We start from the raw sequence: 72,089 nt of genomic DNA on the forward strand, positions 1-72,089 counted from the left end.
GAAATACACTCAACACTGCATCAAAAAAGTACATATCTATTTGTATTCCTGATTTCTAACCCAAAATTTCAAACAATATGATTTGATAACAAATTACCTGATCTGTTGTACTTTGATAACAGAACAAAGTAGATTTGTGTGAGTGCGTGTGGGGGGAGATTATCTCACAAGAATTTTATTTTGTTCATACGTATGATTTTTTTGGAGAGGAAATTCCTTTTTTATTGAGGTAACAATGATTTATAACATTGTGTAAGTCTCAGATGTACATCATTATATTTCGCCTTCTGTATTGCCTACACCGTGTTACTTGTCTGGTTTCCATCCGTCACTGTACACATGTGCCCCTTTACCCCTTTCACCCTCCCACTGCCCCCTCAAAGTAGATATTTTTATCTTTCTTTTTTTAGTTCATAAAGAAGCTAGGATTGAGAACTGTTAAATAACACGTTCAAAGTCACAAAGCCAGTAAATGGAGGTGATTACAAATCCAAATTTCTCTGGGTCCCAAAAACATGATCTTTCAACTTTCCCTCAATGCTGTCAGTGATAACATTTGTATAATTTGATACAATAGTGTTTAGGAATCTGAGATAATAGGAAACGATAAAGTTACTTTTTACTACAAAATATTATGATAGGGAAACGATCCAAATCTAAGAGAAACTTAGTTTGTGTTATTATAAAACTTCTACATTCATTGCTTATTTCCACTGTTAATAAATTCATTGCAGAATTATCTGCCACTACCGAACCGTCTTTTTGGTTGTGTCCATTATCTGTTGTCGATGGTCCAGTGGTAGCTGGAGGGAAGAGGATCCTATGTGAGTACCTCAGAAGCCTTAGCATTTTATATATTCCTGCTCCTCAGAAAGGATGTGAGTTGCTGAGCTCACAAGATTTGGAAGAAAGGCTAAATCTGCTTAGGATTCTTCTTTTTATTACTAAGAGGAGTAGTTTTTCTCATCTGCAGCATAGAGAGGTGAACAGGGAGGTTTTGAGTGGAGCAAGGCAGTAAAATCTGACTGCTTCTGTGCGTGTGTTTTCGAGTTATTGTCACTACATGACAAACGAAGTGCCACAGAACATAGTGGTGTAAAACTACCGTTTTATTATACTCCTTACTTCTGTGGCTGAGGAATTTGGAGACAGTAGGATGGCTTGCTCTGCTTCACTGTGTCTGGGTTCTCAGCTGGGAGTGACTTTACATCTAGGGACTGGAATCACAGGTAGGTGTCTTCACTCACTTGTCTGGTGGCTGATGCCATCTGTTGGCTGGGGCCCCTGCCTGGGCTCTTACACTTACCCATAGCCTCTTTATGTGGCCGCTCTGCAGGGGTTTGTTTGGGCTTCCTCACAAGACGGCATCTGGTTCCAAGAGAGATGGCATCCATACCCAGAGAGAAAGGCAGAAGTATGTGGTGTGCTGTGATTTAGTCTCAGAAGTCACATGGAATCATTTCCTCCATACTCATGTCTTCCACCATGTCTCATACCGATTGATACAGTAACACTGACTTATCCAGCTTCAAAGGAAGGACATAGACCCAGAACTAGACAATAAAAATGCCAAGATCACATCGCATGAAGGTTACTTGGAATGAAAGATACCGTCATGCCATTTTGGAAAACACAGTCTGCCACGGTGAGTCAGATCTTTAAAATATACCTTTAATACTTTATAAGCTATGTGGTTTTTCAATGGCAGAAGTATGAAAAGCATCATTGATCTGGGCCTATTTGCCAATTAAACTATTCATACCGTTATGGGCCTCTCCCTAGAGACCAATGAAACTTGACTGCATATCCATTCTTTATGACTAGATCTTTGTTTTCCTCTGATATAGAAAGTATGATGTAAGGTAGCTAGCTGATACTTCACCCATTGATTGCCAACCATTAGAATTTGTTTCATGATAATGGTGAGAAAGACACTAGCAAAGCCTGCTCAAGTAGATGTGGCAGGAAAAACTCAGTTCAACATGCGCTGAATCAGAAGACATGAAAGCCTAGCCATGCCAAAAAACCTTGGCCAAAACAGTTCAATAATAAAGACAATGTTGGCTCACAATTTCTGGGGTTTTTTGAGGAAGATCAGCCCTGAGCTACCATCTGCTGCCAATCCTCCTCTTTTTGCTGAGGAAGACTGGCCCTGAGCTAATATCCGTGCCCATCTTCTTCTACTTTATATGTGGGATGCCTACCACAGCATGGCTTGCCAAGCAGTGCCATGTCTGCAACCCAGGATCCAAACTGGCGAACCCCAGGCCACTGAAGCAGAATGCACACACTTAACCACTGTGCCACCGGGCCAGCCCCTCACAATTTCTTTTTATTCCCTGACAAAACGTTTGTGTGTTTTTGGAAAGGAGGTGATATTGTTTAATTATACTTGAACTAATATTTGAATGGCTTCATCAAGAAATTTTCTGTAAGTCAATTAAATTTTGTCTGAGTGTTGATCTAAATGGAAATACCCTCCATTTTTTAAAAAATAGTCCTTAGAAACAAATGTATACAGAGGAAGGATTTCAAAATATGACTTGGAGGAACACTGAGTCCTGTTTTTAAATGTGAAAATAATGAAGGGGGAAAATATCACAGAATAAAGCATAACTGTGAAAGGACCTTGAGAGGGTCATCTTATCATTGTGTGTTCATCTCAGCAAAACTCCAAAATGAAAACAGTCTATGAAAAATGTCTTCTAATTCACCAAAAAAAAAAAATCTATTCAGTGTTTATTGGTGCACTATTCCTCAAATTATCTCAGAATACAAACATTCTTAATTATCACTCAAATGGAAGCACACTCCAGCTGGCATATGTCACAGTTTTGTGTGGGGTTACAAGAAAGAATGGCAGAACTCTCTTCTCTGTATACAGATTGAAGACACATTGTTTTGTGTCTTTTCTTCTCACTGTCCCTGCATCATAATCTTTTCTCCAAGCCAATAAAATACCTGGACCCATCCTCCTTAAAGTGGTGTCTCATTTAGACCTGATATTTCAACTTCGGTATAAAAAGCCACAATATGATAAAGTCTGATTTTTATGGAAGATATAAAAATGTATAAGATATGGAAGGTATAAGAAAATCGTTAATGTAGTCAGCAGATAATCAGTTGCACATTGTGTCTTATATTAGCAGTGCCATTTTTAGTTTTATTTCTAACATCTGCAAATATTCATTTTTTTCTAACAGATGTCACCTTGTATTATTTACAAAATACTGTCAGTGTTAGAACTCTTCAGAAACACTACTTACTCTGTGGTTTATGTGTTAAATTTTACTCACTAATTTTAAGACTACTCTATTCTATTAATAAAAAATTATAAATTTTGATACTAATTCCTGTTTAGAATTAATACTCAGGAATATAAATATTTTTAGCATGGGTTTTCTTCTTGGCAATCTATAAATCTAGAGGCCAGTTCCAAGAACAGAAGGAGAGAAGTGACACAGGTTGTGAGAACGCCATGTCACTCAATCCTGTGTAGCCTATGCTAAGAATACTGCCGCTCTCATTCTCTGCTCATCTCATACCTCAGCTCACCCTTCCCCTTCTCCTGCAAATACCTTTTACATGTACATTCCTTTCACAGCTGCTGTCCCCACTTTCCTATTCCCACCAGATTTTTCCCCTTTCTTCCTGTAGAGCCATTGAGGAAGTGGCAGAAGTTTGAGTAGCTGGATGCTGTGGTAGATGACTGTTGTATTTCTCTTTCCAGAGTCTCTTTTCCCTTCTCTGGTGATAGAGTCCCTTTTTCCATGGAAATCCATTTAATGAGGTTCCAGGAAAACTAACCCTTCCCCACTCCCCCCTGTTAATACACACATGGGGCAAGAAGGAGTCCATAACCTAGGCCTGGCCCTCAGGAGTACTGCATCCCCAGTATTAATGAGTGATTCAGGATCAGGGCAATTAGAATCTCTTCCTTGGATACAAGGGTGCTGGAATGAGACGGCCTCACTGTTCCTTTGTATGGACCACATGAGCCTGGAGCTCCCAACACCACACTTAGAGAGAGATTGCTTGAAAATGAAGACAACACAGAAGGCACTAGAACAAAGGAATAAAGAGAGAAACAGAGCCCTGACATCATCATTTGAGCACTGAATCCATATCTATCATCTGAGATGCTCAGTGTCCCTCAGCTGCACTACAGATGAAGCCCCCACTCCTTATGAGCCAGCATCTGGGTGCTCCCCTTCGGATGAGAAAGCAATAAGGTCAGTCCTTTCCTTACCCAGTACAAACCCTCACTTACAGGAGGGACCAGTCAGTGATGATAAGGCAGTCTCTTTGTCAGGAATGAATAATTTTTAGGTTTGGAGAAGAAAACAAACCCCAGCTTCTCACTATGCCAGAAGACCAAAGACCTGTGTTTCATCAAGCTAGGATACTCAGACTCTCTTCCCAGGGCATAGTAGCGTCCACACTTTATTTTGCAACTACTGTCGGGAAAGAGGTGACAGTAGAAATGAGTTGTATCCTCACTACCCCCTAGATCTCATGTGTCTGTGATGTGTCAGATGGCAATGTGAAGCAGCCCACAAGGAATCTCAGAGTTGTGAGCTTTTAGAATTGAGAGAAATCTTGGAGTAACAGAATCCAATGTTTTTGCAGTGAGGCGAATTAAGAATAATAATTCTTATGTTAACTAACTCTATTGAGTATTGACAATAGTTGTATGAGCCCAACAACCTTATGTGGTAGATATTCTTTTCATCACTATTTTACAGAGAGACTGTAGTGCAGAAAAGATAACGTCCTGCACAAGACCACACAAATCCTAGCTGGAGCTGGGATTTAAAGCCAGGCAGTCTACCTCCCAGTCCACACTAGTTTTTATCCTCCTAATCTCACCCATTGCAACTCACCATCCTCCCATGAACACTGACCCTGAGAAGTCCCATCATTTTGAATGTAATAATCACACTTTTTCCACCTCTGCCACTTACTATGTGGCACTGAAAAATTTAATCGACATCTCCATTTCATTCAACTAACTCATAGGCTTCTGGAGAGCACTAACTCAGGACATATAGAACTTGAGACACATTGACATAGAAATATCAAGTCTTTTGGTAATTTCAAGGACACAGAAAAGTTACAGCTTAGATAAAGTAGAGAGATATCAGAGACTTCAAGGGTGGTTCCCTGGTCCTTCTTTCCCACAATAGCTGTGGACTCTCTTCCCCTAAATTACAGCTGAGGCTTCTGATGAAGCTGTCGGTCACCTCAAACAACAAAGAGAGCATTTCAGTTATGAAACATATCCATTTTATACCCTCCAAACCATAAACCTATAGATTACAGGTTCGTTACATGTAATAATCTAGCCAGGAATATCAAACTAAGGGCATCCTGTGGATAAGGTCTCTTCCATGTAGCAAAAATCATTGTCTATCAGAGGTCCAATGAGGAAAGATATTAGATTGTAACCTGTTTTCTTTCCTCTTCCCACCTGATTGAGGGGGATCCTCCACAAGGGGAGTTAATTGGTTGCAGAACAGCTATTTTAACTCTCCTCCCCAGACGCATTAAAAAAATATTAAGTGACTACACTGCACCCTTTAGTTTGGTCTATGTTTTACACACAACTTTATAGCATAGCTCATAATTATCAATGTCTCACCTTCTGGTATAATTTCAAGACTATGTTGTTCTTAAATTGTTTGGCTTTCAACATATTGGCTTCATTAATTCAAACTCAAATAATTCACTTAGTCATAGTTGCCATTTTAGCTATCTACAAATATTGGAATACTGATATTTTAACTTTTCTAGTAGCTTCAAGTATAACATAAAGACATAGATAAAGCAACTTTAAAAATACATCTAGATAAATGGATATAGACCTTTTAGGATAAGTTGCATTCCACTAACTTGTTCCCTATTGCAATACATTGCAAGTATTTCCTTCCTTAATTTTGCTCATTTTTCTTAAACTGTAAGCATCAAAAGTTTGTGTGTTTTGTTTACCTATATATCTATATATCCAGAATCTAGCATAGTTACCAGCATAAATATGAGTGAACATGCTCTCAAGTACCATTTATTGAAAAAATCAATTATAATGTTTTTTTATTTGTTACTGTTATCACTTGTTTCCATAAACCTGGAGACCATCCACAGGAACGTGTAAGTGCTGCAACTTAACCAGAGAGAGGAGAAGATATCGCAATGCCTAACACCTGCTGTATATTGTGTTCTCTTTAGTCAAATATATTAACAATTTCCTTAGAAAATAAATTTCTAATCACATTCAACATATTCAGATATTTTTATAACCAAATATATAGCATCCAGCTCAAGGGAAGGGTCTTGTTTCAAATGAATAACTATTTGCTTCCTTGGACATTTTCCAATTTATTTTTGTCCCTATTTTACTAAACAAGCCAAAGAATCCACCAAACATGGATGCTTATAACACACTTGAGCTCCAATTACTAAGGAAATTGAATTATCGAAGATAAACAGTAATAGAAATCTGCTGTTTTAAATGAGAATAGGACCCGCTAGTGGGTTGTTCCCAGTTGCAAGAGGACTCCACTTTTTTCTTTCATCCTCTAAGTTTTTACTTCTACTGAAAAAAAAAACTTCCTTTTGTCAAGATCCTGGTTTTTTACTTGCTTTTTGTGTGTACAGATACCATGAAGTTTAGAAACAGTCATTCACGGAGTGATGTGGTTATAGTGTATTGGGAGCAGAGCAGAAGGCTGCTTGTGTTTCTGGGAGAGTTTGGTTTCTTTATGTTCTTATTGGTGGGACAGTTTGATTTTGAATTTTGCATAGTTTTCGTAGTTAAAAAGTGTTTTTTCATGGAGAGGGCAGTGTGTAATATTAATTCTGGGATTTTGACAGCACTACCGTGGCAACAGGTGAATTTTCCTAAGTGATTGATGGGTTTGGGAATTTAAGATCATAGTTTAGAACCTACATGTTTTGCTCCTTTGTATTAATTATCCACAACAATGTCTTGGATGGAAACTCAAAGCAACTGTTTATAGTTTGAGAAACAGTTAACACCATTCTTGTTGAAGTGCAGCATCATTGAAGCCATTAAAGAAAGGTGATTCACCACAGTAATTGACTGGTGTGAGTTTTAGCAGGTACAATTTTTATTTTGTTGCAAGGCTCACAATCATAAATACAATCATAATTATCACTTTCTCAAAGAACAAGATATAAATAATATATGTCATAGTAAAGAATATACGAATATACTTTTGTTTCAGGGAAGAAAACTGATATAGACCAAGCAGGTGTATGCCCTTTGAGGATGGGATTTTCATATTTATGCTGAATCCAGCTCTTGCTTAGAAAATAAATCTCATTGAATGGACATACAACCTTGTCACAGTTTTCTTTTTACAAAACTCTAATTTAAAGCCAGTAAATGTATTCCTTTTATTCCAGTTATCTTATGTCCCAATACTAGACGAAACATTTATAAATGGTCTGACAACGGTTATAATTTAAGAACTTTTATTTCTCAGCTATACATTATGGAATGGAATAATTTTCTTAAGATTTATGTGAATACTCCTTGATTTTTTTCAAAACTATCTTTTTAAACTATGCTTCCTTTTTAGTTTTCAGCCTGGCGTTTTGAGTTAAACTCTTTGCATAAGGGATGCTCCTAGGCTCATAAGAGTAGTCTGAGACACTAACAGTACTTCCACTCTCCTCTTAGCTAGAATTATGGTTTTTCATCTTCATTGCTTCCTCCTGCATGGCTGTTTTATTTCTGCATTTTTTTCTGACCTCTCACTAGATCCTATCTTCCAGAAGTTGTTACCAGAGCAGGAAAATGGAGTTAATGTAGAGAGTTGATCTCAAGGTTAGATGCATGCAGTTCTGGTCCCAAAGAGACAGAATGGACAATGCTCTCCTTACTGTGACGGGAGAACAGGAATATCAAGAGATGGGACATATCTGGTGGCCTAGTGGTTAAGTTTGGTGCACTCTGCTTTGGTGGCCCAGGTTAAATTCCAGGGTGCAGACATACACCACTCATCAGTGGCCATGCTGTGGCAGTGGCTCACATACAAAAAGGAGAAAAAAAGAGGAAGATTGGCAATAGATTTTAGCTCAGGGCAACTATTCGTCAGCAAAAAAAAAAAAAAAGAGAGAGAGATGGGACATATCTGAGAGGCAGTGGCGCTTGCACAAATGCATTGTCTGGAACAATGAAGGAATGGCAATATAACCACTGCTTCACAGCAGTACACTCACACCTTCACACACACACGTGCATGAAGGCACACACACTGACTCACACAACTATCACACACACATGCACGCTTCCAAACACAGATACATGTGCACATATACACTGCTGATAAAGAAACACATTTGTGTGTTATTTTTCCTACCATACATGATTCACTTTGCTACTCTTTAAAATGTGCCCTGAAATTACATATCTATCCTCTTTTCTCTTTGAATTTGGGGAAACTGGTGTTAATAATAATGGAGAAATTTGGAACATCCCTCACGGTCACTTAGAGCTAGTTCTCTCTCTCCTTGGGCTGCCAAATTACATATGAAGAGATGCAAGGTAATCAGGCTAAAGATCAGACTCCAATAATGGCAGTGGATCCTATGAGAATATGTGGGGTGCTAATTTAAGGAGAATACATTACTATAATTTCATCCCATGATTGTATCTCTGTTATATTTTTGCACTGCGTAAGAATCCTCCAAGAAAATCTCTGAGGTTTTACGGTTCCATAAAGAGGTTTTTATAGTTCCCATTTCAGTAGGGTTTGTTCCTAGAACTGTTCCCTATATAGATATCCCTCTTATGACAGTCCAGATTTTTAACCATGGGGTGAATGTCAACAAATATTTAAGCCATTCCTATACACATTTATCTATAAGAATACAGGGACACCTAAAAAAAATCAATGAAATTTAAGAAATGCTCAAAGGAGAACTTCATTTTCATTAGGAAAACCCTTGCCTTGCTGACTTAAGTCATCTGTGTTAGATGTCAAGAAAATATGGAATTTAGCTAAACGTCATCACAGTAAAATTCTGAAGCCACATATAAAATCTTTAATGCAAGGTCTGTTTCCAAAAGGAGAGAATATATACACAAGAGAGAGCACACAGTGAACAGAACTTACAGACGTAGTCATGTCTATAGTTATTTAGATCTTTACAACTGATTTTCCTACTAAATTCCAGAAAGTGCTACCCTAATAACATATAGGCTTAAAGAAGAGATGGGTGTTATTTCTAAATTATCCCTTTCTTCTGCCCAGGCAAATGAAAGAAAAAGCCATTACCTCTGAAAACTAAGTTTCAGGAGAAAGAAGAGGGAATTTATATATCATCTAGAAGTTTTAAGAAAATTACCCTAAATGTGCTGCTCATGGCATTATCCTCAGCAGGTATGCTTTTCATAAACACAGTGCAAGATATGTCCAAGCAACACAAATGACATAATGTCCTCCTTCAGCCCACAATTAGGAACAATTGTACTTCCTGCTGAATGCTACTAAATAATATCTCAAGATCTACATGAGCAAAATGCCCTCCCTCCATGAATAGAAAGAATCTAGTAATAGCTATATATTCATAAAGAGATGCGGTATAGAAACTAGATTCTGCCAAGGCTACAACCTGGAAGCAAGTTAAATATTTCGTGATTCATTAACACATGAGTTATGAGCACTGTTAAAGAACTAAACGGTGCTCAGGGAGTCTGAAAGATATGGTGCCATGACTGATTCCCAGAGAAGTTTACGTTGCAGCGAAATGTTTCAGCATCAACTCTAAATAACTCAAATATTTAGTACATCCTTAGTGTGCCCTTGGGAAACTGCCTGGCTGGAAGGCAAGCTGATTCCCAATGTGTACATATACCATTATTTACAGATGAAACTATATATACTTTAGGTGGTATCTAAACTACCTTATGTTTCTTAACATCAAGACACACTTTATCATGAGATTATTTATCTGAATAGCATGGTAAAAAAACAAAATATAGTTTTCAAGAAACTAAACTATGTTGGAAACCACCTTTTGCAAGTTTAAGTAACTTCATAAATATCAAGATAATTTCTACTATAAACATCACACATCCCAGGCATGGGTCCATGTCATACTTAAGTTGGAATCCTCACCACATAGCCACATGAAAAGTGTGTCCAAATACTATAAAGTGAGCTGGGCATGGGCCCTGGAAATGGTACTTGTTCTTACTGAGGTTGTTGCTGTCGATGTCAAGCATCTGAATTGGATGCCCACTAAGCTCTGAAACCTATGTTTTGTTTTTTCTTTTCCTGTTTTCTAAACAGAGTTTTTCAAACCACATTGCATAGGAAGGCCACAGCAGATGGTTCCTGAACTAAACCTGGGTAACCAGAAGAAAAAGGCTTGTTTCTTTGACCATCAAAGGAACTGGGAGTCAACTTTGCTTCCCTGCCCTAGAGAGGGGTTGTATTTGCTTGCTCAGGTCTTTTGTATTCCATCCCTACAACCTTGATGCTTCCACTGACCTGGGTCACTAATGCAACCTGTATCTTATGACTTCAAACCATGAGATTTCTAAAAGTTTGTTAAAAATTTTCCCTTTCCATCTCAGACTGCAGTAGTAATCTGAGTTAAACCTAGATCATTGAACTCTTCTCTTCCTAGAGAACTAGGAGACATCTCCATGACTAGTCATACTGGTTTATTTATCCCATCAACATCCTTCATGTAAGCAGGATCCTGAAGTGTATTTCTGACTCTACTTGTGCTCTGTCGCTCCATCCTCATCTTAATGGGAAAGCAGAAGTCCCTGAAACACCGCTTGAAGTTTTCATCAAGAAAGGCATAAAGAATGGGGTTCAGGCTGCTGTTGGTGTAACCTAAGGCGATGCAGAAGTAATAGCTGGAGAGGGCAGCCGTGCTGTGGGAGGTACTCCCCAGAGCCTCCACAAGAATAAAAATGTGAATGGGAGTCCAACAGATGATGAAGACTGCCACCACCACAAGGACAAGCCTGGTGATCCGACGGAGGTTGCGATCTTTCTCTCGGGAGCCAGAAAGGAGTCGGACGCTCTTTAAGCGCAGGATCATCAGGGTGTAGCAGATAATGATGATGAGGACAGGAATCACGAAGGCAAAGACAAAGACGCAGATCTTCATGAAGAGGTCCCACCAGGAGTAATCATCATCCGGGAACTGCAAGGAGCACTCGATGACATCCACGTCTGGAAAAGGTGAACAAAACAAAACCAGAAGAAGAAAATCTACTCATATTACTGTGGCTGCAAAGAGTTTTAAATGTAAATTTTAACACCTTTGGTTGCGAAGGTCCAATTACAGTATAAGATGATATTACCTAAAGCAGATCACCAAATCAGGAATGAATGCCATATTTATTAACCATCTTATTTTTGTGCATAAAACAATGAAGGGAGAGAGTCACCATTTATTGGTAACATACACGAGGCTATAGAATGAGTAAGATTAGCTAACAACATGAATTATCTAGTTGTGGAAACTCATTTGAAATTGATGAAGATGAAGTTGATGGAGCTTTCAGAAGAGCTAAATTGTTAATTTACAGCATGGGCACTTATTTGCATTTCCATTTATTAACAGTTCTCTCAGACCTAATAAAAGATTGTATCTATTTGTAATAAATGACTAAGTATTTTAGATCTAGTCATTCAATTTGACAAAAGCCAACTTGTCTGAAAAACATTAACTGGCTTACAAGAAATCATTATGTAGGTCAATAAAAATTTATATCAAATTTGTCTAAATATGACCTAGGTATTGTGATCGAATGGAACAAATGGTGAACATTATGATTAAGGGCATTGCTGAAACATGAGTAAAACTTTTGGAGAAGAGGGAGAAGGAAGAGGAGGAGAAGAAAGAAAATAGAAGGAGGAGGAGGAAGAAGAGAATCATCATCATCATCAAGGAAATTTTAAAAAATCAGGCACATTTTAAATTTTTTGCCAACATTGATTACGTAATTCAGATAAAACAAATATTTTTATATGATTACATAGAAAACTGCTTATTTGCTCTGCTTCTCTTTGCTGGATAGTAACTCTTTGTAGTGACCATAATATTAGAAAGAGCAGAGGCAAGAAAGAGGAAAGACCCAGGATAAATACCTTTTATAATACATTCACTGGGGGCCTGCTTACCCCTCCATGGATCCCCTTTTCCCCAAGCATCAACTTTTTCTCCTTGCCTCTGATCAGTCATTGAGCACAGAGTAGGCAAAACTCTCTTTGTCCTGATCCTTCCTTACACAAAAAGTAATCATGAACAATACTATGAATGTAATTTTTATAATAAAAATATTTTCTTCTGATATTGGAAAAATCTGCTTCAAAAATAGCATAGGAATATTTTTTAAAATAATGAAACTGCTCTCATATGGGGCAACAAAAGACCTCGAATTGCTAAAGCAATCCTGAGAAAAAAGAACAAAGCTGGAGGCATCACAATCCCTGACTTCAAAGCATACTACAAAGCTACAGTAATCAAAACAGCATGGAACTGGTACAAAAACAGATGCACAGATCAATGGAACAGAATTGAAAGCCCAGAAATAAAACGACACATCTATGGACAGCTTACCTTCGACAAAGGAGCTGAGTGCATACAATGGAGAAAAGAAAGTCTTTTCAACAATTGGTGCTGGGAAAACTGGACAGCCATATGTAAAAGAATGAAAATTGACCATTCTTTTTCACAATTCGCAAAAATAAAGTCAAAATGGATCAAAGACCTAAAGGTAAGACCTGAAACCATGAGGCTTCTAGAAGAAAATGTAGGCAGTACACTCTTTGACATCAGTATTAGAAGGATCTTTTCAGACACCATGTCTTCTCGGACAAGGGAAACAATAGAAAGAATAAACAAATGGAACTTCATCAGACTAAAGAGCTTCTTCAAGGAAAGGGCAAATAGGATTGAAACAAAAGAACAACTCACCAACTGGGAAAAAATATTTGCAAATCATATATCTGACAAAGGGTTAACCTCCATACTATATAAAGAACTCACACAGCTCAACAACAAAAAATCAAACAACCTGATCAAAAAATGGGCAGGAAACATGAACAGACATTTCTCCAAAGAAGATATAAGGATGGCCAATAGACACATGAAAAGATGCTCATCATCACTGATCATCAGGGAAATGCAAATCAAAACTACACTAAGATATCACCTTACACCTGTTAGAATGGCAAAAATAACCAAAACAAAAAGTAACAAATGTTGGAAAGGTTGTAGAGAAAAAGGAACCCTCATAAACTGCTGGTGGGAATGCAAACTGGTGCAGCCACTATGGAAAACAGTATGGAAATTTCTCAAAAAACTAGAAATAGAAATACCATATGACCCAGCCGTCCCACTACTGGGTATCTATGCAAAGAACTTGAAATCAGCAATTCCAAAAGTCCCACGCACCCGTATGTTCATTGCAGCATTGTTTACAATAGCCAAGACGTGGAAGCAACCTAAGTGCCCATCAACTGATGATTGGATAAAGAAGATATGGTATATTCACAATGGAATACTACTCAGCCTTAAAAAGGGATAAAATCATCCCATTCACAACAACGTGGATGGACCTTGAGGGTATTATGTTAAGTGAAATAAGCCAGATAGAGAAAGACAATCTCTGTATGACTCCACTCATATGTAGAGGTTAAACATGTAGACAAAGACAACTGATTAGTGGTTACCAGGGGAAAGGGGGTTGGAGGTTGGCACAAAGTGGGAGGTGGTGCACCTACAACACAACTGACAAACAATAATGTATAACTGAAATTTCACAAGTTGGTAAACTATCATAATCTCAATAAAAAGTTAAAAAATGAAACTTCTCTATTAATAATGTTTTCTAAAACATTTTAAATGTGGTCTTAATCAAACACCCTTTAGTAAAACAAAATGTTATCTTCTTAGAATTTCAATTAGACATACTTTAAAATATAAAACTATAATCATTTTGCTCAATTAATAAATGTGACTATCTTAGAGACATACCTTTTATCAATTAAATACCAGATCAAACCTCTGAGTAGTGAATGAAAGTTCCCAAAGTAACTTGTTTTTTGATTCTCTAAAAAAATCATTGTCCAAAGTACTATTACTATGAAGACTATTAGAAATGAACGAGCATCTCTTTTAATTTTTGCTTTAGTGTTTATGGAAATGATAACAGTTAAAATCAGTTTTTAAAATCATCACTATTATCATCAAAAAACTTTTTTTTGATATTGATAAAACAACTTTTGATGGCTGGCAGATTGCAAAAGTTTGATTTTAAAAAATATCCTATTCTAGGTTTGATTTGTCTGTTGACTCTAGCTTCCTTGAACGTAGGGAAAGGTTTTTTTTTTCTGTTTAACAATTGTGTATTCTGATATTGTCTCTTTCTTGTGGTTGACCTCAGGTTAAATGCCACTTCAGAAACATTTATATAGAGACTGTTATATATGAATAGTCTTCTCCCCTGCAACTTATATTCTCTTTATATATCATATTCACCCTATTTATTTCCTAGACAGAAACTCTTCTGTAACAATGTGTTACCTTTCCTAACATTTTTCTCTCCATCTAGAGTATAAACTACACTAGGCTAGGTACCCAGCCTGCCTTATTCAATATTTAATCCTTGCCACGTAGAGTGGCAGGAACATACGGTGCTTAAGAAGAATTAAGAAGAATAAGATGTTAAATAAATGAACACAAGACTACCACATGGAAGTCCTTGACAATATAGACTGATTACAGTAGTTATTATGGAAGATTAACCTGCTAAGATAAGCAAGGCAACACAAGGGCTGATGTTTAATTTGGATACATCTTTTAACTCTGAGAATAAGCTTCCTCTTGAACAAATTGTCTTGCATGTAGTAGGAGCTCAACAAATATTTGATGAGTGGGTAAAATAATCACCTACAGATACTTTTACAAGACTTTGGAAAGCATCCAACTATAGCATTGGAAATGTCCTCCAGTAATGTCAATGAAGTTGAATTTATACCATCAAAGAGAAAGGGAGAGTACTGAAGCAATTATCGAAGAAATTCAAGTCTGAGCAGACCATTTTTATTAAGTGTTCTCTTTCAGGAAAATGAGTCCATCTTTAGCTTTAAGGACACAGAGAGGTTGAAAGCAAAAGAATAGAAAAAGAGGGTCCATACAAATGGTAAACAAAAGAAAATGAGGGTAGCTAAATTTCTAACAGACAAAATAGACTTTAAGTTAAAAATTGTCACAAGAGGCAAAGAATGTCATTATATAATTATAGAAGGGTCAATTCATCAAGAGGAGATAGTTGTAAACATATATACACCCAACATTGGAGCACCTAAACATATACAGCAAATATTAACAGAATTGAAGTAAGACATAGACAGCAATACAATAATAGTAAGGAATTCAATAGCCCACTTTCAACAATAGATATATTATCCAGTTAGTAAATCCATAAAGCAATAGCAGACTTGAACAATACTATAAGTAAAATGGACCTAACAAGCATATACAAAACATTCCATCCAAGAGCAGGAGTATGCACATTCTTCTCAAGCACACACAGGTCATTCTCCAAGATAGATCAAATGAAGGCCACAAAACAAGCCTTAACAAATTTAAGAAGACTGAAATCACATCAAGTATCTTTTCTAACCACATGAAAATAGAAATCAATAACAGTAGGAAAATTAGAAAATTTACAAATATGTAGAAATTAAACAACACACTCCTGAACAACCAATGGGTCAAAGAAGTAATCAAAAGGGAAATCAAAAAATCTCTTCAGGTAAACGAAAATAGAAACACATATACCAAAGCTGATGGAATGCATGAAAAGCAGTTCTAAGAGGTATGTTTATAGCAATAAATACCTACATTAAGAAAAAAGAAAGACTTAAAATAAACAACCTAACTTTAAACCTCAAGGAACTAGAAAAAGAAGAACAAACTAAGCTCAAAGTTAGCAGATGGAAGAAAATAATAAAGATTAGGACAAAAATAAATGAAATATAAACTAGAAAAAAAAACAATTAACAAAGACTTGGTTTTTTGAAAACATAAAAAATAGACTAACTCTTAGTTAGACTACCTAAGGAAAAAAATACTCAAATAAATAAAATTATAAATGAAAGAAGAGACATTACAACTGATAACAGAAATACAAAGGATCATAAGAGACTCCTATGAAAAATTATATGTCAACAAATTAGATAACCTAGAAGAAATGGCTAAATTCCTAGACACATACAACCTACCAAGACTGAATCATAACAAAGTAGAAAATATGAACAGACCAATAATGAATAAGGAGACTGAGACTGAATCAATAACCTTCTAACAAAGAAAAGCCAAGTACCAGATGGATTCACTGCTGAGTTCTACCAAACATTAAAGAAGAATTAATATGAATCCACCTCAAACTTTCCCAAAAAATTGAAGAGGAGGGAACACTTCTGAACTCATTTTACAATGTAGGCCAACGTTACCCTGATACCAAAGCCAGATAAGGACACCACAAGAAAAGAAAATTAGAGGTCAATATTCCTGATGAACATAGATGAAAAAATCCTACAAAACACTAAAAAACTGAATTCAATAGCACATCGAAAGGACCATATACCATGATCAAGTGAGATTTATCCCGGGATGCAAGGATGACTCAACACACACAAATCAATAAATGTGATACACCATATAAATAGAATAAAATATAAAAATCATATGATCATCTCCATAGATGTACAAAAAGCACTTGAAAAACTCAGCATCCTTTCATGAAAATAATTCTCAACATCTTAGGTATAAAAGGAATGTACCTCAACATAATAAAGGCCATATATGACAAGTCCAAAGCTCATATCATAATCAGTGGGGAAAGCAGAAATCTTTTCCTCTAAGATCTAGTACAAAGCAAGGATGCCCATTCTTGCTAATTTTATTCAAAACAGTACTGGAAATACTGGCAAGAGCAATCAGACAAGAAAAAGAAATAAAAGGCATCCAAATAAGAAAGGAAGAAGTAAAATTATCTCTGTTCACAGATGGCACGGTCCTATAAATAGAAAACTCTAGACTCCACCAAAATTCTGGGAGAACTAATAAATGAATACAGTAAAGTTGCGGGATACAAAATCAATACACAAAAATCTATTGCATTTCTATACACTAACAATGAGCTATCTGAAAAAAAAAAATAAGAAAATAATCCTATTTACAATAGCATCAAAAAAAAAAATAAAATACTTAGGAAGAAATTTAACCAGAGAGGTGAAAGATCTGTACACTGGTAACTATAAAACATTAGTGAAAGAAATTGAAGACACAAATAAATGGAAATCCATCCTGTGTTCATGGATCAGAAGAATTAATATTGTTAAAATGTCCATATTACACAAAACAATCTACAGATTCAATGCAGTCCCTATAAAAAACCAATGGCGTTTTTCTCAGCAATAGAAAAAAACAATCCTAAAACTTATATGGAACCACAAAAGACCTTAAACAGCCAAAGCAATTTTGAGCCAGAACAAAGCTAGAAGTATCACACTTTCTGATTTCAAATTATATTACAAAGCTATTGTAATAAAAACAGTGTAGTACTGGCATAAAAACAGACACATAGATTAATGAAATGGAATAGACAGCCCAGGAATAAACTCACAAATATATGGTCAAAAAATCTTCAATAAAAATTCCAAGACGACAGAATGGTAAAAGGAAAGTCTCTTCAATAAATGGTGCTGGGAAAACTAAACACTCACATGCCAAAGAATGAAATTGGACACTTATCTTACACGATACACAAAAATCAACTCAAAATGGATCAAAGACTTAAAAGTAAGATCTGAAACCTTAAAATTCCTGGAAGAAAACATAAGAAAAAAATCTCTTTGATGTTGACCTTGGCATGATTTTTTTGGATATGACACATAAAGCACAGGCAACAATAAAAACAAAAATAAACAAGTGAGATTACATCAAACTAATCCAAACTAAAAAAGTTTCTGCACAGCAAAGGACACAATCAACAAAACGAAAAGGCAACCTACAGAATGGGAGAAAATATTTGCCAATCATGTATCTCATACGAGGTTAATATCTAAAATATATAAGGAACTCAATATATGTACAACTCAACAGCAGAAAAGCAAACAACTTGATTAGAAAATAGGCGAAGGACCTGAATAGACATTTCTCCAAAGTTGTTGTTAGTGCCAGTGAGTCAATTCTGACTCCTACTGATCCTGTGTACAGGAGAGCGGAATACTGCTCAGTCTTTTCGTGCCATCTTCTCAACTTCCAGTGCTGTATCAGACAATGTTCTGCTGCTATTTATAGGATTTTCATGGCCAATTTTTTGGAAGTGGGTGGCCAGTTCCTTCTTTGTGGTCTGTCTTAGTTTGGAAGCTCTGCTGAAACCTGTCCGCCATGAGTGACCCTGCTGGTATTTGAAATACTAGTGTTATAGCTTTCAGCATCACAGCAACAAGCAGCTGTCACAGTATGACAACCAACAGATGGGTGGTGTGGTTCCCTGACCGGGAAATGAACCCAGGCTGCCACAACGAGAGTGCTGAATTTTAACCACTAGACCACCAGGGCTGGTCATTTCTCCAAAAAAGACACACAAATGGCCAACAGGTATCTGAAAATGTGCTCAACATCACTAGTCATCAGGGAAATGCAAATCAAAACCACAATGAGATATCACCTCACACCTACTAGGGTGGCTATTATCAAAAAACCCTAAAGATAAATATTGGCAAGGATGTGGAGAAAAGGGAGCCCTGATACACTGCTGGTGGAAATGGAAATTGGTACAGCCACTATGGAAAACAGTATGAAGGCTCTCCAAAAAAGTAAAAATAAAACTACTATATGATCTAGCAATGCCACTTCCAGGTATTTATCCAAAAGAATTGAAATCAGGATCACAAAAGATACCTGCATTCTCACATTCACTGCAGCATATATTTTGCATATTGCATCACAATAGCCAAGATATGGAAGCCAGCTAAATGTCCATCAATGGATGAATGGATAAAGAAAATGTGGTATACATAATGGAATATCACTCAGCTTTTAAAAAGAAGGAAATCTTGCCATTTGCGATAACCTGGATGGACCTGGTGAACATTGTGCTGAGTGAAATAAGCCAGACAGAGAAAGACAAATACAGGACAATCTCACTTACATGTATAACTTAAAATAGTCAAAATCATAGGAGAGTAGAATGCTGGTTTCCAGGGGCTGGTGGGAAGGCGGAAATGGAAGGTGATGGTCAAAGGGCACAAAGTTTCAGTTATGAGTAAATAATTTCTGGAGATCTACTATGCAGCATAGGTCCTATAGCTAACAATATTGTACTGTACACTCAAAATTCACTAAGAGGGTAGATTTTATGTTAAATGTTCTTACCACACACACAAAAATAATAATAAAAGGGGCAGGAACAAACTTCGAGAAGTGATAGATATGTCTATGGTCTTGATCGGGTGATAGTTTCAAACGTGTATACTTAGCCCCAAACTCAAGTTGTATACATTAAAAATGTACAGCTTTTACATGCCAATCATTACTCAACAAAGTAAAGTAATTTTTTTAAAGTAGTCTTTCTTTTCCTTTTACATTAATATTAGAGGGTCATAGCTTTCTTGGGCACATGTTCCAATGTCTCATGCTGTTGTAATTATAGAGTTAGTTCTAATATCTAAACTAAAGCTTTCCTTGAGTATATTCTTTTTGTTAAGAATACTTCTGTTTCTGTTTGTATTATTATAGTAATTCTTAGCTATCATAATAATATTAACAGACAGGCTATGAATTACCCCCCAAAATATTGTATACATGTATAATATGTAAAATGTTATATTTAACATCTTGTGCCTATAAAGTGAAAATTTTGCTATATACAAGAGGCCTTGATATTAAGTAAATACCTGATAGATGTGGATAAACATAAGCAATAAGGCAGGATCTGTTAAAATCACTGTCAGATGATGATGCCAGCTAAGATTTATCAAGTGCTTACAACACAACGGGCACTGCTTCACCAGCTTTCCATGCACTGATTCAGTAGATGTAGAAGACACCTTCTAGAGCAGGCACCATTATTTTACAGATGAAGACACTGAAGCAGAGAGATCTAAGTAATGTCTCCAAAATGACACTCCCCATAAGTGGTAAAATCAGGATTCAACCCCAGGCAGTTTGCTTCCAGATCCATGCTCTTAACCAAAAAGAAATATTGCAAACTCAGAAGCATTAGCTGAGATTTCTTGTCCAGGTAGACGTGTTCTAACGCAATTGACATCTGATTCCTTTCAGTGAGCATCCTCCACAAACAGGAGACTATGATCTACCAATGTCATTCAGCTCTGATTCATTGTATAGTGATTATCTATGATACTGGTCTTGGTCGTCCAAGGGTCTTGACATGCAGCATGATGTGACTTCAAAATGAGCACACTAGATGGTCTGGAGACAATCTTTCATCACATTAAAAAAAAAACCTGCTTTAGAATATAAAAGACCCAAAGAAAGAATGGAGCCCTCCAACAAGACTATTTTAAATTTTATTCCATTTTTCCCCTCTATTTGCTGCACAAATTAATCTTCTGCCAACACTAGTGGATCTTTTATTCCATTGCCTCTGCACACATTCATCCATAGCAACTCCCTCCTGGAAATTCACATGTATCTTGACTCCCTCTTTGAAAAACCTAATTGAAATCCATTTCTTTTAGGATGTCATTGTCTGACAATGATTAGAGGAATGTAGTGGTTAAGTTTATAAGTGTAACATGAAATATAAAAATCAATCCTTTATTTGTCCTGGGAAGAATCATCCATCTTCCTCTATTATTTAGCCCATTCTTCTTAGTCTCATAATGTATATGCAGCATCTCCTCTTGAATCCGAGTTATTATGCATAAACACCTAAGGCTCAGAAGAGCTCTTGCAATTTTATTCCCATTTATTGTGTGCTTGAAGAAACAGAATCCTATCTGTAAGTAATCCTTTTAAAAAAATGGTTCTCTGATAAAGTTTGACATTTTGTAAAATTTACCAAGTATTATAGCTTAACACCTGCAGTGCCTATGCTGGAAACTCATTTTACAGTTTCAGAGGAAAAAGATTATGCTTCATTAAAAAAAGAGTACCATGCAAGATAAGCTACGATTTTAGCAACTGCCCTGGCACTATAACCTGGAAAGTCCCTGCTACCCGTATTCAATGATCTGCACTGACAGTATCATGAACTTCCCTAATAAACTGGAGCATTCAGAAAACTGCTAAAGCAATAAGTAGCATTTATAAAGTCCAAAGTGACCACTCTCCTCCTCCCCCCTCATAAATTTCTATTAAGACCAAGGATATTTTCACAGCTTTATCTTTTACCAGTAAGCAAAACTCCAAGAACCTTGGCTGCAGGTCAGAGTTACCCAGGAAGATCTTAAAAATCTTGACACACACATTTTGCCTCAGGTCAATTAAACCAGACACTCCAGGGGTGGCACCCAGGCAGCAGTATTTTCTAAAGCACCTGGGTGATTTCCATATGCGGGCCAGTATGAGAATCGATGTCTTAGAAATACAGGGAAAACATCAAGTTTCTGTTTGCATGGGGTAAGAACGAATATGTCCAAACTCTGACAGCTTTGCTCATCTGTACTACAATGCATCTGTGAACCAAATTTTGAAGGGCCTCCAGCCAAATGAAGTTGTTATGATTGAGACATGGAGATTAACCCCTAAGGGAAAAAGAGTAACGAGCCAGCATATGTCTCTAATAATTCAAGGAGAAAGAAGAGGAACGAGGAGGTATATCTTGGAATTGCCAGGAAGTGTATTTTAAAAATTCACATGCCTGTGGTTCTTTACTTCATCCATATCCCTCTAGATTCTGACAAGGATTTCCAGAATAGGAGAAAGGTCAGGTGTCTGTTTTGGGTAACGTCATTATCCCATTCTTTGTTTAGATGTGGAAAGGAACACAAAAGTGTTTTATTTCTCATCTTCCATAGATTTAGGCATTTTATTTTTATTGACTTTTGGCTTTTCCCTTAGAGGTGTGTCCTACTCACTCCCAAATTAAGAGTTTGTATAATCAGAAGTTTTAAAAAATGGAAGGAAAATGACTATCCTTACCTTCCCTGACTTTGGTTCCTCCAAGAACTATTGCAGATATGCCAACAGATGAAGACAGAAGCCAAATACAGATATTGATGATCTTTGCCTTCAAGGGTGTGCGGAAGTCCAAAGCCTTGACAGGGTGGCACACAGCAATGTATCGGTCCACACTCATCATGGTCAAGGTGAATATGCTGGTAAACATGTTATAGTAGTCAATGGAAATGACTATCTTGCACAGCACATCCCCAAATGGCCAGGAATTCATCAGATAGACCGTGCTCTGGAAGGGCATGGTTGTAGTAACTAAAGCATCTGCCAAAGCCAGGTTAAATATATAAATGTTAGTTGCTGTCTTCATCTTCGTGTATCTAAAAGACAAGAAATAAGATCAGTTCTCTCCATCTTCAAGTCAAATCCATGAGGTGAATGTGTTTGTGACAGCTTTGGACTGTTTTTCATTCACATATTCTTCACACATTTATTGAGTGTCTAATATATGAAAGGACTGTTCTAGACACAATGGGTAGAAGAAAAATGGGCAAAAATCTCTGACTTTATTCAGGTTTTTTTCTCGTGCTTTGCTCAAAAAATATTTAAATAAAAATGAAAACAGCATAGATAGATAAATAGATAAATACACATATACATCTTTTCAACAGATTTGCATATAATACAGGTCTTTATTTTGTGGTTGAAAATTCATTTTAATCCTACCCCGAGTTGCTTGGCTTTAAGCATTTTTTCTAAATACTTTATTCTTTTTCTTTCACTATGTAAAACAAAGACAAAACACATTCAGTTCTCTTCACGGTGACTTTGAGAAATCAATCATTGTAATTACAACGTCTTTTGAAGATGCAAAATAGTTTTCATTTTTTAAATACATCCAATTTCAATGACTAAAACACAGTAAAGTTTGTTGATTGTTGTTTGCAATGTGCCACTAGTTTTTCATTTTAAATGCCTTACATAGATAAAGCAGGCTGTGTTCTTGCCTTATACATGTCATAGCACTAAATGTAATCTGGTATAATAGGTGAGAAATAATTGTTTTCTTCTTTACTCTTATCTTGAGAGACTTTTAAAGCACATAATTTGTTTCATCTTTCAATGAGGAGATAGTAATTTTCAAAGTCAGAAAGATTGCCTTTAAGCCAAAATTATTCTTTGCATTATAACATGAAGATGTTTAGAACAATTGCATTTTCAACTAAAACTGAAGAGGATTGTTTTATTTAGAGAACGCTTCCACAAGGATCTACGGGGCATGAAACGTTTCAAACTATATCCCCAGCTTTTCAGAGTCAACTGCTAAGATATGTTAGAAAAATTCATATGTTAATACATTCTACACACCTCAGATTTATAGACCACATCACAATTAATTCAGCCATGCGCCATATTCCTTCAAGGAGCTTCAATGCTACGGCCTTGACTTTTATTAAAGGTCATCTATAAGGAGCTGTCTTATGGAAAACTACTTCTGCTTTGGCTATAAAATCAATATCAATAGTATTTATTGATTATTACATTGGTATCTTTCAATACACAAATTTCCACATGAGAAACTTCTGACATGACGTGATAGTACAGCCTTGGCTCCCCTTGGAGGCAGCGTGGTATAATGTGAAGTCAAACAGTACTGAGTCTGAACTCAGTACATGACTTTTGCGAGTTTCAGTTCCTGTTAAAGATAATACAACTGAACCAGCAGTACATGAGACAAAGACAGTAGATGACCTGACTCAAAATACCTGACACAGAATCGCACTTCACTCTCAGCATCCCACTGCCTCCCACACCAATTTTCCCCTGCTCTCTTCTCTTCTTGTTAAGAAAAAGATTTGTCTGTGTTTTGATGAAGGCATTGTAAAGACTGGTACTGGAGTCGGGATCTGTTGGTTTCCATTCTGATGTCTGTTAACTAAACAGTACTTTAATCTGGAGCATGAGGACTTTATTTAAAAATATGTTTTGTCTTTACAGTTTTTACTCAAATATTATTAAAGGACCTGTAAGTTTTAGAAAGTGATCGAATGTGCATGGCCAATGCTGAAAGCATAGGCTTTATAAAGACACATAACTAAGCAAGTACACTTACCAAGACAAAGCCAAATGCTTTTTTGTTTTTAAGGTATACTTTTTTTTGGTGAGGAAGATTGGCCCTAAACTAACATCTGTTGCCAATCTTCCTCTTCCCCTCCACCTACCAAAGCCCCAGTACATAGCTATATATCAGAGTTATGAGTCCTTCTAGTTCTTCTATGTGGGATGCCACCACAGCATGGCTTGATGAGCAATGTGTAGGTCTGCGCCCAGGATCCGAACTGGTGAACCCCGGCCTGCTGAAGTGGAGCACACAAACTTAACCACTCAGCCATGGGGCCGGCCCCCAAATCCTTCTAATGAGCAAGACTGAAATGCTGTTTAACTAGTGTCTTTTTAAAAATATGGACTTATGTTTCAAAATGCCTCTTATAAGTCAATCTCCTATTCTTTCAACATTTTCTCTTCGAATCCCTGATATTAGCAAGGATTTCAGCAGGCACTATCTTTGACTTCTACTCTCATATTTTGTGACTTTGATATTCTCCTTTTTCTTTATGAAGTTAGACTGATGTTCTCTGCCTTATAGTTAGGTAGACCCGGATTATAGCCCTTATATTTCCCTACAACTGACAGACTTTGGAGAGGTCACTAAAAATCCTAAGCTTCAGTTTCCCAACTATAAAATGGGAAATGCAATGCTTATTTTCTTAGAGTTCCTGAGATAATTAATGAAATGCACCTGATCAGGAGAATATGTCTAACTTATTTCATCTTCTCCAACTGCTCTTCTCCCTCTTATATGGGTGGAAGCCACCAGTTGCCATGGGAAGCAGAGAAGAAGGTAGTTTCTAGTTAACACCCATGGTAGTATTTACCCAATTCAGCTTCAATATAAAAGACAAGAGTAAAAATGAAGCCTGGGATCTTACATGCTAAAAGAACATGAATGGAATGATATGTGAGTTCCAATAAAATATAATATGCATCTTTATCATAAAATGTTGAGTTGTAACCTGTTCTTAGTTTTTCAAAATTATTTATAACAAATATATATAAGAAATTGCTTAAGGTTTGAACTTATATAGAACTCAAATCCTTTCATCGATCTCAGAATAAGAGAGATCAGTACCCACAACAAAAATGTCTACAAATTGTGTTAATTGTAGCAAAAGTCTCTGCTCCCAGAGAAATAAGCTCTGCCCAGATCACTTATATAGGAGCTACCTATATAAGTTTAGAACAATTGCATCCCCAAGGCTCAGGAGACATCCACCAGGGACCTAGAAAGGTGTCTGCACTCTCCTGCCATGAGACTCCTGGATTTGCCAACATCCCAATATCATGGCATCACCCCCCTGTCTTGAAATGGTTCATGTTAATGACAATAATCATAACAAGCATTTATTTCAAAACACTCTGTGTCAGGCACTCTGCTGTACATTCCCCATGCTTTATCACTTTTAGTCCTCACAGCAACTCTGTGTGGTAGACATCAGTATCCCTATTCAATAGATAAGGTTCCTGAGAATCACAGGAGTTATATAAATTTCTCAAAGTAAAACAGTTATAACAAGCATCACAAGCATTCAACCCAAGGGGTTTGATCCCAGTACCTGCATTCTTACATCTCCCCAGCACTTTTTAATTTACAAAACCCAGTATTTTGACTTCCATGTACGTTACTTGATTCTCACACCTGCCCTTTGAGCTTACCCAGGAGATTTATGTATTTTCCCTAATATAGCTGAGGAAAGTTGGACTCAGGTGAGTAAATGATTTATCTAATGTCAGCAGAGGCAGGAGCTCAGTGGGAGGATCCAGAAGGGGCAGCAGGACAAGGCCCCTCTTCCAGGGTTCTGGAAGACCTTATAAATCTACAACACTGAAAAGGAGAACTAAACAAGTATAATTAAAAGTAATAAACAAACTATGAGTTCAAGAAATATTTACTAACAGTCTGTTTTATACTACACTGGACTGGATCCTGTGAACACGTGATTATAAGACAAGACCCTCACCCTCAGACAGTATGGTTGAGCACTTGGGTATTGTTCATATTTAGCCAAAGTGAAACAGCAGTTAGTCCTTTTAGTCATTGTATATCCACTGGTGAAAAAAAAAAGTAAGCTTTCTTACTATGATAGGATATGAAATTATTTTCCATTTCATCCAGACTGCTTTACAAAAATTCACAAGTATTTCAAGTAAAATGGCACCATCTGGGTGGGAAGTTTTGGCTTGTATGGAGAAGCTGGAGGTGGGCTGGCAGCGAGTGGTTGCACTTTTTAGGGTACACACCGTAGGAACATATGGCACTAAAAGAGCAAAGTCTGTGGGCCGTCCTCACCAAACTTGACAATGTTACAAATCCAGAAACAACAGTACGGTGTACTAGGCAGGATGCATAGGGCAAGCCAGGAAGACGGGTCAAATAGGGTACTCAGGGTATTCATGAGGAAGGTCACTGCTGGGCAACATGGCGGAGGGTTTCTCTGGGAGGTAGAAATGTTTGCCATCACACCTTAACTCAACACCCTCCCAATGTAGTTCTCTTGACAGAGAATTGAGCAGTGGCTTCTAAATTAGCAATCATAAATGCCTGTGTGATGGCAAGGGGAACAAAGTTTTCTGCTGAGCTATCAGGAACCAGTATCACCAGGCAGGGTTTCTGGGAGAGTGTAGCACTTTCAATGCAAGAAATGAGGCACCAGCAGGAGGAACAGTGACCTTGTGACACAGTGGTCTCAGGGCTTCTTGTCCTTTCCATGTGCTTGCTGTGCTCAGACAATATGCAGGTAGAAGAGACCATTCCTGGATTATTAGCATCTCTTGCTATTGAGATGAACTGCCCAAGTGGCTTCTTTTTTTTTTTTTGGCTGGGTATAGTGTACTTTATTGATGGTACATGACAAGGTAGGGCTCCCCAAACCCCTCCCCTTCTTCAGGGGGTCTGAGATGGAAACTGTGGAGGTCAGGAGACTCTCAATATGTTAGGGGATCAAGTTGAGGCAAGCACTCCCAGCAGCTGAGGGCCTTTCTCCTTCTCTCGCTGGGTGATTGGTGATCCAGGGGGCTCTTACTCCTTGGAGGCCATGTGGGCCATAAGGTCCACCACCCTATTGCTGTAGCCAAATTCACTGTCATACCAGGAGATGAGCTTGACAAAGTGGTCATTGAGGGCAATGCCAGCCCCAGCATCGAAGGTGGAAGAGTGGGTGTCACTGTTAAAATCGCAGGAGACAACCTGGTCCTCAGTGTAGCCCAGGATGCCCTTGAGGGGGCCCTCCAATGCCTGCTTCACCACCTTCTTGATCTCATCGTATTTGGCAGCTTTCTCCAGGCGGCAGGTCAGATCCACGACTGACACGTTAGGCGTGGGGACACGGGAGGCCGTGCCAGTGAGCTTCCCATTCAGCTCAGGGATGACCTTGCCCACAGCCTTGGCAGCACCAGTAGAAGCAGGGATGATGTTCTGGGCAGCCCCTTGGCTATCGCGCCACAGCTTCCCAGAGGGGCCATCCATGGTCTTCTGGGTGGCAGTGATGGCATGCACTGTGGTCATGAGTCCCTCCACGATGCCAAAGTGGTCATGGATGACCTTGGCCAGGGGGTCCAAGCAACTGGTGGTGCAGGAGGCATTGCTGACAATCTTCAGAGAATTGTCATACTTCTCATGGTTCACGCCCATCACAAACATTGGGGCATCAGCAGAAGGGGCAGAGATGATGACCCTTTTGGCTCCACCCTTCAAGTGAGCCCCAGCCTTCTCCAAGGCAGTGAAGATACCAGTGGGCTCCACAACATATTCAGCACCAGCATCGCCCCATTTGATGTTGGCGGGATCTCGCTCCTGGAAGATGGTGATGGCCTTTCCATTGATGACAAGCTTCCCGTGCTCGGCCTTGACTGTGCCATGGAACTTGCCATGGGTGAAATCATACTGAAACATGTAGACCATGTAGTTGAGGTCAATGAAGGGGTCATTGATGGCGACAATATCCACTTTGCCAGAGTTAAAAGCAGCCCTGGTGACCAGGCACCTAATACGGCCAAATCCGTTTACTCCGACCTTCACCATCACGTCGCGGGCACGCAACTAGCAGTGCGGAAGGGAAGCGGCTGTCTGTCGAACGAGGAGGAGCAGAGAGCCCCAAGTGGCTTCTTTTTTTAACTTAAATGATGCTTCTTTAATCAGGAGCTCCTTTTTAGCTTTACGATAACATGATAAATCCATAATCTTGATAGCTAAGCATCACATATCCTTAAACACAAACACGTTTTCAGTTTTATTGATTTTAGCTATTTTTAGCTTTTACTTACAATTGCCCCCCATGTTGACATACACACATCCTCACTTCTCTCTCTAGTTATGTTCGTGCTCCCTCTCCTGTCTTCATCCTTTCATTATTGCAACACATTTTTAAGTGCCCACTCCATACACAGTAATATACTAGACATTGAAAATGGCTGAAAAATATATTCAATAAACAGATCCTGCTCCTAGAATCTTTTAAACTAATTGAGTCAAAATTATAATGTGAACAAGAGGAATAAACAGAAGGGAAAGACCAGTGTGTAGGGAAGAGATCTTAAAGAATGGAGAACCTGGACAGGATCTTGCACTTTGAGAAGGATGTGGATAGATAGAGAGGTTTGGGGGCAAGAGTCTTTTTCAAGGATCAGGTGTCCTGTTGCAGGGTAATGAAACGCTGGTTGTGATGGGAAAAGGGGTGTCAGGCCACAGAGGACCTTGAACACAAGGAGGATAACCCACTTTAAGCATTTATTGAGGACTAATTATGTGGCAGACAGTTTTAGGAACTTTATATTATCTGGCAAAGTTGTCATGATGATTAAATGAGACAATACCTCAAATTACTTTGCATAGGACTTGGTACTTGATAATTGCTCAATTAATGCCAGCCTCCATTGTCACCATTGCTGTTGCTGCTGTTATTATTATTATTACTGTTATTATTAATTACCTTCCACAGTCCTAATAACCCATATTACACTCCCTTAAGACACTAATGTGCTTTTCTGAAGATGATTCCCAGGGGTTCTCAGAGTCTATACCTAGTAAGTAAAGGACTTCAGGGCTGTCATGCAAATCTTCTTGAGGAGTCAGAAATTTTATCACAGAAATAATATGATTCTTCAAATTCTGCCACTTCCAGCAGCTAAAGATCGAAAAACATTCTGAATTGTGCGGTGAAGTATGTGTCATGAGGGGAGAAAACAATTGACATGAGGACCACAGGGTATGGTCCAGAAGGGAATACTGATATACAACATCAGCATACTGCCCCTCACTGGGCTAATGTTTTATGTTTTCCAGATACATAGCATTCTAGGTTTATGTTTAAAATGATGAGGAATAATAATTGCTGTACTGATGTGAATTCTCAGAAGAACTCTTTGAAAACATAATGAGTTTGCTTCATTAAATTCTCCAGATATCTTCAGTTCATCTCAATGAAATTAATTTGCTATACATCCTCGTGGATCATTTACTATTGAAATTATGGTTCTTTACCAAAGAGCAGTAGCTTATTAATTTTTTAGAAAGAAGGGAAATTCAGTCTTTGTTTCTCCAATGATCTGACTTTGAATTTGCCTCTATCTGAAGTATTCTAAGGGAGTCCCATTCACATAGGCATCAGGCCCCTTTGGTTCCCCAAAATTACCCTCCTAGGCAAAGAGCAAAAGTGATAAAGATAACAGGAGGAGTAGAGCCGGTGCCTGAGTTCTACCGCTGTCTACACTGCAGATACACAGCCAGATGGCAGACATGCAACACACTGCACCCCAAGCAGGCTGTCCAGGCAGGGTAGGGGTAGAGGGGAAGGAGGGGAAGGGTGAAGTAATGATTTCACTGCAAAGCCAGTGCCTCGGGAACTGTTCATCCTCTCCATAGTCATGGCCCTGACTTTCAGAATGAATGTTCTGGTGCATTCAGCTATGCACACATGCCCAACAGCACCCAGTAGAAAACTACAAATCTCAAATGACTGATGTGTTGTTTCCTAGTGTACAACTATCTGGATATCTAGAAGTACCCAGATTTAATATTTAATATCTTAAATTATTTTTCTATTTTTATACAGAAAACTGACCTAGCTGAGGTAAGACAAAGGTGCCAGCAGAGGTGCCACACAACTACTCTCCTACCTCTGTCCTCTGTTGGAGGAAGTGAGCCCTTCACTAGGTGGAAAGCAACCTAGTCAGGCAGAGAGAGCTCAGAGTTTTGTTGTGAGTTAAACGAGTTAATACTCAACAGGAGCTCAGAAAATCGTCCCTATTGTTATAGCTGATCTCTAAATGCTCATAACTGGAGCCCTTCTTAATCTGAAGGCTTCCCTCCCCACCTTCAGACCAATCCTTTGGGATCTCTCAACTCATCACATTTTATGTTTTTCTCTTTTTTCATTTAAATTCTGACTTGCTTGACCAGTGGAGAGGATAAATACAGAAATACAAGCCTTTTACAAGATTATCCCCATGCTTAGAAATCTATTCTTCTTACATAAGTCTTCCTTATCTAAGACGTAAGCCAGCATCCCCTCCAAAGAAAGAAACAAACAAACAAAACTATTGACTGATTTTCTTTTGAGGAATAAACGTTATTCTGAAACCATCTTTTGTTAATACAGTTCTAAACCTGTATTACTTGTACCACTGAAACTATGTAAGCGAAACTTTAGAAAGGCAATTTTCCAGCAGCCTCACAATTTTAGGTTCCTAGCTGAGCACAGAGCCTCCCAGGAAATGACAACTGAGTGTATCCACAAGCTGATCTGAAGTGAAGGAGGTGCCAACCACATAATTCACACAAAAATGCAGCTGCTCACGAGATACTGCTGGATGATTTATGGAGAGGAGCTATCATCTCCCAGCGAGAAGGTCCTCCTGAAACTAACTTTAGTATACAACTATCTAGATACCTAGAAGTATATAGGAAAAATTGTAATATCAGCACAATCAAAAAGTGATTTTGAAGACTACAATTTTGCCTGGAGTCTGTCAAGTTTAGGAGCTCTATACCTGACCATCAAATTGGGTTTTTTCTCTTTCTTTCTTTCTTGTTTTCTCCTTTCTCTTTTTCTTTTCTTGGGGGTGGAGGAGGGTAGCTGTTTAGTCTGTGATCTCTGAAGTAGTTCCAAGAGGATTTGGACTTCTGCAATCACATGTCCCACAGGGAAGAAAATAATCGCATTTAGCTAATCCATATAAACAGTTACAATGAAACCAATTCTCTCTTTTAAGAGCTTGTCAAATAATAAAAGTACTTTGAGAAATGCAAGATAGGCTCTTTTGAAAATAATTTCTGAAGTTATTTTTGCTAAGCTTGCTTTAAAGGAAATGCTTAATGTTGATTCCAAGAGGGGGTTCAGGATAGATTAAACCATATTTTTTTAATCAAAGCCTCAGGTAAGACTGATGTTAGATAGGGAGCAGCACATGGTTAATTATATCAGTATACCTCTGCCTCTTCTTTAACACCTGTCTAGGTGTGGTTTGGTGATATTATCTAAGGTAGGCTATATAGCTGTGATGCTTAAAGCAATGCCACCAGTGTCAAACACCAGCAGGATCACCCATGGTGGACAGGTTTCAGAAGAGCTTGCAGACTAAGCCAGACTAGGAAGAAGGACCTGGCCACCCACTTCCAAAAAAAACTGGCCATCACTAACACTAAATTGGCCAGCCCTAGCAAAAAAGGCTATGCTGACATTTAAGAGAATATGGAATATGTGTGTACATACAATTGCAATGATTACAATGAGCACTTCACGGAGGAGGAAGAAGACCAGGGACAGAAAAGAGGTAGGCACTGTAGTAGACGCTCTGACTGGGTCATCCCATTCCTTCCTGTACTTCCCCAATTTGGTGACAGCCATACAGTTTCGACGGGACTGGCACAAGTTCACCAATGGGGCCCAGACTGGCTCAGGGGAGACCTGAGGGAGTCAGTATATGCTACGTAACCTAAGATGGTCTCAAAAGAGTAGAATGTGGAACTTTTGTCAGCGGCTTGGGGGAGAAACCCTCTGTCCCTCTATTTAGGAGCAAGAAAACAGGTACCTTCGTGAGAAATAACCTCCATGCCCAGCAAGCTTGGGTGGGTTGTCTGCCTATGGAGAAGAAATTTGAGTTCAATAAATGGAACCACTTTCACTGTATTTTTGTGGTTTTGTTTTTTTCTAAGCCCCTTATAAAGTTACTCCTTTTAGAAAATTTCAACACTGTCCAGGCTGAACCATAAGGAAGCAAAAGTCTTCTACTCCCAGGGCAAGGCCAGCAGAAGGCTGATCCCTAGAGGTCTTTATTGTGGTAGCAACAAATTAATGAAAACTAGTGAAAAGAGGAACAGACAAATGTAAGACCTAGTACCAAACAATTTTCTGATTTCTGCTATTCTTTTCCTAATAAATTTTTCCTTGTTTGTCTTTACTGCTAATTTACAAAGAAACATACCTTTACAAGAGTAAAACTTTCTTTAAATTAAACAAAGAGAACATATACATAATCATTGTGGAAACTGAAGCTGGAGGAGAGTGTTTTCTTAAGGAGCACAGAAAGGGGATGGGCAGTGTTTAGGGTTCATTTGTGTCCCCTGAAATTCTTATGATCAAGTCCTAGGCCCCAGTATCTCAGAATGGGACTGTATTTGAAGATAGGGACTTTAAAGAGGTAAAATTAGGGTAAAATAAAGTCATTAGGGCAGCCCCTAATCCAATATGACTAGTATGTTTATAAGAAGAGGAGATCAGGACACAGACATGCACAGAGGGAAGACCATGTGAAGACACAGAGAGAAGATGACCATCGGCAAGCCAAGGAGACAGGTCTCAGGAGAAGCCAGCCCTGCTGACACCTGGATCTTGGACTTCTAGCCTCCAGGAGTATGAGAAAATAAATTTCTATTGTTTAAGCCACCCAGTCTGTGGTACTTTGTTACAGAAGCCCTAGTGAAATAATACAGGCAGTTTCTCTAGAAACCTGAGGTACGTATGAGATAGTCACATAAAGCCAGAAGGATGGAGACCAGCTGAGTCTTTAGTGAGGGATGAATAACTCGGAGACTGATACATAGACTCAGGATTGGTCAACGTTTCCCTGAAAGTTATGGCCACAAAATGGATGATAGTACTGAGAGTGTGATGGTCAGTCTGATGTGTCTTCTTGGCCGGGTTACAGTTCCAAGATATTTAGTCAAACACTCATCTAGGTGCTGCTGTGAAGGTGTTTTGTATATGTGGTTAAAGTCCATAATCAGTTGACATTAAACAAGGGAGATTATCCTAGATAATCTGCGTGGGGCTGATCCAATCAGTTGAAAGCCTTAAGAGCAGAGCTGAGACTTCCCTGAGAAAAATAAATTCCACCTAGGATGGCAGCATGTCTTTCCTGAGGCCTGCTCTATGGGTTTCAGACTTGCCTAGCCGGCCCACAACCATGTAAGCCAATTCCTTGCAATAAATCTCTTAACATGTTCATCTCCTACTGGCTCTGCTTTGCTGGTTGAATCCTGACTCATATGGAAAGTACACAAAAAGGACAGAAGAGAACTAAGAAGGCTCAGGATATGATCACTTAAGAAACATCAGAGGAAGAGGAATCAGTGAAGGAGACAGGAGAGAAACCCAGAGGAAGTGGAAGGAAGTCAAGGACAGAGTGCTATTGGAGAAAGCGAGGGACAAAAAATTGGTCAAATATGCAAAATCTCCACAGAAGTCAAGTAGCCAGCCTAAAACGAGCATCTGAAGTGTGAGTGTTATAGCTTTGGTAAAGCAGCCTCAGGGAGGGAACAGAAGTGCACTGGGCTAGGGAACAGGTGAAGAGAAGGACACTAAGAGGAGAGACTATTCCTCCAAGAAGCTCACCTACGGCAGACAGGAGAAGGAAGGGACGTTAGCTAAGGGAACTCAGAAAAATGGAAGGTTGGTGGATGTTGATTGTAAGACGACAGAGACGTGAGTATGCCCAGGTGCTTAAGGGACACAAGCAGTGCAGAGGGAGAGCTTACAGGTAGGGCAGAAAGGAGATAGATACCGCAAAGACGTCAGGAAAGCAGGAGGCGATGAGATTCAAAACACAGAAGCAGGGATTTGCCCTGGATAGAAGGAAGGAAGCTCTTCAACTGAGATGGATTGGAACAAGGGGAGGGTGCCTGCCAAAGCACGCATGTAGGAGAAGGAGCACTCCCAGCAGCTGGACGCTAGTGTCACAGTGAACTACAGGGTAAGACGATTGCTGACCACGAGGCGAATATGGTCAGGTAGAGGGCTTCGGAATTAGTACTGATTACATTAAGGTTTTTTTTTTTTTTTTTTATGGGAAATGGGAAAAGAAATTGACTCTTTCTGGGAAACAGGAGAGAGACACAGAAAAACTAGGTAGAATTGGTGTCAGATACACTTGAAGGCAGTAACTTTGCCTTGACAAAGATAAAATTGATTTTATTCAGCAGCATTCAATTAGCTGGGTATAGGAACAAGGAAGATAGGTTACTGGCTTGATCCAGGGTTAAGCTTTGGTGGAAGACAGTGGCAGAAAGACAAGAAGGCAAGACAGTTGAGTGTATCGTCAACAGAGGCTGAAGTGATGGTTCCTGGAGTCTAGGCTAGGTAAGAAAAGAAGAGAGAGTCTGGGAGAAAATGAAGGACCGCCAGGTAAGAAGGTATCCAAATGTCTGCGGAAGTGATATAGTGGAAAATGAATAGCAGAGTGGATCAAAGCACAGGACCTGGGGTCAGGCTGCTGGGACCATCCTGGCCCCACAAGTTAACAAGGTATCACCTTAGTCAATTTGTTTACTCTTTCTTTGCCTTAGTTCCATCATCTGTTAAATGGGTATGTTAATATACCTATGGTCATGAAGATTAAATAAAATAATTCACAGGAAGTAGGCAGTTTTACTGGCCTGGCACATATTAAGTGTTCATTAAATTTTAATCATTTTTGCTAGGAGGAGAGACAGCCGTATGTGTGGGAATTTGTAACAAGAATGGCAGAAAGTGTGTTTAAGATGTCAGAGGTAGGACTGTCTGGAAACCTCTAGGGTGTGGGCATGTGTGGGCATCACAGCATTCATTGCAGGCGACCTGCGCAGGAGGAGGTGAAGAGAACAGGAGGTTAGGACCCTGAGTGTCACACCCACGGGCACATCCATGGTGTTAAGACCCAGGGACATGAATCAAGGGGCTGAGGTAAGAATTTCCCACCCAAGGACCACAAACCCCAAAGCCTGGAGAAAGGCAAGATTAGAGTGCTTAAATTTCAAGGTTTTCACAGTGAAAGGTTAATGGGCCCTAATATTCAGGAATTATGGCAGTTAGTATACGCTAAATCATGAAAACCCTTGAAACTTTAAGTATCTTCAGAAGATATGGGCAGCAGTCCAGGTGCCCAAGGTAGGAAAAGCTACTTGTAAGGCAGGTTTAAAGAGTCAAAGCTTTTCCCACAATTCTCACTTTCTCCCCAAGTCTGAGCTGGCCATCCTATACCCACACCTGCCCCACCATCCAAACATCTAAATTCCATCTCCAGAATGATGTCCTAAATGACTGAACCACGTACACCAGGATCCTTTTGATGTATAATATTTTAAAAATAGGATTCTTCTCAAAAGTGACCCTCATTTTTTAAGCAATGTTGCTCAGCCCTCAACATCAATTATGATAGCTGCATTTGAATTCCACACTCTGGGTCTGCTCTCAGTTCCAGTGAGCATACCATAGCCCTCTTGATGCCACCCTCTCTCGAATCTTCAGTCCTTTCTTCTCCTGAGTGAAATAAACCCAAAGCTATCCACCTCTCTTCTGAGGTTTTATTTCTCAATTCTTTGACCATCTATAAGTCTGAACAAACACTAAACACTCCTTAATCCTTTTAGCGATAGTTTTAAGTGAACTATTGTTTTAGTAGGTTAGCATTTCAAGATGACAGTATAATTCTTCACTTTTCATTTATTATCAAAGTTAATCTCCAAGTAGTTGAGAAGAGGGCGGGAGGATGGATGCTGCTGCAATGTGAACTAACTTCTTTTGGTTTTTTGAGCTGAATTCATCCCCTGCTAACAAATTTTAGTCCTGGATATCTTTAGTCCTAGACAATTATGATATATATATTTATATTTAAATTGTCACATATATTTATATTTAATTTACATTTCTTTAAATTTATCACTAAAAGTCCTAGTTAATTTACAATGATTCCATTTTTTTCTTTTCTTTTTTTTTTTCGGTGAGGAAGATTGGCCCTGAGCACTAACATCTGTTGCCAATCTTCCTGGTTTTTTTCCTCCCCAAAGCCCCAGCACATGATTTTATATCCTAGTTGTAAGCCATTCTAGTTCTTCTATGTCAGATGCCACCAGAGCATGGCTTGATGAGCGGTGTGTAGGTCTGCACTCCGGATCCAAACCAGTGAACCTGGGCCAGACGTGAAGCATGCGAACTTAACTGCCAGGCCATGGGGCCAGCCCTTACAATGATTCTTGTTTCCTTCTAACACATCTAATGTTCCCCATGGAGTTGTCTTTGCACATATTTTAGGATTCTTCATTCTTTTAAATCCTTGTCTGTAGTGCTGTATAAAAATTTATAAGAAGCTCTTCTCAAACCCAAAACTTCAGGTGTTCATTCAAATGACAGTAAGATGTATCTGTTTTACTCAAGCATTTAAATTTGATATGAGTAGGAACAGAGTTTTTTTTTCTTGACGTCCTCCTTTTGTGTAACAATGTTTCATTACAAAATGGCCTATGTACCAAAGATCTCCTAAAAACCTTAATTATAATTTAGACCACAGCTGTCTTTTCTTTTCCTTTGGTTACCATAATCTTCTCTCTAATGGAGAGCAGCCCTGAAATTACTAATGACTTGAAAAAATTTGCCTTTAAAACATTCCCCTCTTCTGTAGCCTTTACTCATCACTGATAGAATTCCTGTAAAATGCAATAAGCAATTATGGAAACCAAGGGTATCAAGCTACAAACACGAATGGGAGGTGAAATAAGCTTTATAATATGTATTCGGAGGTTTAAATGATTGTTTTCAGTTCCAGAGCACAGATAAAGATGAAAGACCTGACATTCCCAAGACAAACAAAAAGGAATAAATGGGCATTTTTATGATGATGATTTCCCAAGAGAAAGAGTCATGCTACTGTAGATATTGTTCTCTAAGTTCATCATAAATAAAGAGTCTATTTCAAAACTAAAGTCAGGATTTAAAAAAGAGAGAGAAATTAGTTCTTCATCCTTTCAATGCTCCTAAACAGAATGACTGCATCCTTTATTTCACAGGGACTTCTTAAAGGAAGGTAAGCTTTTTATTCACTCTCAGAGGTCTATTTCCAAAGCATCAAGTCTCCCAGAAGGTGAAACACATATGTCTCAAAGGGCATCCAGAAAAAGCCTTGGGATTTTTTTTCTTTTCTTGTTTTCTTTGTGGAAAGAGGCCAAAATAAGAATCACTTCACTTACTAGAAAATTAGCGTGTATGTGGATATTTGGATATTTATTATTGGAAGTTGACTTCAATGTAATTCCACAAAAGAACAATAAAATAAAACCTGCAGTTTCTCACGGTGGAAAGTAAAAAGCAAAGCAATTTTGAAAATCTCCATAACCCATACTTTACAGGATAAATATTGGAGGACTTATTTACAAAAGTCACTGATATTCTAAACAAATAAATGGAATTTCAGTACTAAAAAGGCTCATGTATAGATACCAACAATCCTAAACAGTATAATAGCTTTTGCTTCATAAACCATAACAGTGATCTTATGAGTCACAGAAAATTCTGAATTATCTTCAGTGCTTTCGTTGGGCCTAAATTTTATCTTAAGAAAGATTTGCAAAGGGCAAAACAAAGTGCTCAAACTGGCGCAGGCAACCAGGCAAAGGGCCAGGCAGAAGGACAGTTTCCTTACCAGGAGATACTGACCTTGTTCCACACCCTAGCACTTTCCCGGTCCACGCAGTTTTCAGTGGCCTCTGGCCGCTCGCATTCCCCCTGTGTGAATCTCTCAGTCCCGCACCAAAAACTCTCCCAGGAAATCCTTCACTTCTTCTAAGATACCACCCTCTCAGAAGCTCTGGAGCCCTGTACGACGGAATAGAGTCCCCCCCATCTGGCTGGCGCCCCACCGTCCATCCTGGTGGCCGGGCTCGACCCTCCCTCCCGGCTCTGGCCACTGCGGCGCCCGGACCCCGCGCTCACCGGATGATCACGAACATGACCAGAGAGTTGCCCACTAAGCCCACGACGAACACCACGGAGTAGACCGCCGTGATGATGACCGGGATGGCCGGGGAGATGTGCGCGGGCTCCAGAGGCGCGTCCTCGGAGCCCGCGCTGCTGTTGCCGTCCGGCTCGGCCCAGCCCGGGAACCAGCCGCTGTCGTTGGGGAGCAGGCAGGTGCTCGGGGCGCAGGTGGGGCCCGGCTCCCCGCGGAAGATCTGAACCGGCGACTCCATGGTCGGGCGGCTGCAGCTAGAGGGCGAGGAGAGGCGGCACCTGCAGGGCTGCGGGAGCGAAGGAACTGGCTGGACCCGAGAGGCAAACTTTGCCCACGCCCAGGCCAGTGTGCGGAGGCCTGCGGCGCTGGGATCCCAGGCCTCGCTAATGCCCACCCTGGCCATAGGTACCCGGGAGCGGGACAGGGAAGACGGACCTCTCGCTGCCACCCTGGCCAGCAGACGCACCGCTGGGTGCCGCGTGGGGCGGAGAGCGCTTGCTCCTTTTCCCAGGCTCCTGAGACGCCACTCTCCCTTTCCTAGGCATGGTCCCCTGGTGGAACTGTCCCCAGACTGCCGCTCTGAGCCACACAGGGACAAGAGACTCCTCGAGCACAGAGCCCTCGCTCCCAAAGACTGCTCCTCGAAAGCCCAAAGCTCACCTCTGGCTCCCGGAGACGCGCGGAGTAGTCCAAGGAGCGCCCTGGCGGGTGCTGAACACCGCGTTCCCGGGTGCCGCTCAGCCGGGGTGGCCGCTCTCCCGCAGCCCCGCGCCGCCGGCTCTCACACCTGGGCCGGCGCTCTGGCCGAGGGTGCCTTTTCAGCCGAGCGCCGTCCCCAGCGCTCAGCGCGCTGCTCCCACTTCTGGCCGCGATTCAGCCTGGCCGGACGGGACGCGGCCAGAGCCAGAGAGCCTCGGGCGGGCGGAGAGCCCCGTCGGCCCGCGCCGCCCCGCGCCGCGCCCCGCCCTCCGCCCTCCAAGGGCCCTCCGGCGGAGGCGGGGGCCGCCCGGCGCCGGGAACTTCCGAGGCGGTGCACAGCCTCCCTTTGACGGCCGGGCAGCCTCCCAAGCGGCCGAAGACAGGGAGCCTGTGCTTTTTAGACTTAGTAATAAGGAAGGGTGTGCCTATTCAGTGCTGTGCATCTGTATTATTTATGCATAACATGTCTAGAACTTGTAGGCATAATTCTCAAGACACATCTTTCAAGTGAGGAGAAAAATCGTAGTTTTGTTAATTTGAATGACCTATCTAAATAAATTAGCAAAATGATCCAACGAGAATAAGACCAGGTCATAAAATGCTAATGATTTAATATACATATATAGAATATTTCTGCTCATTCTTTTTCTTTCAGTCCCTTCTAACTGGAGCGACACGCAGAGTGCACCTTACAGGTATTACATGTCCTGCATGGTATCACCTGTGGAAAAACAAAAACTCTCTCCTTACACTCAGGTCTCGGTGTTGGTCCAAGTAGGTGAGGATCTCTTCTTTCTCTTAGAATAATCCCTACAGCCATCATGTTCTCTTCACTTCTCGCTCATCATAGCGCCTTCTCTATGATATCTCTGAGAACCTGAACCCCCACAGAGAAATTTAATCATCATCTCTTTGCATAGCTCTGCCTGTCCAAGGATTCTGTCAGATTCTGTTGGGTGAAAGAGGACCTCAGGCAAAGGGATCCACCCACGGGCAGTGAAGAAAAGGAAGGAAAGCACACGTGGGTTGGAGGAGGAGAGCCAGGACTCTGCCACTGAGGCGAAGATCCTGAAGGAGAGTGGCGAGGGGGCGGGACAATCGAGGTGGGGGCAGGGGATCCCCTTTCCCAATTGCGTATTGGAGGACAGATGCCAGGAGTCCAACCACCTGAATTTCCAGAGTGGATTCCTTATCTAAGGACTGACTGACTTTTTGAGACAAATATGGCTCCTCCACTGCTTTCCACAGCTCGCATCCATGCCCACCCCTCAGTACCATACCAGCTGATTCCATCCATCCACTGACAGCAAAAGAAGGCCCCTACCTCTTCCAAGATACTGTGACCCCCCAAAGAGTCTTACCAGAGCCTGGAAATGCACAAGTCTCTTCAGCAGTGATATGAAGAACAACAGGGAAGCTCCCTTTGCCCAACATTATCCCTCCAACTCTGTCTGGGCACCTTAGGAGTTTTGAAAATAAGTATCATCAAGTCTGATATTTCTTTTAAGTCTGATTGCAGACTTTCATTAGAAGATGACATCTGCTTTTACAAAACATCAGACCTGCTGGACCCTCCATGAGTATGAGAGCCCCTCTCTGTTAGGAGAATGGCAAAGGAATCTTCTCTAGATGTCTGGGGCTCACTTCCTGCAGGTGGGATCCCGGGCTACCACCCAACCAGCCCAGCAAGATGTTTTGTTTGAAGTTCACAAAAACTGAGCAGTATCCAAGTCAGAAATAAAGTGAAAACAGTATGTTAAAGGAAAGTACCTGGCAAGTGCAGAATTATTCATCTATCTATCTTTCTATTACCTACCTAAAGGTAGATAGATGAATGAACTCGCTTATCTATGAGTTCATGCACTGAAGATACAACTGTGCCTGTGCTACACACTTTTGAAAGGTGTTTACGGTATTTAGCCTCCTTTTGCACTCATCTACCACAATGGTTACCTTTTTATTTAGCACACATGTGGCTCATACAGCTGGTGATGTTAGAGTTGGGTTCAAACGTAGGTGTTTCTGGCTCTTGCCATAAGCTGATTGAACAGAACAATTTCCTGTAAGGGAACAAATGTAGAGCTGCTCTCCCCCAGAAGACAAAACAAATATAGGAGGGGGTATTTAGCAAGGACAAAAAAGAAGAAAGAAAAAGGTGTTGCTTGAAAAGATTGAGGTAAAGATTTAAAAAGGTAAAAATTTTAAAGAAGTTTCCAAGTTGGTACAATTCCAATAATTCAAACTCTTGCTCTGTCTTTCTCACATATCTACAGTGTGTGTGAAAGGTTTGCTGGGAAAATACTTCTGTAACAAAAGCAGAATGCAGAACTCAGCCGGGGATGTGTCAACTATAAGATGATTATTCTGATCATTGGTAAGAAATCTCTACTGATTGAGACAATCTTTTGAAGGCAAGAAATTACTAATTATGATAAAAGTAGTTTTGTTTTATCTGAGTATTCCTATTTTTTTTCTTTTTTACCAAATTAATGACCAAAATAAAGTGAAGCCAGAATGGGTAGAGCATTAAGGAGACTTCAGGTGGCTCTGGTTGCCAGGGGAACATGCCTGTGTCTCTGAAAACAGCCAGAGAAGCTGCTTATGTGGAGCCAGCTTGTCAGGGGTATGAGATTTTATCATAATATTGAAGAAAAGCCTATAAAATTGGAAGGAAAAATAAACTACTAAAGTGCTGTACTATTACACACTGATATAAAGCACATGTTGTTAAACTTACTAGCCCTTCATCTTTACCTGCCATTCTGCTCAATGCAGACACTATGCTTATAACTACAGGTAAGGCACTTTTAAAGTGAAAATGTGTTTCCAAGGATTTTTATTGGTTAATGCTACAAAGCATCTTGGGTGGTGAGTGCTTTGGCATTTCTGTCATATAGACCAGAAAACCCACCAGCAAATTGTGATCAACTCATTTTCTCAAGTCTCTAATGACAGACATAAATCTGCAACGAATATATAGCATAGGTGAAGAGAGCGGTTACATTCGCTTAAGACCCCAGGTGCAGCCAATGAAGCCTCAAGAAAACCAGAATGCAGCCAGCTCCAGATCACCTCACTCATCAGATATTGCTGAATGTCCCCAAGTGGCAAGTGAGAAGACAAGACTTGAGATTGCAACAATAAACAAGGTAAAGGCAATCCCTTGCCAAAGGAGATGTATAATCTGGTGTGAGTGACAGAATCTAAATTTTTTTAAAAACTTATGAATAGTTAATAATGAATACAGTTAACTCTGGTAAGTGTTATGTAGGAAAAGTGTTTAATAAAACAGAGTAGCAGGAAGCCAATTTAGCAAGCTTATGCACCATAAAAAATGGCTCCCCTTCTTCAAGACACTTCACTAATATCTGTCAACAAACTGCCATAATAAATATTCAAGTCCCCTTCATGTCTTTGGCATGAAGGCATCCTGTGAGCTATTGCAGGTACACAACCTGCACGTGTTTGTAGGGGCCTGAAGACCAGATGTCAGGGAAGCTTACTCAGTACAAAAGCATCAGGGAAGTACTTCCTGACCAAGTGACATTGGAGTTGACATTTAAAGACTGTATCATAGTTCTCCAGGTAAAGAGAAAGAAAGGGACCATTCTAGGCACGGAACAGTGTATATGAAGGACATGGATGGGCAGGAGTAGGCACATTCGTATAAGTGAGGGGAGACCAAGGTGCCTGAGCCTGGTGCCCAAGGGAAGTATGGACAAGATAAAATGGTAGTCAAGCCCTAGATCATGCTGAACCCTAACAAATAAATGTTGAATATTTGGGATTTCAACCCAAGAGTCAGTCAAGAGATTGAAGAATCTCAGGAAGGAGAGTGGAATGCTCAGACTTGGGATTTTGGAAACTACACTTATCTCTAATTTGTAGAATGTATTGGAGGGCACAAGAGAAGATGTGAGGAGTTCTATACTGAATCAGCATGATGAACCACTCTCACTAAAAGGCATTGTGGTAGGTTGCATGGCTCCATTATTATATAAATCAGGAGTAAAATGAGGACTCCCATCCTCGTGGAGCTGGGGCTTAAACCTGAAACTTCTTATACTGAAAACCTTGATTGAACTGAATCCACAGATTTGAAAATTCACTGCCAGATCCAAGCTAGGCACTAGGTTGGAGAGTGAGAGAAATTATGGCAACACAAAGCAATAAATGGCATTAAAGACGTATGGGCAGAATTAGTCCAAAGGAGTTCAGAATTATGTCTGGTAGTAGAGAAAAGGAGACGTCAAGGAAGGGATTGAAATTTGACCAAGACTTTACCAGGAAGAAAAGGCATGGAAGCACAGAAGCGAAGGCGGGAAAGTCTGACACATTGGGTTGCACCTGCAGTGTTATCAGCACTGATGGTGCTAAGGTGAGAGCTAGGTGGAGGACGGAGGGAGATGGAAGTGGAGGGTCAGAAGGTCGACTGGGCTCAGACTGAGGGAATGTGCTGGGCTTGTGGGTGGATTGTCGGTGGTCGTGGTGGTTGATGGCTTTGAGGAGGGTGCCTTTGGAGAGAGAACGGTGGTAAAGTTATTGTAATGGTCTGGGTAAGAGATGGTTCAACTCTAAACCAAAACAATTGCTGAGGAAATAGGAGATGATAGTTTTGAGAACCATTTAGGAAATTCAATTGGCAAAAGTCGTGATTTGAATGAATATGGAAATTAGAGAGGAAGAAGAGCCTAGAACTACTTTAGGCTTATGCTTGGGTGACCAAGTGAAATAAGGTTCCATTAAGTGAAATAGGAAATACAGGAGAAATTACAGCAACTGGAGGGAGAACATAATGAGCTCAGGTTTTGCGATGCTGTGTTTGAGGCACCAGTGAGGCATTTGTTTGTGTACGTGATATAGGACCATCTAATGCTGGGAGATTCAGTGTTGGAGAGGCAAAGGGCAGCTGAAGCCATGGAAGAAATAAGGGTGCCACAATAAGAATGGCAAGAAAATCAAGATGATGAGAAAATGCTGCAGAAACACACCACTTAATAGAGATCCAGCAAAGGAGACTGATCATAGGCATAATTGAAGGAGGAGAAAGAGAAATAGACTCAGAGAAATCAAGAGAAGAGAGAATTTCAGGAAGGAGAGGTGATCAACAGTATCCATGCAACAGAATAAGATATTTGACAAAGAGAAAGTCACTGGGGTTCCAGCATTATATGTAATTAAAATTATGATTTATATTTGTACATTAGAACAGAAATGAACAGACAATAAAACATAACGAAAGTCTGAAGACTCACTTGATATGAGTTCTCTGTTGAAAGTACTCTTTTTTTTTTAAAGATTTTGTTTTTCCTTTTTCTCCCCAAAGCCCCCTGGCACACGGTTGTATATTTTTAGTTGTGGGTCCTTCCAGCTGTGGCATGTGGGATGCCGCCTCAGCATGGCCTGATGAGTGGTGCCATGTCCTCACCCAGGATCCGAACTGGTGAAACTCTGGGCCACCAAAGCGGAGCATGTGAACTTAATCACTTGGCCATGGGGCCTGCTCCTGAAAGAACTCTTCACACTGGGAGAAAGGGCTATGTCAGGTGGCTAGTGTGAAAGATGTCTGCGTTTTTCTGCTTTGCTTGAGGCCATTCCTCATTGTTTATCACACTGTGGGAACACAAGGGCTACCCTGTCTGGATGCACTCTGGGGATGAGGGGTAAATACCCAGGATTTCAGCTTGTGTGATGTTTGGGACTCAAGGACTCAGTCCTGAGGCATGAGGTCACCAGCTTTCCTGTTTCCCCAGAACCATGTGGATATTCTCTGTTTGCCTCTGTGCATTGTCTCTCCACCTTTTCTACCCTGCTCTGTGTCTGGAAAGTTCTAGTTGGGTCCAGGTATGAGAGGCACCCAAACAAGAGATCTGAGGACAGGCAGAGAATGAAGCCCTGTTTTTGTCTCAGTGCCCTCCCACTAGGGCTCGGTGGTCAGCCTACATCCCTTGATGAAGGGCACAGATCCTGCCCAGCAGCCCACTCTGTACAGATTCCCTCTCAGAACTCCAAGAACTCTTCCTTCCTCTTGCCCCTTCAGGCCAAGGGGCAGAAGAACGTCCTCCTCCTGCTTCTCTTGCTGGGGTACTGAATTTGTCCTTTGCTTGTTTCCCTTAACTCTTCCCACACTTTAGAAATATCCCTTCTTTAAACTCTCTCAGGTTCACGTATAAGGCGTTGGTCTGTCTCCTCTCAGGACCCACATTCTCTGATTCATACTGGATCTTTGCTGTTGTGCTCACAACAAGGAGGGAGCTCGGCAGTAGAAAGTCATATGTCACTCTGGTCACACTTAACCCACATTCCCAGAGAAGGAAGTGACTTTCTTGAAGCTCAGTTTGAAAGATTACACTTCTACATTTGATCATCTATCTTCCTGAATGCCCTAAGTGAACCTAAAAAGATACTGTATTGCCCAGCCTTGATTTTCTGGGGAAGGGCTTGCCTTTGAGTTGTCTGGCATGGATGAAACAATTCATCAGTGCCACAAAATAGCATCAACACAGAGGCCCCCAAGCACAAGTTCCCTCTCCCTTTTAATCATCAACATTGAGTAAGAGTTCACTGAGGTTAAAACATAGTCAATTCCACACACTGTAGGTCATGACTAGGCAGGATATTGACCAAAGAGTGTCCTCATTAGCTAGTGTGGAGAGAGATGGCTGGCTGATCCAACCCTGCCAGGCTGTGGGGTCACACATATCAAAAACACATTGTTTCTCAGCTAATTAGACTCTGTGTGCGTTATTTGTAGGAAGTTGAAAATTTTCATTTGGCTCCTAGTGATATCATATTTCACATAATTTTTTGTCTAAAGCCTTTTGCAGAAACATTAGAATTTTAAGAGATTCTTTAAATTTTTTTTTCCTTTCTCTTTGTCTGGTTTGGTTTTTGTCATACCAATAGGGCTGCCTATTCCCAGCTCAGCACAAATCATTACCTTACATTAACTGTTACTAAGATTGCTGTTCTGGGCAGTATGCCTTCCTCCTCCGGCTTTACGTGCCCCTCTTTGGACTTAGAAGAGGCCTAGTAGGAAGAAGGGTATCCCCCCTAGGGATCCTTCTCATAAACATATCCTGACCCCATTTCTCTATCTCTGATACAATCCACCCCAAATAGGTCTAGAGGGAGGAGGAGGCTTCTCCACGTCCATCTTTGCTGCCTCTGCTCTACTCGAAAACATGAGTTTGGAGTGTAGTTGGAGAAAATTCAGATCTCCAATTTCTAGGAATTGAATCAGAAAAGCCATTTTAAAAACATGATCAACATTTAAATAATGTGCTCAAATTTATAAAAATTTAAAATAATTTAAGTAATTAAAAAATCTTGCTTGTTTTGCAATAAATTTCACAATTATTCAGTTACCACTCAGAGTCTAGAAACAAAATCCTCTGAGTGGAGAAGACACAATAGCTCATGACATCCAATAATAACGTCTCTGATGCCTTCATCTTTTAAAATATAGATCTCCTCCAATTTCTAGCATTTTTACAGCATGTGCCATTAAAATTAAAAGCTTTAGACGGCACTCAAAGAATAATATTTAAAGATAAGATCAAAGTTTAGTTTTACAAACTGCCAAAAAAAGAATACAGAATGTTTGAATAATCTCCCCTAAGAAAGAAAGAATATTTCAGGTGACATAGAAGTGAATTCAGTTGATTTTATTCCCAATTTCTTCCCACCCCTTTAACAGAATGGGAAAGCAAGGACATTTGAACAGAAGAGTGAGTAGGTGCTATAACATATTCCTTTTTGTACAGAGATCAAAATAAATAAAAATGGAACTGACGTATAAATATTTTCAATAATACAGCAAAACTTGAACTTAGCTTTATTTCAAAGGTACTATTTCTTTCGGATTTCAAAATTTATGCAGCATATTAAAACATCTCTTTGTGCTGATGGCAATAACAATGTATAAATTTGTACAAGCCTTTAATTTTTCAAAGTACTTCCTGTGATAATATCTCACTTGGTCATGATAACTTCCTTGTGCTTTATGCAGAATAACCTTGACTATCTCTATTCTATAATTAAAAAACAGGCTCCAAGGAGTGAAGCCCAGTAAGCACGATCATTTAACAAGTGGAAGAACTAGGAATAGGACCATTCTTTTGAATCCCACCCAGTGATCTTTTCACCTCCCCAGATTGCAGAAGTTTTTAGTTTGAATGAAAGCAGAGATGAGTCATAAGAGTAAAATTAAAATGTGAGAAGAATGTCGAGTGTTTGTTTTAATATTGGAGTATGAATTGTGGAGTCATTGTCTATTGTGCAAGACCTAGTTAACATATTTTATGAAACAGAAAAATGGTCACAATGGAAAATATTTAGAAAAATTACATCAATATTAGCATGTTAAACTCCCCTATAAAAGGGGTATATTTATACAACTAAAGCAAGTAGATCAATGCCACTGTCAATGTAAAGATATTGAATAAGTGAATCCTGCAATGTGGTTGAGGAAAATAATTGATATGAACAGGATTATATAGCACATGTGAAAGTAACACTCACGATTATAAATATAGTACAATTTTTCAAGTTTAGTTGCTAAACATAAGAAAATATAATTTATAGTTCAAAGTAGATTAAGATTTATTTTTATTGATTTAAAAAGATTGTTACTTGCTTTGAGAATACATTCACATGAACCAAAAGGCAGAATTATTTACGAAAGTATCGAGAAATTTGCTCCCTCCTGTCCTGTCTCTGTATTATCCATTCTGTTCCTTCGTCTCATGTAAGTAAATCACTTTTTTGAGTTTCTATTGTATTTTTTTTTTGGTGTTTCTTTATGAAAATACAATTGCATTGCTTTCTCTACATTTTTACATGAAAAAATTTCATTGTTCTGCATCATGTGTTTTTCATATAGGAGTACATACTGGAGATATTTCTATATCAAACATAGTTTTTCATTCTTTTGACAATTGTTTAACTTCTTCAGAGCATTCTATTTCATGGATGCACCAGAGTTTGTGTAACAAGTCTTTCACAAAAAGAAATTTGAATTGTTTTCATCTCCTGCTATCACAAACAATGCAGCAAGTGTGTTTCTATGTCATCATGCATGTGTGCAGGTATATCTGCAACTAAACTTGATGTGGAGAAAAAAGAATCCTGTGCACTGTTTGTGGGAATGTAAAATTGTAAAACCACAATAGAAAAAATTATGGATGTTCCTCAAGAAATTACAAATAGAATTTCCATATGATACAGAAATCCCAGTTCTGGGTATATATATCTTGAAGAATGATCTATACCCCTTTGTTCATTGCAGCATTATTCACAATAGCCAAGGTATGGAAACAAACTGTAGTGTCCATGAATGGATGAATAGATAAAGAAAATGTGGTGTGTTTATATATATACAGTGGAATATTATTCAGCCTTAAAAAAAAAGGAAATCCTATCATTTGTGGCAACATGGATGAACCTGGAAGGCGTTATGCTAAGTGAAATAAAGAAAACATAAAAGACAAATACTGCATAATAACACTTACATGTAGAATCTAGAAAAAAAGATTAATCTCATATAAACAGAGAGTAGAAAAGTGGTTGTCAAGGACTATGAGGAGGGGAAATAGGAAGAGGTTGGTAAAAAGGTACAAATTTTCAGTTATAAGATGAGTGAGATATGAGGGTCTAAGGTATAACATGGCGCTATATTGATAACACTGTGCTGTATAATTAAAATTTGCTAAGAGAATAGAACTTAAATGTTCTTATCAAAAAAAAGGTAAAAATGTGAGGTGATGAATGTGTTAAATCAATGAAGTGGAATCCTTTCACAATGAACATGTATATCATTGCACTGGACTTTAAATATCTTGCAATTTCATGTTCAATTATACCTCAAAAATAATTAAATTGAAAAAAGATAGTTTTCTTCCCTCAAGAGGATTGCCAAAATAGTCTCATAAAACATATAAGTAGGATGCATTTTTTGTTTCCTACTCCTTCCCAACTTAAACAGATTGTATAGTATATTCCAAAGAATATTTAGATAATGTGCAAATATCATGTGAAACAACTTTGCTCCAGAAGCTTTCTTTATTTTTGAATGAAACGTATCAATTTTGAATTTAAAGAAATTTTACTACTTACCCAAATATTTGTTAAATATTGTCATGACTAAAAGGTAAAAAGTAAATTTGTCTGAATTTTTTCATCTTTCCTCCTTTTTCTCCTTTTTTGGAATATATTGAAATTTGTCTCTGTGATTTAATAGAAGGTATATGTGAATGTTCCTTGAGCTTTTGGGGAAAAAAAGATTTTCTCCAGTTTAAGGATAAGACTTAAGTAAATGTCAATCATATATACCTTTTTAATCATGTAATTTTAATCCTTTATATTCTTACTTATTTACTGTCCACTTGATGTGCTATATGAGAGGTGAATTAAATTCCCTTACCACAACTGTGTTTCTTAGTGTTTCTCCTTTTGTCTTCTGTTAATTTTTGTTTCATAAATGTTACTGCCCTATTTTTTGATGCATTTGCTACTCATAGCTATTACAATTGTTCATTTTTCCATGCGGATTTCACTTTTTAACATTATTAACTTAGTTCTTTCTGGGCTGCCTTACATGTTTCCTGATAACAACATCCAGGAAGGAAGGAGTGAAGCAGCTGGCATGCAATCCATTTCTCTTCAGTTACAGGCTTTGGAGGATGCTCCAGGGTAATAAAGGAGGCAGGCGACCCAATCTACTTACCTATAAACATGCCATAATACATGCCTTAGAAAATAAACTAATGGAAACAACTAGGAGGAATGTTCTTATTTATTAAATATTTTTGGCAAAGTGTTCCTGGTCTAGGATTGTGTGTGGTCAATAACTTAAGAATCTTTGGATGTATGAGCCATGGCTCTCTGGAAAATATCATATAAATTACATAAATCTGAGATAAAATGGAGGTTTTTTTATAACTTAAATGCTCCCTCCTTTGCCAGTAAGGTGACCATGTGCCCACTTCAAGATATTGTCTTTTGAGTAGGCAGAGAGTATGTCCAGTGCAAGAAGACCTGGGCAATGTGCTAATGTCCTGGACACCTCGATGCTGTAATTGTGCCACTTGATTGCTTGTCTCTTTGAAATCACTAAAGTTTGATACTGTGTTGGTTGAATTATTCATGTAGCTCCTATTCAACAATTCAATACTTTGTGGTAGCACAACATCATTTCTCCTGCTTTTATTTCATTTGCATTTGTATAGTGTAATTTTTCACCATTCTATTTGCAACTTTTCTGAATTATTTCGGTTTAGGAATGTCCTTTATATATAGCACAGAATTGAGATTTACCTTTTAATTCAATTTGAAAATCTTTTTACATTTATAGGTGAATTAGGCCCATTTATATTTTTTAACTAGATATGTTTGGACTTAATTGTGTCATATTGTTTTGTGTTTTCTATTTTTTGTGCGGTTTTCTTTTACAATTTTTCATAATATAGGCTACTTTCTTTTCCTTGCTTTTTGTATGTAATTCCTCTGATATTTAGGATGGGTTATATGTTTGTATAAGTCAGCTAGGGCTGTCATAACCGAATACCACAGACGGGGTGGCTTAAACAACAGAGGTTTATTTTCTCACAGTTCTGGAGGTGGGAAGCTGAAGATCAAGGTGCCGCAGGGCTGGTTTCTGGTGAGGAATCTCTTTTTGGCTCATAGATGGCCACTTTCTTGCTGTGTCCTCCCATGGCCTTTTCTCTATGCATGTCACAGAGAGAAAGCTCTGGTATCTCCTTCTTTTCTTATAAGTGTACCAGTCCTATTGGATTAGGATGCCACCCTTATGACCTCATTCAACTTTAATTATCTCCTTAAAGACCCTGTCTCCAGATACAGTCACACTGTAGGTTAGAGCTTCATCTTATAAATTTGTGGGGACATAATTCAATCCATAACAATGTTTCTAAAGATAAAGACCAATACTGTACATTTTCAATTTTATAAAATCACCTTAATCTTCTGCTTCTTAATAAAATATGCATTTGTTCCTTTGGTAAGCTAAGTAATGACCCCCAAATATGTCCATGTCTTAATCTCTAGTACTTGCGAGTATTACCTTATATGTCAAAAGGGACTTTGTAGGTATGATTACGTTAAGGGTTTTGAGTAGGAAATTATCCCAGATTATCTGGGTAGGCCCAAAGTAATCACAAGAACCCTTCTAAGAAGGAGGTAGGAGGAGTCAAAGTCAGAGGAGAAGCAATATGACAACAGAAGGAGAGTGAAGTAACATGCTTTGAAGATGGAGGAGGTACTATCAGCCAAGGAATACAGGCAGCCATTAGCAGCTAAGAAAGGAAAGGAATTGATTCTCCCCTCAGAGCCTCCAGAAGCAAGCAACCCTGCCAACACCTTGACATTAACCAAGTGAAACTGAATTTGGAGTTCTCACCTCCAGAATTGTAAGAGAACAAATTTGTGTCGTTTTGTCACTAAATTTTCTACGGCAGCAAAAGAAATTAATACAGTTCCTTATACAAGTAAGAAAAAAGTTAGCATGTTTCTTTCCTCTTTCTCCTGCCCAGTTTTAGTTAATAATGTTATATTTCTTAGTGTTCACCTTTGGATTGTGACAAATGGTTAAGATTTAAGAACTTGATTTTTCAACTTTATGTGATAGCTTTTCATTCTTAGACATTACAGATTAAGCAATTAGCAAAGTTATCCTACCTCACCTCTTTTTTTCTACCTTTCTTCTCAATTACTATTACACATATCATTTCTCCATTTCCAACGCACATAATTTCCATTCTATTCTGTCACATTAACTCTCACATTTCTTTCATCTTAGTTTTATGATTAGATATTGTCAGTGCTCACCCCTGTTCCCTTTGTTCTGGCTTCCTTAGCCACATTTTTTTTTATTTACTTGAGGTTTGCGCTCTATTATTTTCTTGGAAAGGGTTCAGGAAAACAATGTTTTCTAAGCTCTTACGTAGTCTAATAAATTTGTCCTTGTTATTATACATGAAATATAGTGTGACTGGATATAAAATTTGGTTCACACTTTTTTCTTGAGTATTTTGTAAATATTATTTCACTGTCTTCTGGCATTAAATGTTGCCATGTAGAAATGAAGCCAGCTTAATTGTGTTTCTCTCATAAAGACTTGGTCATTTTTCTTAACTGCCTATAGAACTTTTTCATTATCTTTTAAAGCCCAATAAATTTCCCTGACTATTTCTCAAGATTGACGATTTTAGACCAATTTTTTTGGTACAAAATATGTCGTTTCAGATTATAGAAGTCTCTCTCTGTGGCAGAGACTCTGTGACTTCTGAAAAATGGACTGTTATCTTGACATCATCCTTTCACCACAAGAATTTTATACAACTAGATACTCCAGGAAAATAAAAATCAGTCATTGATGAATAATCTAAAGGGGAAAATAAAATCTATTTAAAAGGAGATTAGAGATAAATGCTATATAGACAAGAGATGTAAAAATGGACAACTGAGGAAGAAAAACAAAACAGTTTTATGGAAGAAATATTTAAAGATATAAACCAGGAAACATTGTCTGACATAGTGGAAAAACCCTACTATTGAAAAAGGGACTGCTTCCTCCCACCTCTCCAGGTGCTCCTCTTCTCCATCCTCCACTGCACACACAGGTGTCTGTCTGGTGAAAGAGCTGGTCCAGCAGGCTTGACAGCTGAGTGGCTGTTCCTATCTCCTCCAGACCCTTGCAGTGAAAGAGCAATTTCTGATGGATTGAGTAGCCGTTGAAAATCAGAAGATCCCATTTTCTATAGCTCCATGCTGCAAAAATCATTTATCAGGAGGATGGTGGAAGCCAGGCAATGGTGCCCATTCCTGCTCCCTTAACTCCCAACCATAGTTGGCTCATACAAAGTAGTTCTCAAACAAGAATAGAATTAAATTACAAATAACTCTAAATGCATTTATTTTTTAATGAATTTATTTAAAAAGAAAAAAATCTCAAATCAATAATCTAAATATCCATCTTGGAAACAAGAAAAAGAAGAGCAAACTACCAAAATTATCAGAGGGAAGGAAATAATAAAGATTAGAGCTAACACAAATAAAATATATACTTTAAAAACAACAGAGAAAATCAATAAAGCTGCTTTGAAAAGGTAAAAATTGACAAAATTTAGCCAGTCAGACCAAGAGTAAAGGAAAAAATTTAAATTACTAAAATCAGAAATAAAAGAGGAAATATCACTAATGGCCTCATAGAAATAAAAAGGATTGAAGAAAAATACTATGGAAAATTGTATTCCAACAAATTAGATAACTTAGACAAAATGAACAAATTCCTAAAAAGACAAAATTTACCAAAACTAACTCAAGAGGAAATAGAAAATCTGTATAGGTTTATAAAAAAGAGAATGAATTAGTAATTTAAAAATTTCCACAAAGAAAAGCCCAGGTCCAGATGGCTTTGCTGGTGAATTCTATGAAACATTTAACAAAGAATAAATACCAATCCTTTACAAACTCTTCCAAAAATACAAGAGGAGGGAAAACCAAATCATTCTGTAAGGCTAGCGGTAACTATTGACAAAGTAGATAAAGACATCACAAGAAAAGAAAACTATAAGCCAATACCCTTATGAATACAGATGCAAAAATCTTTGAAAAAACACTAACAAACCAAATCCAGTAACACATAAAATTATATACCATAACCAAGCAGGATTTATCTCAGGAATGCAAGGTTGGTTTGACATCCAAAAATGCATCAATGTAATATACCGTATGAATAAAATAAATGCCAAAAATCATAGGATTATTTCAAAAGATGCAAAAAGCAAAAAAAAAAAAATCACGTTTGACAAAATCTAAAACCCTACATGATAGAAATATTCAAAAAAGTAAGAATAGAGGAACTTCCTTAACTGATATAACCCACCAATGAAAAACTGACCACTTACATCAAATTTAATAGTGAAAGATTGAATGCTTTCCCTCTAAGATTGGCACAAGAGACATGGAGATTCACTCTTGTCACTTCTATTCAACATTTTCTTGGATGTAGCGACTAAAGCAGTTAGGTGGGAAAATGAAATAAAACACTTCCAGACTGGAAAGGAATAAGTAAAATTATCTCTATTTGCAGAAGACGTGATGTTGTATATAGAAAACTTTGTGAAATGCACTAAAACCAATAAATGAATTCAGCAATGCTGTGGGATACAAGATCAATGTAAACAAAATTAGACGTACTTCTACACACTAGTAAAGAACAATCAGAAAATGAAATTAAGAAAACAATTCCATTTACAGTAACATCAAAAAGAATAAAATATTTAAGAGTAAATTTTACAAAAGTACAAGACATATACTGAAAACTACAGAACATTGTTGAAATAAATTAAAGGATATTTTAGTAAATGTAAAGATATCTCATATTCATGGATTGGAAGACAATATTATTAAGATGGAAATACCAATACTCCATAAATTGATCTCTAGATTCAATGCAATCTTTATCAAAATCCCAGCTGACTTTTCTGAAAAACTTGGCAAGCTGATCTTAAAATTCATAAGGAAATACAATGGACTCAAAATAGCCAAAAAAATATGAAAAAGGATCAAGTTGGAGAGCTCACACTTCCCAATTTCAAACTTTACTACAAAGCTGCAGTAATCAAGACAGTGGAGTGCTGGCATGAAGATAGACATATATACCAATGGAATAGAATTGAGAGCCTAGAAATAAACTCATACATCTGTGGTCAATTAATATGCAACAAAGATGCCAAGACCAGTCAAGGGAAAAAAGATAGGCTTTCTAACAAATGATTCTGGAACAACTAGATATGTGCATGCCAAAGAATGAAGTTGGATCTCTACCCCATATCATACACAAAAAAAATTAACTCAAAATGGATCATAGAGCCAAATGTAAGAACTAAAAATATAAAAATAATAGAAGAAAATATAGAAGTAAATATTCGTAGCCTTGGGCTAAGCAATGGTTTCTTAGATGTAAAACCAAAAACATAAGTGGCAAAAGAAAAAATAGAATAAATAGCCTTTATTAAAATTGTAAGTATTTTTCCTGCAATAAGACCATCAACAAGATGAAAAGAGAAGCCACCAAAATGAAGAAACTATTTGCAAATTATGTATTTGATTAGAGATGTATCTAGACTATGTAAAGAACTCACAATTCAATCAGCAGCAGCAGCAGCATCGTTCACTTATAAAATAGAGGTAAGATGTAAATATGCAAGTCTCCAAAGAAGATATAAAAATGACCAAGACACACATGAAAAGATGCTCAGCATCATTAATCTTTAAGGAAATGTAAATCAAAACAATAACGAACTAGTACTCTAGACTTACTAGAGTGGCTATAATCGAAAATATAGACAAGTGTTGGAGAAAATGCAGAGAATGCTGGAGGGAATGTAAAATGGTGCATCCACTTTGAACAACAGTTTAGGAGTTCCTCAAAATATTGAACATAGACGGGCCGGCCCCGTGGCTGAGTGGTTAAGTTCACCCGTTCCACTGTCTTGGCCCAGGGTTTCACTGGTTCAGATCCTGGGGGCAAACATGGCACCACTCATCAAGCCATGCTGAGGTGGCCTGCCACATCCACAGCTAGAAGAACCCACAATTAAAAAATAGACAACTGTGTACCAGGGGGCTTTGGGGAGAATAAAGAAAAAGAAAATCTTTAAAAATATATATATATTGAACATGGAGTTACCATATAACCCAAAAATTCCACTCCTAGGTATATCCCAGAGAAATAAAAACATATATCCACACCAAAACTTGTACAAGAATGTTCATAGCAGCACTATTCATAATAGCCAAAAAGCGGAAGCAATTGTAATGTGTCCCTCAGTTGATGAGTTAGTGAATAACATGTCATACATTTACACCATGGAATATTATTCAGAAAAAAAAGGAATGTAATACTAAAACATTGTACTGTACAGATGAGCTTTGAAAACATTAAGTAAAAGAAGCCTATGATAAAAGACCACATACTTCATGATTCCATTTATATGAAATGTCCAGAATAGGCAAATCAGTAGAGACAAAAGGTACGTTAGTGGTTGCCTAGGCCTGGGAGCAGGTAATGATGAATGATTGTCAATGGAATGGTGTTTCTTTCTGGGGTGATAAAAATGGTTTAAGATTGTGGTGATGGTTGTACAACTCAGTAAATATACCAAAAACCTTGTATTGAACATGTTCAATGGTTGAATTCTATGTTATGTAACTTACATCTCAACAAAGATGTTTTATAGAGAAAGAGAAAAGTAACATTATGAAAGGAGACAGAACGTCTCCACTGTCTTTCCAGGAAGAAGAAAGAATGTATGCATCTTATATATCTTATGAAAGAATGTATCTTATGAATATAGTGATCTGTGTAATATAATGACCTAACAGTGGGGTTATTGCCAATAGTTAAAGAAAGAAAATCTCAAAAGGATGGGAGTCATTTTAATGGGATAATGGAAAAACAAGGAGTAAAGGAGGTGGAACATTCCAAGTGTTAATGGGCACAAATGGGCTAACTCAATACTGTCACCTTAGAAGTGTGTCCCTATTGCATGTACGAATGCATTAGGCTATCATGGCACAACCAGCTACATCGTTTGTACTGAATCTATATGCATTGAGCAACCTTTTCACTGTATTTCACTTTTCCAATATCTTTTCCTATAGGAAAAAAAGACACAGACCACTCTAGAAGAAAGGTATCATTTACTTTGCAATTGAATATCTCTTTACAAAACAGTAAATTTAATTCTCTTATTGGCCAGCGTCTTGTGAGTTTGGTTACTATGAGTCAGTGCCTAAGACTGAGTCCTCAAGAATATGTTTCTGAAATCTCAAAACTGAATACCAGACTGTGGATTATGAACATAACTTCATGAAGTTTCTGGAAATACAGCCAGATGATTGACACTCTTTCCATTTTGATATTCAATCAAACTGCAACAGTTGTATGCCCTGACAATAGCTCTTAAAAAATAATTACCTGGGTTAAGTAACAGAATATTTTCCACTTATCCTAAACACTGGGTCCTGCTAACGGTAAATATTTAGGCCTAGGGATCAAGTAACCATTAAAGAATTTTTGTCTTTAAGAAAGCACATTTAAACTTGTAAACAGAACAGAAATTCAAGTGAACAGAAGCATCAAAAGTACATTTAAATGCAGCCATTTTTCTCATGTCAATCTAAATTTGTCCAATCATTTGTTTCAATTGCAGATCAGGTCATGAAAATAATTCTACCAAGTATCTCTTATGAAGGCCATTATACCTGTGCTTTTATTGTTACAAAAGAAAGAAAAGTTCCAGAATTTTTTTTCTCTCCACAATTCCTTCTTCAATTTTCTAATATGAAACCGTCTATTACCATAAGCCCAAATTTTATAATTATAGGTCCATAATCCCACATATAAACCCTTGGGCCCTCATTTACTTTAATTGAACGTTTTCACAGTTTAGAAAAACTATATGGTGTATAAATCATGTTTTGTATAACTTCTTCAGTAGTGCTGAGGTAGCACTCTTGCAACCAAACGTTAATACCTCTGAAGTGAGACAGAACAGCATAGAGACCACACGTGGCCTCACTTCACCTCAGACCAGATTTTGCCTCCCTATGAATTTGCTGCAATTTCTGAAAAAAAAATTTAATTTTCAGAGCTTTATGAATTTTAGAAAGACAATTAAGTGATTCTACACAGGTAGCCTAAATGACTAGGGCTCTTCAAGAAAAGAATGAATTTGTCATGTGACAAACAACAAAGGAAAGTGAAAAAGATGCAATTCTTCAGGTCTAATAAGAAATTGTACTCAATTCCCTCATCTTCTCACCATCCTCATTCACCCACATCAAAGCCAGAATCAGCGGGGATAGGAGCTTTAGAGATTTTCTTTGAGTTATATAGTATCATGAATTCAATATACTTGGAATACAATTAATCCTGAGGATTAAAGCCACTTTTTCTCTTTCTTCTTTCTCTCTCCCAGAATTTTATCGGTGGTGCTGATTGTGACAACCTTATATGAGATCTGGAAGTAAGAAAGAGTGACCAGAAAAAAGGTTCTAATGCACACACAACTCCTCTTATATTTGTAAATTTATATAAAATACAAATAAATGAGTTCATTATCCAATTTAAGTATTAGATTTTATTGATATATGTATACTAGAAAACAAGATTTTGTAAAGCACCCCCAGATGACAGAATTTGGAGAAAAATATTTCAAATCAAAATTCAAAGATTTCCCCCACAAGAGTAGCACCATCTAGCTCTGAAACGAAAAAGTTTACATTTTAGTTTGATAATGCCGTAGAGGGGGTGAACAGGTAATAAACCAAGTCAACAATTGCTTGTTCTACATTTTTTTAGAAATTACAAACAATACTACATCAAATTTTGCTCTGATGACTAGTTTCTTCGTGAAGGGAAATATTGCATAACTCATACCAGAATTCAATTCCAGGAATTGTACTGCAAGTTAATTAATGTTTTTCCAACAAGTATTTTAGTGGGACTTTCACTGTCTCTTGCTCTTGAGAAGCCTACAGTGGTGAAGGGCACAACTTCCTGAAGAAAGCTCACTGGGAGATGCACGCACCAATACTGCTGTGAAACATGCCCAGCTCGTATTTTGAGACTTAAATGACCGACACTCATTTGAGTCGCATTTGCTTATGACCTTGGCTTGTTTTTCTGTGTGTTAAACCCATTCAGGGAGCTGTTTAAGATGTCGTATTTTTAAGTCTATAATGCTCATTTGATTCTTTTTATAGATTCCAATTCTTTGTTGAAATACTTCTTTTTAATCAGTTTTGTCCATTTTTTTCTATTACATTGATAATAGTTATTAATAGAGCCTTGTCTAGTATTTCAAAAATCTGGATCATGTTTGGTATCCTACTGATAGAATTATCTTTTGATTATTGGCCATATTTTCTTGCTTATTGAAGTATCTAGTAAGTGAATGCTAGATATTGTAGACGATAAATTATGGAAGCTGTCAATTATGTTCTCTTCTAGAGTGTTGGATTTTGTTCTCACAGGTAGATAGATTACTGGCAGATCACCTATATCCTTTCAGGTTAGGCCAATTCAAATGTGGTTTGTGTTTATTCCTAAAGCACAGCCCTAGCTCCGAGTATGTGATCCTTTCTTCTAAGGTGCGGTCTTTCTAGGGTCTCAACTGAAGACCTGAGATGAATATCTCCCCCAAAAGTTCTCTCCACTCAAGCTCGAACTCTGACATCTCCCTCAACATGTTTGCTCTCTAGAATCTCCACTGAGCTCTCCTCCTTCTAGCAGCTGCTTTCTTCTATACACTTACAGAGATACAAACCACCCAAGAACCGGAGAGAAGTTTCTACTCACATTTTGAGATTCTCTCTCTGTCACTCTGCCTCCCAAATCCCAGCCACTTTAGGACTTTGAACTCATTTCTGTCTCTTCTACCCAGCAAGACCACTGCTTCCTTCTCCGGCTCATTTTCCCTGAAGAATGGCCGGAAAACATGTTCCCAGGATGCAAGCCTGTGTGAATTTGGGACTCACCTTTGGCCCCAGGTTTCCAGCATTGCAAACTTGCATTAGTTGCTTTCCAATACCTGCAAACTATTGTTTTTTAAATATGTTTTTCCAGATTTTATAGTTGTTTATGACGGGATGGTAAGTCTGATTTCATTTACTTTCTTATGGCTAGCAACCTAGTTATATTTTTATAATTGATTTCTGACTTAATTTAACTTTAATCTCAGAATATGGTCTCTCTGATACCAAACCTTTGAAATTTGCTGATGGTTTTTTAAGGTTTAGTACATAGCCAATTTTTATAAATTGCCCATGTGTCCTGGAAAATAATATGTATTCTTAACAGGTGAATATAGGATTCTACATACACTAATTATGTTAAGCTCACTAATTGTGCTGTTCACATCTTGTACATCATTATTAATTTTTTTGCTTGCTTAATCTATTAATTACTAAAAGAGGCATCCTAAATTTGTCAGTTTCTCCTTGAGCTTCTGTTCATCTTCACTCTGTCTTTTGAAGTAATACTGTAAATTCATACAAGTGTGGAATTGTTTTCATATCCTGTGTATTTGATCCTTTGTCTATTATTACTTAGTAACTACTTTGTATTCCCAATAATACTTTCTGACTAAAAGCTTAATTTTCTTTTTATTAATATAGCAATGCCAGCTTTCTTTTTTTATCCCTTTACCATAAACATTTTTCTGAACTTATATTTTAGGTGTATGCCTTGTAAAAATATATTAAGAGTTGGATTTTGTTTTTCTATCCAATATGACATTCTGTGTCTTCTCATTTTTAAGGTTAGCCCATTTACATTTTTGTGACTATTGATGGATTTGAATTTATTTATATTATTTTATTTCTTTCTATATTTCCATCTCTTTCTATACTTTCTTCTCTTTTCTTTCTTCTTTTAGATTGACTTGGTTTTTAAAATTTCATTCCTTAACCTCTACTCTTTCATGGGTTATATACTGTTTTCTTTTCTGTTTGTTTTTTCCTTTTTTTGTTTTTTAATTTTATTGAGGTCACCATAGGTTACAACATTGTGAAATTTCAGTTGTACATTATTATTTGTCAGTCACCATATAATTGTCCCAGTTTACCCCCGATGCCCACCTCCAAACCCCTTCCCCTCTGGTAACCACTGATCTGTTGTCTTTGTCCACGCGTTAGTTTATCTTCTACATATGAGTGAAATCATACAGTGTTTGTCATTCTCTGTCTAGCCTATTTCAGTTAACATAACACTCTCATGGTCCATCTATGTTGTTATGAACTGGATGATTTTGTCATTTTTTATGGCTTAGTAATATTCCACTGTGTATATATATATATATATATATACACCACATCTTATTTATCCAATAATCAGTCAATGGACACTTGGGTTGCTTCCACTTCTAGGCTATTGTGAATAATGCTGCAATGAGTGTAGGGGCATATAAGTCTCTTTGAATTGTTGATTTCAAGTTCTTTGGATAAATACCCAGTAGTTGGATAGCTGGGTTGTATGGTAGTCTATTTTTAGTTTTTTAAAAAATCTCCATGCTATTTTGCACAGTGGCTGCACCAGTTTGCATTCTCACCAGCAGTGTAGGAGGGTTCCCTTTTCTCCGTATCCTCTCTGACATTTGTTATCTTTTGTCTTGGTGATTATAGCCATTCTAACGGATGTAAGGTGAAATCTTAGTGTAGTTTGATTTGCATTTCTCTCATGATTAGTGATGTTGAACATCTTTTCATCTGCCTGTTGCCCATCTGTATATTTTCTTTGGAAAAATGTCTGTTTGTATAATCTGCCCATTCTTTGATTGGGTTGTTTGTGTTTTTGTTGTTGAGTTGTGTGAGTTCTTTATGTATTTTGGAGATTAACCCCTTGTTGGAGATATGATTTACAAATATTTTCTCCCAGTGGTGGATTCTCTTTTCACTTTGTTTCTGATTTCCTTTGCCTTGCAGAAGCTCTTTAGACTGATAAAGTCCCACTTGTTTATCTGTTCTTTTAATTCTTCTGTCCGAGTTGACATGGTATTCGACAAGATCCTACTAAGACCAATGTTAAAGAGTCTACTACTTACATTTTCTTCTAGGAGTTTTATGGTTTCAGGTTTTACCTTCCGGGCTTTGATCCATTTTGAGTTAATTTTTGTGTATGGTGAAAGATAATGGTCTACTTTCATTCTTTTGCATGCAGCTGTACAGTTTTCCCAACGTCATTTATTGAGGAGACTTTCCTTTCTCCATTGTATGTTCTTAGCTTCTATGTCAAAGATTAGCCATCTGTAAATGTGTGGTTTTATTTCTGGGCTTTCAATTCTGTTCCATTGATCTGTGTGTCTGTTTTTGTACCAGTGTCATGCTGGTTTGATTACTATAGCTTTGTAGTATATTTTGAAGTCAGGGATTGTGGTCCCTTCTGCTTTGTTCTTTTTTCTCAGGATTGCTTTAGCTATTTGGGGTCTTTTGTTGCCCCATAGGAATTTTGGGATTCTTTGCTCTATTTCTGTGGAGAATGTCAGTGGGATTCTGATTAGGATTGCATTGAATCTGTAGATTACTTTAGGTAGTGTGGACATTTTATCAGTATTTATTCTTCCAATCAATGGTCATGGAATATCTTTCCATTTCTTTATGTCATCATCTATTTCTTTCAATAATGTCTTATAATTTTCATTGTATAGGTCTTTTACCTCCTTGTTAAATTTATCCCTATATAACAATGACAACAAACACATAGCAACAGAGATTGGATTGGTGGTTACCATAGGGGAAGGGGGGAGGTGGGAGGGAAAAAGGGGTGATTAGACTCACATGTGAGGTGATGGTCTATAATTAGTTTTTGGGTGGTGAACATGATGTAATCTACACAGAATTCAAAATATATTACAATGTACATCTGAAAGCTATATAATGTTATAATCCAATGTTACTGCAATAAAAAATAAGATAAAATAAATTATTCCTAGATGTGTAATTCTTTTTGTTGAAATTGTAAATGGTATCATATTCTTGAGTTCTCTTTCTGCTAGTTCATTATTAGAATATAGAAATGAAACTGATTTTTGTAAGCTGATTTTGTACCCTGCAACTTTGCTATAGTTTTTGATTATTTCTAATAGTTTTACAATGGATTTGTTAGAGTTTTCTCTGTATTAAATCACATCATCTTCAAACAGCAAGAGTGTCACTTCTTCATTGCCTATTTGGATTCCTTTTATTTCTTTTTCTTACCTGATTGCTCTGGCCAAAACCTCCAGTACTATGTTGAATATGAGTGGTGAGATTAGGCAAACTTCTTGTCTTGTTCCTGTTCTCAGAGGGATGGTTTTCAGTTTTTACCCATCAAGTATGATGTTGGCTATGGGTTTGTCATATATGGCCTTTATTATGTTAAGGTATTTTCTTTCCATAGCCATTTTATGGAGAGTTTTTATCATAAAAGGATGTTGGATCTTGTCAAATGCTTTCTCTGCTTCTATTGAGGTGACCACGTGGTTTTTATTCCTCATTTTGTTAATGTGATGTATCCTATTGATTGATTTGTGGATATTGGACCATCCCTCTATCCCTTGTATAAATCCCACTTGATCATGGTCTATGAAATTTTTAATATATTGCTGTATTCAGTTTGCCAATATTTTGTTACGGATTTTTGAAGCTATGTTCATCAGCAATATTGGACCGTAATTTTCCTTCTTTGTGTTGTCCATGTCTGGCTTTGGGATCAGAGTGATGTTGGCCTCATAAAATATGTTAGGAAGCATTCCATCTTCTTCAATATCTTTGGAATACTTTGAGAAGGATAGGTATTAAGTCACTTTGAATGTTTAGCAGAATTCTCCAGAGAAGCCGTCTGGTCCTGGACTTTCACTTTCTAGGAGGTTTTTGATTATTATTTCAATTTATTTTATTTTATTTTATTTTATTTTATTTATTTTTTGAGGAAGATTAGCCCTGAACTAACATCTTCTGCCAATCCTCCTCTTTTTGTTGAGGAAGACTGGTCCTTAGCTAACATCTGTGCCCATTTTTCTCTACTTTATATGTGGGACACCTGCCACAGCATGGCTTGCCAAGTGGTGCCATGTCTGCACCCAGGATCTGAACCGGCAGAAGTGGAACAAGTGCACTTAACCGCTGCGCCACCAGGCCAGCCTCATTATTTCAACGTTTTTACTTGTGATTGATCTCTTCATATTCTCTATTTCTTCTTGCTTCAGTTTTTTGTTTTTTTTTTCTTTTTTTTTTTTTTATTAATGTTATGATGGATTACAAGCTTGTGAGATTTCAGTTGTGCATTTTTGTTAGTCATGTTGTGGGTACACCACTTCCCCCTCCGTACCCTCCCCCCACCCCCCCTTTTCCCTGGTAACCACCGATCAGATCTCCTTCTCAATATACTAATTTCCACCTATGAGTGGAGTCATATAGAGTTCGTCTTTCTCTGTCTGACTTATTTCGCTTAACATAATGCCCTCGAGGTCCATCCACATTGTTGTGAATGGGCCAATTTCGTCTTTTTTTATGGCTGAGTAGTATTCCATTGTGTATATATACCACATCTTCTTTATCCAATCATCAGTTTCTGGGCATGTAGGCTGGTTCCACGTCTTGGCTATTGTAAATAATGCTGCGATGAACATAGGGGTGCAACGGACTCTTGAGATATCTGATATCAGGTTCTTAGGATAGATACCCAGTAATGGGATGGCTGGGTCATAGGGTATTTCTATTTTTAACTTTTTGAGAAATCTCCATACTGTTTTCCATAGTGGCTGTACCAGTTTGCATTCCCACCAACAGTGTATGAGGGTTCCTCTTTCTCCACAACCTCTCCAACATTTGTCGTTCTTGGTTTTGGATGTTTTTGCCAATCTAACGGGGGTAAGGTGATATCTTAGTGTAGTTTTGATTTGCATTTCCCTGATGATTAGCGATGATGAACATCTTTTCATGTGTCTATTGGCCATATTCATATCTTCTTTTGAGAAATGTCTGTTCATGTCCTCTGCCCATTTTTTGATCGGGTTGTTTGTTTTTTTGTTGTTAAGCAGTGTGAGTTCTTTGTATATTATGGAGATTAACCCTTTGTCGGATAAGTGGCTTGTAAATATTTTTTCCCAATTAGTGAGCTGTTTTTTTGTTTCAATCCTGTTTTCCCTTGCCTTAAAGAAGCTCTTAGTCTGATTAAGTCCCATTTGTTTATTCTTTCTATTGTTTCCCTCAACTGAGGAGTTACAGTGTCCGAAAAGATTCTTTTGAAACTGATGTCAAAGAGTGTACTGCCTATATTCTCTTCCAAAAGACTTATTGTCTCAGGCCTAATCTTTAGGTCTTTGATCCATTTTGAGTTTATTTTGGTGTGTGGTGAAAAAGAATGGTCGATTTTCAATCTTTTGCATGTGGCTGTCCAGTTTTCCCAGCACCATTTGTTGAAGAGACTTTCTTTTCTCCATTGTAGGCCCTCTGCTCCTTTGTCGAAGATTAGCTGTCCGTAGATGTGTGGTTTTATCTCTGGGCTTTCAATTCTGTTCCATTGATCTGTGGACCTGTTTTTGTACCAGTACCATGCTGTTTTGATCACTGTAGCTTTGTAGTATGTTTTGAAATCGGGGATTGTGATTCCGCCGGCTTTGTTTTTCTTGCTCAAGATTGCTTTAGCAATTCGTGGTCTTTTGTTCCCCCATATGAATTTTAGGATTGTTTGTTCAATTTCTGTGAAGAATGTTCTTGGGATTCTGATTGGGATAGCATTGAATCTGTATATTGCTTTAGGTAGTATGGACATTTTAACTATGTTTATTCTTCCAATCCATGTGCAAGGAATGTCTTTCCATCTCTTTATGTCATCGCCTATTTCTTTCAAGAAAGTCTTGTAGTTTTCATTGTATAGATCCTTCACTTCCTTGGTTAAGTTTATCCCAAGGTATTTTATTCTTTTTGTTGCGATTGTGAATGGGATAGAGTTCTTGAGTTCTTTTTCTGTTAGTTTATTGTTAGTGTATAGAAATGCTACTGATTTATGCACGTTAATTTTATACCCTGCTACTTTGCTGTAGTTGTTGATTATTTCTAATAGTTTTTCTGTGGATTCTTTGGGGTTTTCTATGTATAAGATCATGTCGTCTGCAAACAACGCGAGTTTTACTTCTTCGTTACCTATTTGGATTCCTTTTGTTTTTTTTTCCTGCCGAATTGCTCTGGCCAGCACCTCCAGTACTATGTTGAATAGGAGTGGTGAAAGTGGACACCCTTGTCTTGTTCCTGTCCTCAGAGGGATGGCTTTCAGCTTTTGTCCATTGAGTATGATGTTGGCTGTGGGTCTATCATATATGGCCTTTATTATGTTGAGGTACTTTCCTTCTATACCCATTTTACTGAGGGTTTTTATCATAAATGGGTGTTGGATCTTGTCGAATGCTTTCTCTGCGTCTATTGAGATGATCATGTGGTTTTTGTTTTTCATTTTGTTGATGTAGTGTATCACGTTGATTGACTTGCGGATGTTGAACCATCCCTGTGTCCCTGGTATAAATCCCACTTGGTCATGGTGTATAATCTTTTTGATGTATTGCTGTAATCGGTTTGCCAAAATTTTGTTGAGGATTTTTGCATCTATGTTCATCAGTGATATCGGCCTGTAGTTCTCCTTCTTTGTGTTGTCCTTGTCAGGTTTGGGGATCAGAGTGATGTTGGCTTCATAGAATGTGTTAGGGAGTTCTCCATCTTTCTCAATTTTCTGGAACAGTTTGAGGAGAATAGGTATTAAGTCTTCTTTGAATGTTTGGTAGAATTCTCCAGAGAAGCCGTCTGGTCCTGGACTCTTGTTTTTGGGGAGGTTTTTGATTACCGTTTCTATTTCCTTACTTGTGATTGGTCTATTCAGATTCTCCATTTCTTCCTGATTCAGTTTGGGGAGATTGTAGGAGTCTAGGAATTTGTCCATTTCTTCCAAGTTGTTCAATTTGTTGGCATATAGTTTTTCATAGTATTCTCTTATGATCTCTTGTATTTCATTGGTATCTGTTGTGATTTCTCCTCTGTCATTCCTGATTTTATTAATTTGCGCTTTCTCTCTTCTTTTCTTGGTGAGTCTGGCTAGGGGTTTGTCAATTTTGTTAATTCTTTCGAAGAACCAACTCTTTGTTTCATTGATCCTTTCTATTGTCTTTTTTGTTTCAATATCATTTATTTCTGCTCTTATTTTTATTATTTCCCTCCTTCTACTGACTCTGGGCTTTGTTTGTTCTTCTTTTTCTAGTTCCGTTAGGTGTCATTTGAGGTTGCTTACGTGAGCTTTTTCTTGTTTAGTGAGGTGAGCCTGTATTGCGATGAATTTCCCTCTTAGGACTGCTTTTGCTGCATCCCAAATGATTTGGTATGTCGTGTTCTCATTTTCATTTGTCTCCAGATAATATTTGATTTCTTCTTTAATTTCTTCAATGATCCATTGTTTGTTGAGAAGCGTGTTGTTTAGTCTCCACATTTTTGCACCTTTCTCTGCTTTTTTCTTGTAGTTGATTTCTAGTTTGATAGCGTTATGATCAGAAAAGATGCTTGATATTATTTCAACTCTCTTGTATTTATTGATGTTTGCTTTGGTTCCCAAAATATGGTCAATCCTTGAGAATGTTCCATGTGCACTTGAGAAGAATGTGTAACCTGCTGTTTTTGGATGAAGTGTTCTATATATATCTATTAAGTCCATCTGGTCTAATTTTTCATTTAATTCTATTATTTCCTTGTTGATTTTCTGTCTGGATGTTCTGTCCATTGGTGTTAATGGTGTGTTGAGGTCCCCTACTATTATTGTATTGTCGTTGATGTCTTCTTTTAGTTCTATTAAGAGTTGCTTTACAAATTTTGGTGCTCCTGTGTTGGGTGCGTATATATTTATAAGTGTTATGTCTTCTTGGTGGAGAGTCCCTTTTATCATTATATACTGTCCCTCTTTATCTTTCTTTATCTGTTTTGCTTTGAAATCTACCTTGTCTGATATTAGCATAGTGACACCTGCTTTCTTTTGTTCATTATTAGCTTGGAGTATTGTTCTCCATCCCTTCACTCTGAGTCTGTGTTTGTCTTTGGGGCTGAGGTGTGTTTCCTGGAGGTAGCATATTGTTGGATCTTGTTCTTTGATCCATCCTGCCACTCTGTGTCTTTTGATTGGGGAGTTCAATCCATTTACATTTAGAGTGATTATTGAGACGTGGGGACCTATCACTCCCATTTTGTGTCTTGTTTTCCGGTTTTCTTCAGTTTCCTTTGTTTCTCGTCCCATGGTTTAATCTGTTCTGATGTAGAGCTGCTACTCTCTGTTGTTGTCCTTCTACTTATCTCCTCTGCTCTTGGTTTTTTAGCCGCTTTCCTTTTTTGGATTTTTCAGGAATGAGGGTTTTCCTGAGGATTTCCTGAAGAGGTTTTGTGGCGATGAACTCCCTTAATTTTTGTTTATCTGGGAAAGTTTTTATTTCTCCATCGTATTTGAAGGATATTTTCGCTGGGTAGAGAATTCTCGGCTGTAGATTTTTGTCCTTCAGATTTTTGAATATATCATTCCACTCTCATCTAGCCTGTAAAGTTTCTGCTGAGAAATCTGCTGATAGCCTGATGGGGGTTCCTTTGTAGGTTAGTTTCTTTTGCCTGGCTGTCCTTAGTATTTTCTCCTTGTCGTTGACTTTTGCTAGCTTCACTACTATATGCCGTGGAGTTGGTCTTCTTGCATTGATAAAGTTTGGAGATCTATTGGCTTCTGTCACCTGAAGATCCATCTCCCTCACCAGATTTGGGAAGTTCTCAGCCATTATTTCTTTGAATAGGTTTTCTGCCCCTTTCTCCTTCTCTTCTCCCTCTGGTATACCTATAATCCTTACGTTGCATCTCCTAATTGTGTCTGATAATTCTCGGAGAGTTTCTTCATTTCTTTTAAGTCTTGCTTCTCTCTCCTCCTCTGCCTGCAACAATTCTATATTGCCATCTTCCAAATTGCTAATTCTTTCCTCCATATTATCGGCCCTACTGTTCAGAGCATCTAGATTTTTCTTAATCTCCTCTATTGTGTTCTTCATTTCCAATATTTCTGTTTGGTTCTTCTTTATCGTATCAAACTCTTTTGTGACATAGCTCCTGAACTCGTTGAGTTGTCGGTCAGAATTCTCTCTTAACTCATTGAGAATCTTAATGATGGCTGTTTTGAAGTCATCGTCATTTAGGTTATACATCTCATTTTCTTTGGGATTGTTTTCTGTGTATTTGTTGCTTTCTTTCTGTTCTGGAGATTTAATGTATTTTTTCATATTGCTTGATGTTGTTGATTTGTGCCTCCGCATGGAGATAGAGTTTAGTTGCTCCTTTCACTTGTTTCAGCTGCTGCGGTGGGAGGAGCAGCTGTTTATATTTCACCAACCAGGAACCCTGTCCGTAGTTGCTAACTGGGCCTGGGCCCCTCTTCGTAGCCACAGTGGCCCTTTGGATTCCCTCCTCTGCCGTGGGGGCCGTCACAGGGGGGCTTCAGGCTGCAGGTGCCTACTGTTGCAGCCCACCTAGATGTGCTCTCTCCTTGGGGTCTGCAACGGTGTTATGGGCTTTTCCAACGGCCAGGGGTGGGATCACTTATATTTGTCGCTCCGTTGCTGTCGGCACCCACCAAATCTCACTTGTCCTCTATGGGTCGCAGGAGAGCTATTGGCATCTTCTACAGTCTGTGGTTAGTACACCTAGCTATGCTGCTTTTGCCCTGGGGTCTTCCAGCCTTGTGGCTGGCGGCTGGGTGCCTTCTACTGGTGCTGTGCAGAGGCTTTCCCTAAGGCTGCTGTGAGCCTGTAGGGTTTCCCCCTAGGCTACTAAGCTGGGTCTCTGGAACTTTCTCCAGCCCCAGTCCTCTCTGAGATCTCCGGCAATCCCTAGCCTCACGGGGTGGGCAACGGCAGCTGGGGGTCGCCCCGCCCTCTGGGATTCTCTCCGGGCCTCTCCCGGAGCCGTGAATGTTCAGCGTGGCCCCTCTGCTAACGGCAGACAAAGAGTTTTGTCTGCTGCCCGGGCGGAGCTCCGGCGCTTCCCCTCCGGGTCGCAAAACCGGCCTTTGAAAGTTCCCCCCGCCCCGGTCCTCTCCGAGATCTCTGGCAATCCCTAGCCCCACGGGGCGGGCAACGGCAGCTGGGGGTCGCACCGCCCTCTGGGATTCTCTCCGGGCCTCTCCCGGAGCCGTGAATGCTCAGCGTGGCCCCTCTGCTAACGGCAGACAGAGAGTTTTGTCTGCTGCCCGGGCGGAGCTCCGGCGCTTCCCCTCCGGGTCGCAGAACCGGCCTTTGAAAATTCCCCCAGCCCCGGTCCTCTCCGAGATCTCCGGCAATCCCTAGTCCCACGGGGCGGGCAACGGCAGCTGGGAGATCTCCGTGCCCTCCGTGTCTCTCTCTGGGACCCTCCGGGCGCCCCGAACACCAGGCTGAGTCTCCCCGCCAATGGCGGGGAGAGACTCTCCCCGCGGGCTCAGGTGTGCAATTCCAAAGTTTCCCTCTGCGTTTAGGAGTAATTGCAGGGGGTTTAGGTAGGGTTCTGGTCACCTGTTTCCACCGTCGCTCCTCTGTTGTGTTCTCGCTCCTGCCCTAGATGTGTGTGGATCCTCTGGGGGCGTCCGTTGGAAGAAAGCCGCTTGCGGGTACTAGGCTGCCCGTCGGGGTCGGAGAGTTTTCACCTATTTCCACATCCTCCCGGAGGAAAGTCCATCCGCCTTCCGATGTATAGTCGCGTGGGTGTCTCAGACGTCCTGAGATGCTGTCTGGATATCCTTTGTCAAGCAATAAGTGTCCAAATAATTGTAGACTCGAAGGGCGAGAGACAAAGAGGACTACTCACGGTGCCATCTTGGCTCTTCCAGCTCTTGCTTCAGTTTTGAGGGATTGTGTGATTCTAAGAATTTCCATTTCTTCTAGATTGTCCAATTTGTTGGCATATAGTTTTTCTTACTATTCTATTATAATCCTGTGTATCTCTGTGGATCCATTGTAATTTCTCCTCTTTCATTTCTAATTTTATTTATTTGAGTCTTTTCTCTTTTTTTCTTAGTGAGTCTGGCTCAGAGTTTGTCAGTTTTGTTTATCTTCTCAAAGAACCAGTTCTTTTTTTCGTTGATCCTTTCTACTGTTTGTTTTGTTTGTTTCAATTTCATTTATTTATGCCCTAATTTTTATTATTTCCTTCCTTAGGCTAACTTTGGGCTTTGTTTGTTCTTCTTTTTCTAATTATGTTAGATGTAGTTTAAGATTACTTATTTGCAATTTTTCTTGTTTGGTAGTGTTGGTCTGTATTGCTATGAATTTCCCTCATAGGAAAACTTTTGTTGCATCCCATAAGAGTTGGTCTGATGTGTTTTCATTTTCACTGTCTGCAGATATTTTGTGATTTATCCTTTAATTTCTTCAATGATCCATTGGTTGTTCAGTAACATATTGTTTAGTTCTTTGTATATGCCACTTTCCCAGCTTTTTTCTTGTGGTTGATTTCTAGTTTAATAGCATAATCATTGGAAACTTGCTTAATATGAATTGTGAATCTTCTTAAATCTGTTGACACTTGCCTTGTTTCCAAACATATGGTCTATCCTTGAGAATGTTCCATGTGAACTTGAGAATAATGTGTATTCTGCTGGCTTTTGTTGTAGTGTTCTATATACAACTATTAAGTCCATCTGGTCCAGTTTTTCATTTAAATCCACTATTTTCTTGTTTACTTTCTGTCTGGATGATCTATCCATTGATGTTAAGAAGGATGTTAAGGTCCTCTACTGTTATTGTGCTGTTGTTAATATCTCCTTTTAGGTTTGTTAGTAATTGCTTTATGTACTTTGGTGCTCCTGTGTTGGGTGAATAAATATTTAGAAATGTTATGTCTTTGTAGTGGAGTGTCCCTTTTATCATGATATACTGCCTCTCTTCATTCTGGCCCCTGCTCTGGCAACCAGCGGCCATCAGGTGTCACCTGAGTGCACCTCACCTCAATGACACCATGTAGCTTTTGCTTCTGCCATAATGTTTTAGCTACTGTTATTGAGGAGTCCTGCAGGAATCTGCTCAGTTATTCTGGCATCAGCACAAATCTAGAAGTGGGAGGGAGTTAACAACCCTGGAGCAACTCTTGTTCAAGAATGAAGCCAATCTATAAATTCTTCCCTTTTTCCACATCTCTGCTGGATGTTTCTATGCATTCTGCAAAGTTCTTTAGAGGCTTCTCAGCAGGAGCCCTGGTTGCCCACTGCAGTGACCAGCTCAGTTATGAACTAATGCCTCTTTAAGTCGAGTTTCTCCTTTTCTCTCTGTTATCCTTCCAAGTCTCCCAACCCCCATCTTTTTCCTTTTGATTATTTTGCAATATAG

General features: G+C 38.6%; 2 protein-coding genes across 2 annotated transcripts; both read right to left on the minus strand.

The window, feature by feature from the left end:
* Positions 1 to 10,686: 10,686 nt before the first annotated feature.
* On the minus strand, positions 10,687 to 39,298 carry OPRK1 (opioid receptor kappa 1). Its single transcript, XM_046642306.1, has 4 exons — positions 39,127 to 39,298; positions 38,448 to 38,752; positions 22,180 to 22,532; positions 10,687 to 11,219 (listed from the first exon to the last, which is right to left on the minus strand). The coding sequence occupies exons 2-4, from the start codon at positions 38,702 to 38,704 to the stop codon at positions 10,687 to 10,689; spliced, it is 1,143 nt and encodes a 380-aa protein (XP_046498262.1). The 5' UTR covers positions 38,705 to 38,752; positions 39,127 to 39,298.
* LOC124228057 (glyceraldehyde-3-phosphate dehydrogenase-like) lies at positions 27,267 to 28,291 on the minus strand. The gene has a single exon (XM_046642307.1). The coding sequence runs from the start codon at positions 28,289 to 28,291 to the stop codon at positions 27,290 to 27,292; it is 1,002 nt and encodes a 333-aa protein (XP_046498263.1). The 3' UTR covers positions 27,267 to 27,289.
* Positions 39,299 to 72,089: the final 32,791 nt, after the last annotated feature.

Source organism: Equus quagga, chromosome 16, assembly GCF_021613505.1.
Source record: "Equus quagga isolate Etosha38 chromosome 16, UCLA_HA_Equagga_1.0, whole genome shotgun sequence".
Lineage (NCBI taxonomy): Eukaryota > Metazoa > Chordata > Mammalia > Perissodactyla > Equidae > Equus > Equus quagga.

Bases quoted from the DNA above. Each gene is read 5' to 3' on its own strand.
- LOC124228057 (XM_046642307.1), bottom strand. From the start codon at position 28,291: ATGGTGAAGGTCGGAGTAAACGGATTTGGCCGTATTAGGTGCCTGGTC.
- OPRK1 (XM_046642306.1), bottom strand. From the start codon at position 38,704: ATGGAGTCGCCGGTTCAGATCTTCCGCGGGGAGCCGGGCCCCACCTGC. The intron at 22,533-38,447 runs GTGAGCGCGGGG...CTTGTCTTTTAG, and splicing joins GTCATGTTCGTGATCATCCG to ATACACGAAGATGAAGACAG. The intron at 11,220-22,179 runs GTAAGGATAGTC...CACCTTTTCCAG, and splicing joins AGGAACCAAAGTCAGGGAAG to ACGTGGATGTCATCGAGTGC.